Source organism: Lottia gigantea (genome assembly GCF_000327385.1).
Source record: "Lottia gigantea unplaced genomic scaffold LOTGIsca_26, whole genome shotgun sequence".
Classification (NCBI taxonomy): Eukaryota; Metazoa; Mollusca; class Gastropoda; family Lottiidae; genus Lottia; species Lottia gigantea.
In genome coordinates, this window is record NW_008708797.1 from 1,624,302 (window position 1) to 1,696,390 (window position 72,089).

The 72,089-nt window shown below is 32.1% G+C and overlaps 2 protein-coding genes across 2 annotated transcripts; one reads left to right on the forward strand and one right to left on the reverse strand.

Annotated features, from left to right (window-relative positions):
- Positions 1-30,643: 30,643 nt before the first annotated feature.
- On the reverse strand, positions 30,644-30,961 carry LOTGIDRAFT_117369 (hypothetical protein; the record flags this gene model as incomplete). The annotated part of the gene is made up of 1 exon (XM_009056002.1): positions 30,644-30,961. A coding segment is annotated over one exon (318 nt), but the record flags the coding sequence as incomplete, so codon positions are not given.
- Positions 30,962-43,851: 12,890 nt separating this feature from the next.
- Positions 43,852-45,734, forward strand: LOTGIDRAFT_160813 (hypothetical protein; the record flags this gene model as incomplete). The annotated part of the gene is made up of 3 exons (XM_009056003.1): positions 43,852-43,889; positions 45,124-45,199; positions 45,495-45,734. 3 exons carry the CDS (start codon positions 43,852-43,854, stop codon positions 45,732-45,734), a joined length of 354 nt encoding a protein of 117 aa, XP_009054251.1.
- Between the last annotated feature and the right edge of the window lie 26,355 nt (positions 45,735-72,089).

Consider the following 72,089-nt stretch of genomic DNA (forward strand, 5'->3'; position numbering starts at 1 on the left):
TGACATTGTGTCATGGATCAATTTTTATGTTTTTCCACTATTTGCCGACAACGGTTGACAGCAATATATATAAATTTTGTACATTGGTGTTGATGAATAAATTTTTGCCAACAAGACATGCCAATCGTTTACTGAAACCCCAAGTCGAAATTGTATGATAACGCGATCCAATATGACAATATGAGATTCTGGTGCTTCTATGGAATCCTTTATCGTTAAGCAGCTTCTTAGAATATTGGTAATTGTTTAAATTATAATTATTTGCTAACAAAGCATTGTTTTTCAACTTTTGATGTAACATTCAATTTATGTTAAGGCTTTTTTGGTTTAACATATCTCGGTCGTTTTTACGTCTTTGATGACACTTTAATTAAAACTGGATAAATCTAAAGAACTAGATTACATATTACATACGCACTTAAATGAAGCAATAAAAAGCGGCTGAATTTCTGAAGTGGAATTCTTCTCATTCTTGTGGGACTCTTGACGTAAATATTTGAATGCAATTAGACCACCTATCACTTTCATGAATACATCTTCAAACAAATAAATATATAACCGGTCTATACATTCGTTCTGATAATGTAAATAATATTAGATATGATGCCGTGTATTCTAAGGCCAGTTCCGCTCACTATTAACGTCAAGTAGAGTTCATTCAGTGCGAACCTCTTTTTCAAGCGAAAGCAAACGTAGGTTTTACGTGTATTTTCGTCCCATTTATTGAAACAATGTAAAGAAATCTTCTTTGATGTTCAGCTTTAGTGAACTTTAACTGTTTTCATTTTTTATTCTGTTCAAACTCAGCTATCGACCGGTTTGCCTTGAGATCGTTTCTTAATAAAGTGCTATAAAATCTGACACAATGAAACTTTGCTCGGAACAACTTAAACAAAAATATTAATATTCTGCTTATGTCAATATCAACTGTGAGAACAATGGGATGTACCACTGCTGTTGCATGAAAAACACACTAAATTTCATAAGGTGGAGTAATTAATGCAGTAGCAAATATCAGTATCACCGAAATGGATCAAAAAGGCTATCACCGTTCATACTTGCTATTAGAAAGTCGTTCAGTCCGGAACAAATAACCTTGATTCAATATCTGTTTAGACGAAACAACTTCTAAATCCTGAAGAGGCTTCAGATTAGTTCTAAGAGTCTTTGATCCTTCGGGCGGCAGACGTCGTGGATAATAACTAAATTTCAACCTACATCAGTGAATGGCGGGACTGAGTTCCGTTCTAATGTTGGAGCCTTACAATTTTCTTCTCATTCAGACGTTTTGTGATTAAAGGACCAATTTTCTAAACAGAGAAAACAATAGATAGTCATTTATTGATGTGAGTTGATTGTAATAAAGTATATCAATTTAAATAATGAATATACCATCATCTCATCATATCATATTGAACCATATTGTGAAAACAAAAATCAAAACCTCTTCTCAAACATTGTTAACAATGAAGACTAAGTTCAAAAAAGAGTAGTTCGTGAATTAACTCTCTGAGCAAATGTTTCGCTCTTTTTGATCTTATGCTTTCACGTTGTCATTAAAGGCAATGGTAAATTTACTTTTGGGTGAAATGAGCGTAAATTCGCCAGTTTTAACATTAGAGGCCGTATTCACTCTAGATAATTAGATATTTTCTATGGTTTATTTAACATTTATAATTCATGGGATCTAATGTTCGGTCCACGCATGGCAACCTCTCTATTGACGATATCAATAGTAAAATTCCAAGTGATATCAAGATCATTTTACACGTAATACCATGTTCTATTTAACAGAATCATTTTTACAGAACATCATATTTGACAGATTCTTTACTGGAATGTTTGATAGACTTTGGGGCAAAAAAATATTTGATCATTTTCTTGCCAAGACGTCTATGGCTGTAGCTTTTTGAAAGTTGAATATAAGTCAGAATCAATTCAATTTTGATATACTATAATAGCCTATATAACAACATGTAATATTATCTAGGAATATCAATTATATATATAGTAATGCTAATCAACTGTGTTTCATGTTTTTGATGATCTTAGATAATATGACAGCTAATGTAAACAGTTAGCTCATTAAGTTACCCAATGTATATGAATTGAATGGCGACTGATTAAAACACCCTTGAAGCCTATGATGCAATGACCAATATAAATATGACCAGCAAACATCAGTCGTCACCAATTCATATTACATTGTACAACATTTCAGGTAAGAACTATTAGATCTTTTAGTATTTTATATTCTTAATTTTTAAATGTCTTCATATGTAATAGTTATATTTTACCAACTATCTTTATATTATATTGTATTGTATTATTATATGTTAGACCAATTCATATTACATTGTACAACATTTCAGATCTTATTATTTACAAGCTAAATTCAAAACCCGAACTCAAGCATCAAGGACAGTCCCGACACTTCTGCTTAGAAAACCATTTCAACCCCCAACGACCAAATTAGACAAGAGCAGATATAATTCTACGAGAAAAATAATTCTACGGTTATTTTCGCCAATTGAAAAGGCGTAAATTACATAGATAGCCAACTGGTTTCTATTGACAGTGAATACTTTAATAGGTTTCAGAGTTGAAAATTAGGTAACATGATAGTGTATGGCAAATTAGTAATTGGTAAAGTAAGACCATACGAGAGGGCAGAAACACGCCTGACTGCCTTCAAAGCTCTCTAATCCGTGGGATAAAATTTAAATCCCCGACACGACCGCCCTCAAAGCTGTTTTAGCTTAATCAGGCGTACACGTGCCCTGTTCCGCTTCGTCACTTCCGCTGCAGCCTCGTTTTAGTAGAGATATGAAATTTCAAGCGCCACCTGTGGTGTGAAGTGAATTAAAGTAACCAAGTAGAATAATGGTTCATGAAACATTATCTCCGACTGCATAAGCGGTCAAATTGACAGTTTTTGCATATATTTCACGCATCAGATCTCAAAGAAAAATGAATTCCGAAGGCAAGTCGAAGTTTGTAGGATATTTACAAAATGTATTGATGGAATTATTTTTATGATGGTTTTAAGGAGATTTATTACGAGTTTTTCTCAACCCATATTTTAAAGTTTGATGAATCGAAATAAATTGTCTGACATCCACCAATTTATGTTCTAATACGCTGGTTTTCAACCTGTTTTTGTAAGTGTCCCCAAATTATATTTTGCATGAAAACGATGTCTCAAGATATCGGAAGTGAAACTATGACTGGATATCAGGCATAGTCTCGAATAGTTGGCCATGTTTATGTATTCATATAAGAAGTTGTAATATATTGTTGTTAAGTAGGTTTTTTTATAGCCTGTCCCCCAAAAAGGTGCAAATGCCCATGTGGTTAAAAACTTACGCTGTAAAGCCAAGGATGCACAGCAATGGGTTATTATAACTAGTCCGAAACCGAGCGTTTAACCATCTAAAACCTTAATAACTACTTACTCGATTCACACTAAAGGTGTATCAAAACTAGTTCATACGAACCCGTGACAGAAAGCGATTTGGTTCACTATATTTTTACGTACGTATATCTTACCAAATATGATTTACCTATATATATTCTACTATATGTGTTCTTTCCTATCAGACATAAGTATTTGGCAAGCATTATCACATTGAAATCATTTGTCTCTGACCATTGGTGCCAGGGTCAACTTGTTGATCATCAATGTTCATTAATCGGATGTTGGTTTCTTTGATTTTATAAAGGTTAATTAGGTTAATAATATCGTACAGATACATGAACAACATATATCTTGCGATGATTCATGTCATAACAATCTACAATTTACTTGTCTCTCTACGAAAGGTTACAAGATTAATAATCAAGCCTTTGAGAAAAAAATAGCATGAAGCGTATACATTTTCAAAGAAACATAGAAACTTAATTATACCTTTTTAATTTGATATTAGTAATTCTTCTATGAAAATTTGTAATCATCTTTATCATATTTTTACATGTTGACGTCTATTAGGCATATGAGATTTTTGAAATGTATTAAATAAATAAAGATTTGTGACTTCAAAGTTTAAATTTTTGAGTTTGATACCATTGATCTTCGATATTTTCATATTTGATGTTCATAATTTCTTCTTCAACAGATGTCTTTCTTCCTTGGTGACTTTTTGCAATTCCAATTTGTTATACATTATCCATTTATGGCACCGCTTTGTTTTGACATAGCTTACTATGTTACATGAATAATTCGCTAACCAGATCTAGGCTATCATCATCAAGACTCGACGTAAATGTTCGGTGGTTATGATATCACTTATCTGTAAATCAACGCCCTTAAGTAAGATTTCTATTCACTAATGGTCTTTCAGAGCAAGATATTTTTCTTACGTTGAAGCTGAATAACTCAATAAAATAATGTTTAATATTAACAGATGACAGATGTACCAGTGGATAAATGGTTAAGGGGAAGTAGGTTGATCAGATGGATACTTTTAGGATCTTACAATTATATCCGTTCTCAGAACAGAACGCATGAATTTCATGTAAAATGCACATGCAAGCGAATGGTGCCAATTCTGGGCCACCTCAAGGTGGTAGTCTTGGAACGGTTCCTAGAACGGACTTAATAAAATTGTGTGATGTAAACGGTAAATGTTCTCAGAACGGTTTACTGAATATGCTTTCTAAGCGACATTTGCGTTTTCTCGTGGAATTTCGTGTGATCTTAAATGACATAAATTACGAATACAGATCAGGAATTATGAATTGTATTACATAAATGTAATGTAAATAAAAATAGATCTATCACTTTTCTTTCATCTCCATATCATTTCACACAGTAAGATATATGTTAAACAATTAATATACCAATATAAGAACTGTTGATGGATATAAACTGAAGTCTTTGTAATTGAAATCAGTAAATATTACGTTTCTTTTCCCTTCTTTGTTCTCAGACTAGTTTTTCTTTGGCTAGTTATCAAAAATTACCATGTTTTTCTTCATGTAACATGGAAGACCAAAGAATATTTTTTGCATCTTCAGCAACCAGTTGTCGAGATGTGTTATATTTCTTGTCAAGAAGTAGGGAAAATGGAGGGTACACAGGTGGTGCTTCTGATCGAGTCCTGCCAATTTTTTTCTTACCAATTCCACAGCTGTTATAGAAAGGGGGTTGTATTTCGCCAAATTTGTGACTTTTCTCACATACTTGAAGTTCTGAAGTTCATTTATCCACTTCTCCTATCTTGCTGGTTAGAGTAAAAGAGTAAACCAAGAAGTCTTAATGCACACTTTATTTACCGCTGTCATTCACAGCCAACTCAAAATAGACACCAAATCTGTGAAGTATTTCTACCTAGTTCTTCTTGCCTGACAGATTGACGTCTACAGTAACACGTAGCGTGCAGGTGGCGAGAAAATCTTCATAACAACTGCCGAGCAGAAAATCTGAGCAGAAGATAATGACGTCATTATAACATTACGGATCTAAATAGTAATGACATCGCAAACAAAAAATAAGTAAGTAATTTGAATTATTTTAAAACCGAGTATGGTATTACAGAAAAAAAATATTGGAATGTTTACAAATTCTAATCGATATTTCTTTTCCATAACGAAATATATTTAATAGATGCAAATTTCTTAATTAAGTAGGCTTAATCCTTTATTGCAATTTTACCGTTCAATCTGGTCAATATTTTGATTTCAAATTTTTGAATTTTTCCAAGTAGATTTTATCAGACCACCTAAACCATGATTTCAAGTTTAGGCATTCTTTTAATTGTCAAGACATTGTTTTGTGAAAAAATGAAAGAATGTGTTTTTTTCTATGTTTGGTATTGTTAGTTTTGATAAGTATGTGTTGACTTATTATTCTTTTTCTGTTATACATCAACATTCTGTTATATTTACAGCATGGAACACAATGTGACAACATTTGAAGTGAGAATAGTATGGTAATGATTAAGAACTATTTTTATAGCAATACTTTTGTTTTATAAAAAATACAAGTATTTGTAATAGAAGTCAATTCTGTAAAATGTGAACTATTATTAGTAAACACATGTATATCATACTTCTACAGTTCACAATATACACAAAATTTACCAGGAATATTCCAATATACAAATATGTTATGGACATTAAAACATCAGCTTACCTGTTGCAAAAGATATATTTTGATTGCAGTCGCAATCTAGGGAGGAGGGTGGGTATAACGTTGTGTTAAAGCATACAGAAAAATAATCAGTAACGATATCAATCAGATGCGGATTGTATATAATTTTAAAAGACTGTAACGGCTTGCTCGTCATGGCCTCGAGTGCTTCTGTTTTAATTGGCTGCCCATTTTTTCGTGTGACATATTTTCCATTTCTTGCAGTTTTCTATTAAAGAAAGTATCAAACTATTTATTGGGCTGTGAAATTGTAACAAAATGGTTGATTAAAATGAACAAACTGTTTGTAAAGTTTGTAGATTGGGTTATCCGTGTAAAGCTCCTGAGGATTTCATTCAATACTGAAATGTCAAATATTAAACTTCACTTCATTTCATTTTTACAAAAACCCCATTTCTTCTTTAATTTATCCTTTTATATTGTAAAATAGAAACTAGAGGTGACACCAATATACTGTGTGCGTTACGTTTCTGATGTAGCCTTGGGGTAGATCATGGCAGCTGTCGCCTTAAACTTCCCACCCTCTGAAAACGACTGGATTTGTTTTTGTACGAAATCTATTCTCCTTTTGTCCGCCTTTCTATCGAATTCCTCTGGTGTAATTGGAGTAAGCAGGTCCGTTCCATTTCCTACAGGGTCTTTTCATCCCTCTACCCTCCCCTTCGGAGAATGTGCTTTCAAGCTGGTACGAATTAGGAGAGAATGTGTTGTTCTTGTCTCCTGATGTTTTGCAACAGAGCATGGTGGTGTCTATAAAGTTTGATAACATTGGCCAGAATGGAAAGTGGTTAGCTTTCTTCAAATATACACAATAATATAACACAGTAGACGCAATGTTTTCTTGTTTTATTTAGTAATATGGTGATGATAAAAGATTATTCAAGGGATGTATAACACAGGGTTCATCTCTTTTCCCATGTTTCTTCTATCGTAATACAAATATAATATTACCAATTACCATCCCATTATATATTAACATCTCTTTAAAATTACATCTCCGCCTTCTGAAAACTGTAAACGTTGATGAACTTGAAAGCATTTAATATTATTAGTTATGTGAAAAATTTAACAATAAATTGAAGTAACACAATACAAGGTTGATGATTACGTTTGCATATAAAACATAAAAAAAACAACCTTATACTTTGATCTTTGTTGCAGGTAAGCACTAATTTATTTGTAATTTGTAATAAAATATCAAGAACTTGCTATATTATATTCCTTAAGAGTTTTATCTGAAATATTGTGATTTGAGAAAGTGATGTCTAAATATTACATACCCTACTTTATAATATATTAACTAGAAATGTATCAGATACAAATCACTGATATTCTATTTTCTCTATACACATACTAAAACCTGTATCAATAATCGTCACAATAGAAATTTGATCAGGCGTTATATTTAAAAACCAAATATAGCCCGGACTGAACAGTAACACTGTGAATTCGGTGGGTAGTAAAAAGAAACAAATTATAAGATTATAATATTTTAATTGACTCGTGAGAAATGGGGTTGGTTCGCTTCAAAAATTTTATTATATGGAGATGTTACGCACGTAAATTTTGATTTATCTCGAACAAAAAACGTAAGTGGAGATTCTGTTAATCGGTGACTGATACATTTTGCTGAAATACTAAACTAGTCCGTCTTTTAAAGTCATGTACTGTCAAATTTGAATAGGCGACTCCACTCAATATAAGACACATAATTAGTTTTCACAGCATCTCTTTATATCCATGAGTATTTTCATATGAAAGATATACGACCGAATATTAAGTAAAATCAAAAGGGGGTTAGCCAGGTTCATATGATACCACATATTTATTAATAACTTATATTATAATATAATATTTAAAGGTATACAATTTCCAAATATTAATTAGTATTATGATAGTTTGTTGTTTTAACGATGTCCACAAATATTATAAATTTTCTTATTATTTAGTATATCTTTTATCATTTGAATAAAAGAAAATATCTTCTTTCATAGTGATTTAGATGTGTTTAAGCTTATGTGATAATTTGGGAATTTGAAGTTGAATTAATAATCAAACTAATATTCAGTGTATCTACATTTGTACATTGTAAAAAAAAACACCCCACACCTGTAGTGCTAAAGTAAATTCCTTACTTGCAAACTACATGATATATAAAACAATAGTATAGAATAATATATTAAATGCTAGGAATAACAAATAATATACAGAATAATATTGCATAATTATAACAAACCTGTAATATCATACATAATTTATATCTATTATAAAGAATAACAATATATTTTACATAAGACATGAACACCTATCACTACAATCACTGAATAAACAAAATCTTAATAATAACAAACTACAGTTCAATTTGAGAGAGGAAAAATAAAATATTCCGTAATTTCCCATGTAAAAAAAACTGAGAGGTGGGGGCAATAGCTGATGGATGCCTGGGACTTGAGTGCTTAAAAATCTCGTTAGACTATCTCTATTCATTTTAGTGCGATCTACCTGATAATTCTTCTAAATAATAAATCTTTTCCATTGCTTATTTCTTACGCGTATTCCTCTGTAAAAAGTAGTCCATGAATAAATAAAAAATAATTATTCAACATATTGCATATAAAAAGAGCAGCTAAGTATTTCATAAAAGTAATGTAACTATCATTGTCATGTTGGCTTATTTCTCCTCTGATTCGCCTAAAGTTTGTTATTTTTAATATTAAATATCTATTGGGATATTGTCTAAGGTATTAGATCTATAATATAAACCACTGGCTACTCACTTATACCACTACAGAAATATATCGCGAGTCTTCTTCCTCGAATGTTTTCTTAACAAAATATATTTATTTGTCTTAAATAAAATGTATATTATCTTTAAGCATAGAGATGACTGAATACATATTCTAACATACAGTCTGTAATAGTAGTCTTCCTATACAATATGTTCTTCCAGATTTATCCAATTATTACTAGTATGACATCTCGTGATACATGTTTTCAGTTTCTAGTAATTCTATCACAATTGAGATACATAAAAGGTCGCTGTTGAACATGTCACCGTCGTTGACATTTAAGTCGCTTTATAGACCAGAGAAAAACAAGTAAGTTGCTTTTAAAAAATTTTGAGACTTAGCTATCACGCAAGTTATTTCCCCTTGAAAACTATAACATTACTTGAGAAAAATAAAGTTGACTTCACTTGAAACCGCTTATCAATTATTCAGAATATTAATGAGATATTAGTCAGGTGACAATAGACAACCACGCCTATAATACAAGTGAGTGACAGGTGGGAGTATTGTGGTTGTGTAAAATTAAAGAGGGTTTTAGTGGTAAGGTGACTGGATTAATTAGTGTAAAACAAGTGATCGGCTTGTTGGCTTGAAGCCACAAGCAGATTGAAAAGAAACTGTACAGTCCTGTCTCTTATTAAACTCCTTTACACGTAATCTCATCAAATTCTGTTTCTTCTTGTTTAATCTTAAGAAATATTAGACCCTAACACTTTGTCATCCTTCGTACGATCTGACTCTAGTTGACATTTATCACTTAGAAAACGACTAGAGAAATACTAAGACGTTATAGAGATTAGGGTGACAAATAAAATCTCAAAGATAAACAGAATAAGCAAGTATGATGGAAGGCACATAATGAGAAGAAGTGATGTGCAAACTAATAAGCATTAATGTATATATAGTTTGCCCATCACTTCTTCACTTGTGCCTGAGGACGATGGGGGAAACACGTCGAAACGTTGCATAAAACTTTAACCAGTGATTGTTGTTCCATAAAGCTGTGTCTATATATCTTTATTATCGTTTATCATAACCTATTTTATTAGGAAATTGAATATCAACTGACGTTTTATATTTTTTTTCATTTTTCAAAATTTTATGAAAGTGGTTATATGACACATTTAGATTTCAAATATATATCTTTTGAATATTCACGAGCAGTAAGATCAGTTTTTGTTTTAGAATAGTTAGCCTCCACAAATAAGGTTAACATATGAAATTGTAAGAAGTATATTAGGTATGTGTCGTATTACAGGTAATAAATAAGATTTGCTATCGATAGTTACTGATAAAAGCAAATCTACTGAGTAAACTCGAATAGCTGAAAATGTTATCCAATGGGGCAACCTTTTTTATATTTCATGAGCATGGTGGGCAACCAATATTTTAACACAAAGGGAGGCAACTAAACAAAAGTATAAATATACTTCGAAATAAGGTCAATGTTAGTCAGAAATTGGGACCTTCTCTGATTGCGACATGTGTAATGAATAGTCATAAATGTTTTAAACAACGCTGAAGGTAAGTATTTCCATAATGATCTGGCGCTGGATGATGTGCATGTTTACTTGAATATGGCACACCGAAGAAACTTTGATTCAGCAAATGAAATCCGATTGTAATCTTGTACTCCACTCAAATACTAAAACACTCTTTAGATATTATTTTCAAACATTAGTCGTATGCAACGTAGACATGTTCATTTTCACCCAAAAGTTATTGCACTGTACGATATTTATCTTTGAAAATGTACATAATAATTCCATTCAGAGTAAATACTTAAGCCATATTTTCTGGTTCATTTCGTTTGTTAAAATACCATTAAAATATTAGAATCATTGTGATCTTCAATCATAAACAGTGAAAAGTTTAATTATAATATTATGAGAAAATGTGTTATTAATTAACGAAGACTGAAAATCGATACGCATTTTAACAAATCCATCATTTTGATCAACAATAATGATTGGCTTACACCGATTTGTCCTGTAGCCATTTATTAAGCCGATAATTGATCAATGCGCATGTTCGACACCTCGTCCAATAACGGCATGGTTACGTTAAAAATATCAATTGTTAAACCATACATGTAAACGAAGATATAACAATTATATTATCATGTTTTTACATTGTCAATCTAACATTGTACCAGCGGCTATAAATTGATTAGAACATAGAGTTTTATTACACGTCAAACCATTTACAAATAATTAATTGAATAATCTTACAAATTTCATCTTTAGAGAAAAACTGGAATTTTTTTACTAACAGTTATCGAGTAAAATGAAGAATGATACTACAAAGTATCTGATTACCAAATAATGGGAAAATAATTTAATAATTGCAAGGAGATTTTAATTAAAATGCTGATAAGTATATTGGATAATTGTATGAATGTTACATGTCAAATTACTGCTATATTACAGATTTCTCGCTGACTTTCATCCACATAGTACTATGTCAAAATTAATAAGATAAACTCACATATATTGGTGCCAAACAGCGGGTGAAAAGAGAATTTCGAGACAAAACACTGGCTTGAAAGAACTTCAAGCTCATGTGCATTTAAGACCGAGACATTTCGTTGACTCTGACAGCCGATGATCTCATAAAATACATATAGCACATTTATTATAGACGCGTCAGAACTATAAAATCTTGTCGAAACCAAAATCGAAATTCAGAACTAAGATAATTATGATGCTTTAAAAAAAATGCCCCAATCAAAAACAAAGTATTTAAATTCAACCTCTGAATACCATTATCGTTCAGCTTTTCGAAGATAAATATTCAATGATCTATGCATAAACTACATCGAAACAGCTTTATGGAAGTTCCAACTGTTTTTAAACACAATTACCAAATCCCAATCAATCTGTTGAAATAGAGGAATATGTTTTAATTATTTTATCAGAAGAGGGGATGTCAACAAATACGTTTCATTAAATCTAGTAAAGAGTTGTATGAGAAAATAAATGAAGTTGTCAAGTATTGGGAGCTTATTTTTAATCTCTGTTCGTATCAATATTGGTACTGATAATTAGATTAGTAACTATAGCTCACAAATATATCACTAAGCAATGTACCGAACCTCTGAACCTGTTTATTCACTTTTCTTCACCTCATATAACACACTGTATGTAGCAATGGATCTTGGGTGGAGGATCGCACTTGGAGGCCATGATATATTCGTACAAGTTGTACCCCGTACCTGGTCTCTCTTTACGTCAATCTGACCTAGCCTGCCGTGATCACGACCCTGTGTCATTACTGACACTTGAGCGTTGATCCACCGGTTTAACAATATGTATAAGCGACGAATTAAAATATGAGATTACAAGACGAAGGGTTGGTAGTACATTTTGTTTCCTAACCGTTGTACACTCGCTCCACTGGATGTATAGGGTCTTCTATTATTTCGCTTGATAAGATATTCCTAGTTGTAATAAAATACTCAGTAGCTGAAAATGAGTTTTTAATTCACTTAACAAACTCTATTGAGAAGCTTTGAAAGACGTGTGTGCGCATGAATGAGCGTGTGAGCACACTATCTTATTCTTTACCCCATAGTATCGATGTCACTTTAATTTATCGTCTCAGTTTCATTCTACGACAACTACCTTCTATTGTGGAAAGCGAGGACTTATTCAAGTGCTTTAAGAATCACAACCATGTCTGTATTGCCCTCCCACTGTATCAGAACAAATCTCCTCTCTATTTTCTTGAGATATCGAATCATGGTGCATTGTTTCGCACAAAAAGCTTTATTTTGTCTCTTTTATTAGGTTACGCCATTTTGTGTTGTTGGCACGGGCTATCAAATTGGCTCATCTTTAATCAGATGTCAATCTGTGTAACAATTAAGATATCAGAAGGGCGATCGATGAGTTGACACTAGTCATATAGTTACTACAGAAAACTGACCAGATTCTCAAGAGACCATTGTCTGATTTTGGTTTTGACCTCTGTGGGAAAGGGCGGTGTGGGGGCGTTTCAAACAAATTTAGATACTTATCAGATACCTATTAATTGTTAGTAACATAATATTGATCTATCCCATGAGACGTGGGCAAGGATAACATAGTACATTAATCCAGTAAAGCAAAGTATTCTCCACAAAGAAACTATGAAATGTTCATTTTCCATGATAACAATACAAGAAAGATTTGGAAACATTTTATTTGCTTCGTGATTCTTTACCTTGTCTAAGCACCAATTCATAACTTCAAATGCACGAGGTGATCTTGTCGAGTTTGTCATTTTTGATATTTTTTTTACGAAAAAATGAAAGTGTACTGTTGAGAAATGAAATATTAATATTTTCGCCCTATTCATTACCTTATGTTTCCTGCTTATTTATCTACATGATACGATGTATTTGCCACGTTTTTATATGAAAATATCTAGATTTTTCGTTCTTCATGGAAAAATGGAGACATTAAACAATATCAGTTTGCCTTTAAACGTTCCCGAAGCTAATAAAATCAAACTAAAGTACACACTGTGGTGACGAAGAGGGGAAAGTATGATTGTTCTGAAAAATAAATCTTTAGTTGTTCTTTATTCACAGTATGATGTCATTCTTAGCCAGCGGCCACAATTAGATCAATTTTCTGCCTGATTAGCTATCAAAGAGTGTCACCATCAAAGTGGTCATCATTTTATTACAACCTTTTTATATTTAACTTCAGTGATACTTGTATCATTTGGACCTTATTGTAAATAAGAAAACGTATATGAATTTCTTGTACCTCATCTGTATATGATGTCCATATAATATATGACGTCTATATATAGACAGTTGGATTGAAGAAATCATAAAATAATTATTGATACTAGTACTTACAATGTTTAATTTAGAAATGGAAAAAGTTTTTTTAAAATTTTGATTACTGTAGATACATACGGGCATAGAATATAGGGAACTCAGAGTCTCTAGATTGAACTTACATGTATGATAAATTAATGTATAAAAAAATTATAAATGAATGATAATTATGATTTACGTAAAATAATGTCATAATGGTGGAAAGGTTTTTAACTCATTCCGGATTTCAGCTGGGAATCTTTAACATGTAACTAGTTTATTGTCCCAGCCGATTGACTAGACGTCAATGCACTGTCTCCAACCTGTAATACATAAAGACAAGCTGGATGCTAACATATCATACTAATAAATAGTATCATTATTGATATATGATGTATAAATATTACATAATTTATTGAAAAATAGTAACAAGAAAAAGGAACCAATTGAAATGTTATAGCTTTTAGTCGATACCGAAATGCGAATTGTGGCGTTGTTTTCTAAAATCCCAACGAAATATTCTGGACAAAGTTTGACATAAACAATAGGGGAAGATTTTTCGTTTGCTCCAAGGGACCCAAGACTGATACGATTACATTACATGTACAGATGATTTCGTAATATGCTATGTATGTAAAATTATTTAGGAAAAAAATATATTTTAATCAACAAATTACCGTTAATATTATTTACAATTGCGTCAACTACTTAGCACCGTCAATTTATATTATTTCACATCACACATTCTCATTATTACCCAATTTTAACAAATACAATTCACATTAATATCATTGGTCAAACCTTTTAAACCTTGTATCTATTTGCTCAGGTTCATCTAAAAGAAGGACGCTTGATGGCACACATCAGTAGTAAGTGCCTTTAGTGACATTGATCACCATGAAGTAATTAGTATCTGATAGGTAGAATAGTAAATGGTACCGACACTAGTCATCATCGATACTTCTTGTATTGATTTCTTGAATATTTACCTATCACTTAGCAAAAAGCTTCTGAAACTCCAAGACAAAAGAAAGCAATATCGGGGTTCCCTTTTGGTTTTAAAAATTCTTTATGAGGCTCTCAGAAGTAGGAAAATCTTAAAAAGCTTTTAAATAAGTATGTTAAGTATGTATTATTTGTTATAAATGACTAATTCAGACATCACTACCTTTCAAATCAAATATTATTGTCGGAAAAATAAATATTACGATATGATTAAAGAGGTAATACTCGGATTATTCAACCTTTATATTTTTGGCCCAGTTTTATTTAAGTATCTTTATAATTACAAACACCAACTGACCTTTGAATTGTTTTTTTTATAGCAATGCTCATGTCATTCGAGGTACAATCTGGTGATCCGTCAGAAGTATGAAACTGAAAAGGAATACATGCCCATTTTCAATGATGATCTAGACCATAAAATTCATTATTGTTCATACAGGTAATCAGTTTTGAACCATTGGGTGAACTCTGATCATCTGAATTTTGCTACGGCAATCTCCAAATAAAAAAATTCACCAGTGCTCGAATTTCTCCTTAAAAATTTCTCACTAAAAGCCATGTAAAATTTTAAGGATTTAACTTCGCTTAAAATTTCAGCCTCAGTGGTCAGTTGCCCCATCTTGTAAATCGGTCTGACACGTTTGTCCAATATTGAAGGTGAAAAAAGGAATTACTGCAGACATGGAAGGCGTAGGACCGTGGACAAAAAATAAAGTGCCAGACATTTCTAATAAACTAAACACTTACTTGATGCTAAAATATTTATCAGAAAAAATACTCATTAACGTACATGATTTTAGCAAAGCGTCATGAACACGACATAAAAAACATAAAAACTGTTACGAAATATCAAATATAGATGACCAATTTGTCTTGGACACAAAATTCATTACTGTCGTTTATAGAATTTGAATCCTTTTTTTTTAATCAAGAGAAATGTTTCGTTCTGATACAAAAGCATTCAAAACTACCAAAACGGTTTACAATACTTCTTCTGTTTTATAAACTAGATAGATAGATTAAAACCTCAATTAGCACAAAGTTATCTCGAAAACTAAATGTTTAAATCATCTTCGTCTACTGCTATCATTCTATGGTAAATTGAGTTTTAATGAAATTATAGCCTTAACAGTAATGGATGAAGAGAAAGCGTTTGATCCTATTTCAAGCCCTCGCTTCTGAATTGAGGTCATATTTCATGTGTGATAAACTGTATGCTTCAAACAGATAAGTTTTTACAATAAACCGTCGACTGTCTGTATGGTAAAGTATACTCAAAATTATCGTATAATTGAGAAACAAGGCTTTTCAACGTCACTTGAATTCCACTTGAAACAGAAGTGAGACTTTCGCGAGCCCCAGGCTTCAACGATACCCGATAATTCCTTGTTTGCTAATCTTGTGAAGTTATTTATCGCCATAGGCTTTCATGAAACAATATTCAGTCGAATTGGCCTTTTGGGAGATTAGGCAGTTAATTTGTACATTTTCCATCCTGTCTTTCGACATCGGCTTAAATTTCTGGAAGCAAGCGTCAGAGGTTGAGAATGAAATGATTGAGGCAACATTGAGACCAGCTGTTGAATTCGACGAGATATACAGCCAGTCGGTAATTCCTGGCATAGTCCGCTGCCATTCAATACGCCTTAAGACAATCGCAGTTTGGGCCAAGGATCAAATATATTACATATGTTCGTCAAATGCTGGCCTAGATCAAGAATAAAAGACTGGATAAATTCTCTGTGTTAAGTCTACCAATACTGTCTGCTAAGCTCTATTCAGAAACCAGACCTTCTCGTGATTCCGCCTTCAATATAAACCCAATAAACATCGGAGTTTTATCAATTTCTCAAGTGAGACGCTTTATATATAGTCAACCTCTGACAAATGAAATCCTAAAAGCAGAAGAAATTATGTCCACAGGCACATGGGGGCCATGAAACATTCCCCATCATTTATTTATCTATTTGTTGTTTTAGTTATTATACTCACGAACAAGTGCTTCTCATCGAATAACTTAGACCTTAGATATTATTATAGATATATTTTTTAAATAAATACATTTGTTGTGTATGGTAACAACTGTAGCAGGAACACATCGAGACGAAGATGTGATGTTAAACCAGTACAAAACGGAAATGGAAGCCATGTTGTTTTAATGTAGTGTAAGTCGCGAGAAATGCACAATTTGCGCCTCTGACAATTTGAGTTGCTGTTTCTGCAAATTGATTGTCATGCAGAAAACTTTACTGAAATCTGGTTTTCGTGTTGAAGGTGTTAGAAATGAATTCTTCTCTCACGGTATGGAATGTATGTTCATTATTATCGGTAGGTTGGAGAAGAGATTTGTTGCAGTATGTAGGCATGAAATTGACATGACAATGGCTGTAATGTGAGATATGTCTTTATGCTTCACAACTTTTACCATTAGGCTTGTTTGTAATCCAAACATATAAACAAACAATCAAATAATCCAACTTTCATTATTTCAGTTTAATTCTCTGTGATATGCGAGTTTATTTTTTTCTCGTTTATAATACAATAAACGTAACTGATTATAGTGCAATATTCTCTTCGTTTCTAGTCTTTTAAAGGGTATTATCGATGTTGAGTTCCCGACAAAAAATATAGCACACAAGATATATTTTCTTTTCTTTCCGTCAAGAAATTTTAAACCACCCTCTAGGTCATTGGATATGAACCATAGTTTGATAATAATGAATAATATAATAATAAATCTTTATTTAATAAATAATAATTTTTGATAACAGAATAACAGAAATTCTAAATTTTGCAGAAGATGTCACAAAATGAATATTGTTTTTAAAAGAAAATCATACAATTTCTCTGGAATTATTAATTTTATTTGTATTTGGAAATATTTAATATATAATAGTATGATGATATAAACATATATTGTGAAAGAAAAAGTGCAGAAAAGGTTTCTTTTCGAAAAGTTTAAGTACACAAATTGTATTGAAGTGTTAGGATACTGAAGCAAGAAGAATATAAGTTTTATTAGTATGTACTGACTCAACCTAGCTCTACCACCTATATGATTAATAAATATCTACTATGTTTACTATACACAAATTTATAAAAGGCGATTTATTAATTACAATAAAGCCAGCCCTTATTTCAACAACTTTCTTCAATGACCGTAAATCGAGTTTTTGTCCCCTTAACGTAATTCAACTACCAGATGCGACAAATATAATCGACGAATAAAAACGATTAACGGAATTTTCATATTAATTCGACCATATTTGAATAAGTGAATATGAAAATATGACGGTTCTAAAGGTCTATTTGCTTTCACAGAAATCTCTGAAAGCTTTATATAGTTCTAATGGGAGGGATGTATTAAAAGCTGGTCGTAAACCGAGTGCATGTACACAATTAAAATACTTCTCTTATTATAATCTATATATACATAAACTTACTCGGTTTGTAAAATTAACCCCCTTTTCACTTTAACACTTTAACCCTTCTTCTATATTTGTATCGTTTTTACCTTGAAGACTTCTAAAAGATTCTAGTGGTGGAAATAGATTGTTTGTACCCTCTTACTACATCAAAGATAGTGACAAAAACTTTGATCAAGTGAACGCTAAAAAACATTGTTATAGTATACATGTATGTTAATACAATGCCTTGAAACTTTTATCGTCTTAACTCAAATTCTTCAGCAAATAACAGATTGTACCATCAAATATGATTCATTCGTTTTACAAAATGGGGAATATATTAATACAAACAACATTTTAAGAACGAACTGTTGTCAAGAAACCTCTTCGGCGTCGAAAGAACCCATAGGCATAAGAGCATTAGGGTAGGGAGTTAAAAGTGTGATAGACGCCTGCGGGTACCCCTAAATAATTGTTCAATAACATACACTATGGTAAATTAGAACACATGTTCTCTCTTTTTTAAAGGAGGCGTTTTTTCCTGGTACTGCACAAATTCAACAGTAAACAGTACTTGGTGGTACACTACCGACTGAGAACCGGGTTCAGCATTGATCGTAGTATAATAGGATAAGTTAGGCTTGAAACGCCTAGTTTAAACACATCTGGTATATTGGTTAGATAGCTTTATTCTATATCTTTACATATCCTTTTTCATTTTAGACCGGTTGCTGAATGTAACAACTTTTCCAATATCTAATCAAAATAAGTATTCTATAAGGACATGCTTAATATAAAAACAAGGTAAAAAAAAAGATAAAATAAATTTACCTACAAGAAAAATCATAAATTATTTAAAAAAAAAAAAAAAAATAATAATTGAATGCAGCAACATGAAAACCTTTTTAAAGTTAAACGTCAGGAATTCTGAAATGGATATTATTTGAAATTTCTATCATTGAAAGCATTTCTATTTTCTAAGAGCAAAAATCCTTAGTCATCTGATGATTTTTTATTAATTATGAAGTCTGTTCTTATTTCTTATTAGGATTAATGTAGCTAATAAAGCTATTGGTTGAACAAGGGGTCTTATTTTTGATAAAAGTGTGAACATCTCAAGATTCGTGTATGAGCGGTGTTACGTGTAAGAATAATTTGGTGAATGGGAGGAAGAGTGTTTAAGAGGCCACTCGACTTTCAAATATTTTCTTTCCAGGTGTTATCTGGTGCACAAACTCGAACGTACGATTTCAAATAATTCAAAAAGATGTTTTATTAAAGTTTTATATTAGTTTTAAACTTTCGTGTAAACATTTACTCGAGGAAAAGACCCCCATAAGTGGTTTACTTTTATTTACAAAACACTGCACTTAACGTTTCCTAAATCAAATTTTTCAAATTTTCTCATATATTGCTAACAGATTGGTGCAATTTAAGTTTTATTATTTAAATTTTGTATAATTGTTATACAATTCATAAAGCGAAACCAGAGATCGGAAGAGAAAATAAATTTTGATTTCCATTGTTATTCATTTAAAATCGCATTTTTTCAATGGTCTACAAATGCATCATGCAAAATGTGTGAATCAAGATCTAGAAAACGCATATACTGTACGTGGATCACAAAAACTTACCTCTATTTGAGTTGTTATGATTTATTAAAATTTTGTAATTCAGTAATTTGGATAATGAAATAAAACATAGAAATTAAAAAAAAAATACCTTACCTTAATATAAGCAGTTATTTTGTATTTTCTTGTAATTTGGTTTTTGACACAGACCGTGCTATAATTTAAAGTATAAGAGATAACTTTGTGAAACTCATATTATCGTAAAAATAACCTTACCCTTCTATAGTTTCTAAAATTGATAATTTTTCCGATGTAACCAATTAACCAAATAATAAAATCATTTCCTTGAATGAAAAATTAAAATCTGAAAAATAGAACTTGTAAATAAATGAGTATTAATAGACAATAAAATACATATGGATATACTTTAGACTTGTACAATTGCCAAAAATAGTTTGAGCTCTAGTTTCACTCAGTAGGTTTGGTCTGAGTATATCGTATAGATATTCATCAATGGTAGAATATAGATCTTCAAGGTCTACTTAACTTACCAAACAATTCTTTGCATAGATGAGTTTTCAAAATAAAACCTCAGTAAGACGGTATGTTGTTATATTTTCTCGTTTTTCTTTTATACATACTGAATAATCTGCAGTGTAATTGCTAAAAATTCGTATATCATATGATTTTTAATATCTTAAACATGACTTGAAATGCCAAATAGTTTAACAGTTTGAAAGTCGTTGGCAGGCAAATTACAGACAATGAACAGAGTGTCTGAATGACTAATAAAATGTCTAGAAACGTTGCTTGGTAGAATTTGCAAAGAGTCAATTTTTACAATATATTTATATTATATATATAATTATATTATTTGTTATAATTCAGGAGGTCATTTGCAGAAAAAATTACAGAGACGTTGTGGTATACACAAAACTATTGAGAAAGATATGTACCAACTATTGACAAAAACACTGGATTTTTCGATGGATTTACAGCAAGTGAAAGTGGTTTGATTTTGTGTTATGTAAACATATAGGCTGTAATCCAGTACTACTGGAACGTTTTATGATATTGAATGGACTGTTGGTTCACAAAATATTTACAAAACAGTTCTATTACAAACAATTTGCAACAAAAATGTCCAATAAGGCTTTTCTGATGATAGGTAGTACTATATGACAATTTACCACAAACCAAGACCTGGCCACTTGACATTTTTACCACGATTTTTACAGTCAAGAACAAAATCTTGGTCGATCAGATACAAAATCTACCTCGATCGGATACCTTCCATAAACATATACTTCAGTTTTGAATTTTGTATTTTATGAACAAAATAAAATAAAACCTATCATATATAGGTCAAACTTTCACAGAGGTAATCAGAGAATATCCATTAGGAAAATATTTCTTGAAGAAAAGTGGGATATATTTTATTTCTTTTTATTTCCCATTCTGACTTTTTAATAAAATCATACATCTGGTTTTTGTTTACTTCTTCATGCCGCTTCCCGCCATCTTAATGACATGCGCATGCTACAATTTCAGTCACCAAAGATGGCTACGATTTCAACATTTTGAATAGTTTATAAGTAAGGTTATTAGATTTTTTGTCTTCGTTAAAGTTAATATAAAATTGTAAAAAACTCTTTCTGATCGAGTCTCATCTACAATGATTAAAGACTGGCTATAATTAAAGCTCGAGTGTTTTAGGGTGTTGAATGACTCACAAAGTTGAAAGGTGCCAAGAAACAAATAGAAAAGCGAGAAATTGTCGCCTTTCTTTTAAGCTCTCACTACCACCGAAAAGACTGATCAATCTGGTAGTCTTTGTTGTTTTATGCCTCACTTAACGCAGCCTCTTTCATGTAACTTCTAATAGGAAGTTTGCCACATTTTGCTCATTTTCGTCGTAGACGGAGCTTTGCCAAATATTTATCTAACACTTGTCCACTGGTAGGAAAGTCACGGAGGTTAAGGGCTCTGGGACGTGAAATGCGTTTTCCTCTAAAATACGAATATTCATGTTGGAAATCAGATCCGAGTAGTAGAAAACATAAACCGTATTCGCGATTTCTTGTAATTTCCGATTTCACAGACCGAATTCGACTTGAACACACTCTGAATAGCTAAGACAATATTTGATTTCTATGCATTAGCTATTGGCAATAATTGTCCGGAAATATGAAAATATTTTGGTGGGAGAGAGTAATCAGGATAGAAAGTGATATATTACCACGGCAGAAGTGAAAGAAAGAAGATGGGATGATAACCAAATGTTGTCTCAATAAATATTGCTTCTTCTTGTTGACACTTCTTATAAAGAACGACCGGATCTATTGCAAATTACACAGAAATTAACATCGTATCACCACACAATACTGACGGGTGGTGATCGTGCTTAATAAGAGTAAAATTGCCAGTAACAATTATGAGAAAGTCAACAGATCTGATTGATTTCAGAATCAAAGTCCGTCGGACGAAACTTGGAACTCTTTTTCTGAAACTCGTCTATATGTAAAATGGTAGTGTATGGTGTCTGGAGAAGATAATTTCATCGTCTGAATTGCTTCACTTACTACCACAAGTTGGAGGGAAATGAACATAGGATTCTGTAGAAAACACTTAAATTGACTTCAAATTAGCTCGATAGTTTTTCACAAAGCTATTTCTAACATGTACTGAGTGCGATAGAAATGGGTTAGTTTGATAAAAATTGGTTTTAAATGATTACTACATCTTCCACGAGATAAATAAAATTTGGTTATACTTGGCTTAAGTTTAGAAATATTTCTTTAATTTACTTTTGGTAAAATTTCATTTTCTTTAGTTAATCGTTTGCTGCTTTTAAATCAAGTGTTTCGTGTGTTAGTATAGGTCTGAAGCAGAGTTTCTCAAGTTCTCATTATTGGAATTGCCAAAGTGTCATGAACGTGGTTTCAAGGGACAAAAACTGAGGCTGGTTGCAGGTGTGATATCCTCGAGAAAGGTTTTGCGTTCTCTTTTATTGTAATATTTTTCAAATTCCACCGCAGGCCATTTTGCAAGCGTTGATGCGCCATATGTCGCATGCAGCGCAAGTTGAGAAATCCTGGTCCAAAGCGTGGCACAAAGAAATTTCACCATTGGATATCAGTTGATTTAGTGTATTTAGTATTTACTGACCAATGCCCCAGGAAGATTGTAAATTTTTCCAATAGTCACCCACACATAACATAGATTAAAACAGCAAGAATCGAGAAAAAACATGTTGATATAAATATATTCAATTAATTTAAGTGTTTATTTTTAATATTTTAAAGTTAACAACCAAAACAATTGATTCTTATATCTACCCTAACTCGTTATAACAAAATTGTTTTCTTTTCCATTTTTTTTTTACTTAAAGATCGATTTGCAGGTTATCAATTTATAAGAAAGCAATATTTTATATTTTAATATTGTGAAACTTAGCTAATATTTGAATTTATTTTTAATTATTTAATTAGCAGGCATCTTGAAATATTTGTTAAATATTGTTTTTACAATTGTAAATTAATTTAGGATTATTTTCTGAAATAACAATTTCTTAACGTTAACTAGCAATATCTGTAATATTGATAGATTCAAATATAGATGTTATTCTTACAATAAATATTCCTTGTAATTAATAGAAGACATTGTTTTTCATAATGTTATTTAGAAATTTGACAATGTGATTTTACCTTTTTATGTTTTCCAAAAATGGTAGTTCCTATGCGTGGGATAAATAATGTAATCATTAAATATTAGAAATTAGGTTTGTATATTATTTTACTCGATATCAGTAGAAACAATTGAAAATTTAATTTTTAGACATTTAGGCTATAATACAATTTGGAAATTTGACTTGGAAAATTGGAATTAAAATGGAATGAAAAATGTGGTATGTTCTTTCATCATTTGACATTGATTTCGGCTTGTGGTTAGCACTTAAATATCTTTATTTTAGTCTGTGTTGACATTGCGAACCTTCTCATATTGAACTCCATATTCAGGCAGAGTTTTAAAAATTCCACATAATAAATATCAATGTGGATGTAAATGAACGTGTGGTACCAATAATAGAAGACTATTGATTTTAGAAATCTATGAATGAGCACCCTTGATTCTAAATATATTTCTAAACGCACCAATATTCAATATAAATGTACGCAATTCAAGTCACTTGTCCATCAATTGTTATATAATAAAACTATTGCATGTAGATATTGACCGGTGTAAATAATAACAATAACTATACTGTTTATATTATTGAACTAGTTTATTGGATTTTATTCTAGGTTTTGTTCTGTGATCAGTTTGTAACGCAAACGTCATGTTCCTGAATCCTTTTAAACCCTTCAAACAACGGTAAAAATTAACTGCCTACTTTCGATTTCGAACTGCATTAGATAACTAAGCAAATACTAGAACCCATACTTTCAATATATCTAAATCGAACTGTCAAAGTTGCCCTCGGGTGTTTCCGTACTGATCAATTATATTAAATTCAAACCGGGTTGCAATTTTCGATGTCTTATTGAAAATTTCAAGTATTTTTTTCTAATTTTTCTTTTATACGTTCTAGAGTTGACAGGTTTTGAAAAAGCTGATAAGTGTGGAAATTGTAAGAAACAGACTGGTCTTTGCTGGTACTTTTTTGTTTCAAAGACAAAGAATATACTTCGTACCAAATGAGGTACTTCTGCAGGCCTTTAAGTCGTGAGAAGACGTAGAAATTCTCTTTATTTCCATGCCTTTTAAGAATTGGTTGTGTAAACAAGTAATTTCAATTCACCGTACATTGTTTGACATTTTCAAGTTGTATTGAATATAGTTAAGATTTTAAAATATAAATGCTATGTTAATAATAATGGATAAAGTACCTGTATATTTCCTGTTTGGAATAAAATTCAAATTACTCAAAATACACAAATACATCCGAGGATATTTGTGAAAAATTGATAATGCTGAATTGCCGTCTTTCAGCCTTTCAATGCTGGTAGAGGTTATCTTTACAGTTTCCACTCTTCCGTTACATTAATGCAAATTTGTACTTTTACTTAAGCTGTGGCTTTTTTTTACTGAAATATTACTATAATGGTTACCATAGTTCAGATTGTTAATTTTGAATGATTTGTAGATTATCGCTATGAACAATTTTAAGTTTGTAATGTTTTTTTTTCAAACTTTTTTTCCAAGAATGTCGAAATAGTCTTGATCCAAATTTTAAAACCCTCTTATAAACATTATAGCCAATGCCACGATTTCTACGACTAGACAATTCTACTAGGCTCCCCATTTATTCTTCAGAATTAATTTTCTCAAAAATTTGGCTTTAAAGTTGTAATATTATATTTTGAAAATCAAAGAAACGACGGAAGGCCACGCCAAAAATATGTTGGAATATATCCAACCATATTGAAAGATCTGTTTATTAAAGAAATTGAGGAAGAAAGTCTTTGTTTCTAACTGCAAATTTGATCAAAGGATGTTCTAAACGCTTTGAAACAGCCATTACAGCATTAATCGCGGGGTTCGTCTCGGAAATATTCTGAGTATCACGTTTGTTGAAATACCCTGTTTTCAAATGCCCATCATACATTTCGATTTCACCTTAATACGAAAATCATATCCAAATTTACAAATAATTCACAAATTTTCCCCGTTTTGTAATGAATATTTAATGGCAAAAAGAATATTTTTCTTTCGAGAATCTGATCACTGGCTCACAACTATTGTTTATGAAAGAAATAAGATCTTCAAAAAATTATACAATTCACAAAACGAAATAAAATTCCGAATTGTAAAAAAAGGTTCTTTCAAATTTATAACTTGTTTAGCATCATAAAAAATTTGAAAAATAAACAAACTTTCAGTGGTCCATCTGCTTACTTTCACTACAGTCTGACTCTAATATATACACAATTTGTTAAGAAAATGTGTATACAATATGTGAGAGATGGACATGATAAGAAATATAGTCAAACGATGGTTTATCATTGAAATCATTTTGTATATAAAGATTGGGTGTAGAGTGATACGACATCACATCATAATTAATCTTTTTTATTTTACCATTCTATACATCATTGTCTTATCATAAACTAGCCTTTCTTGGTAATTTATATTCCAGTTTCCACGCGTAAACTATAGGTACATACTAGTTCAAGATATTGTTCTTCTTCACTTTGTGTCATGAACGTGAAGCTATAGAATTGGGATTTGGGGTTTTACATCTCGTAGTATTTTATTACACATTTTTTCTTGAATTTTGACTCGACTTTAAATTTTGATTTCTTTAGTTATGAATTTTTTAAATTTTACCAAAATGTTGATGCGCATTTCTCGCAAAATTTCCTGTCCTGTGTGATATTGTAAACAGACAAACATTCTTGTCCCGTTAATGGCAACTTTTTTACCTGTTATCTGTTTCATGGCTTTGAAGTTATGATATGCTATACCAATCATTTAAATTCTGGATTTAAAATTAGATTGCCCCAAGTTGTAAATGTTGTATTTGCATGGATATCATATCAGAATAGTACACATTTTTTCACACTTGATGTTCAGATTATAACTGAGCTTATGTTCTCCAATTTCGTAAAAGCGGTTTTCCAGAAAAATAAGTTTCTTACAAACGTTATCTACATCCTGACCAGTTTCTAGAAAACCATTCTGAACATTCGTTTCAACAATAAACGTTATTGTAAATAAAATGAGATCCATGACGAGATATTACACTTAAACTTCTTGAGAATTTCCTGATAAAATACTCAAACTTTTTTCATTCTCAAGTCTTCTTTATATTTTGTTGAAAATTAACTTTTTTGAAATGAACAAATTTTGACAGGTTTGAAATTGGAGCTATTAGACAGATCTTATAGTGATAACCCCAAGCTGGTGTGGAATAAACGCCCCATCGCTACTAGAAATGTATATATAATACACCCAAAACAAGAATGGCGGTCTGGCGAAAATATGTTGACTGCATGATACCACTCACACGGCAGCGAAAAAACAACATATCATAATAAAACGAAACGAAATGGTTTTCAGAAATTTATGAGAATATTTTTTTCTGAGTGGAAATGTTAAGTAATTAAGTTTTAATTTTTGACATTTTACATAGTTTGATTGCTAAAAGCCATTTCATGTTAGGATCTTGTTCACATCACCTGCAACACTCTTGATGAGGTAAACAGACAGTTTGAAATTCGGTTAATTATAAATTTCGGAATCGATTTAAAGATGACAAGAAACGAAAATCTATCATCAGAAATGGATTGAACTCTGTTGGTGAGCTGTATTAATACAAAGTCATCTTATATAATAGTGGTATATGGAGTGTGGAATACGTCTTATTAGAAAAGTAATTTACAACTTCATTCTCCGCCATCAAGGTTTGGTATTAATTAAAGAGAAGTTTCAGAGTTAAGGTTAATGTAAACAACCAGTTGATTTGGTGTCAGGAAATGTAATCAACCGTTGCCCTAACAAGTCTCCCTTTAAGCATTTTATATATTGTACAGATGTGACGTCATTAAATGTAAATAAAAATGACATTTGGATGTAAATGCACTTTGTTCTCTTTCAACCGACTAGATCAATGATTTACTTTTAGAAATGTTGAATTTCAATCAATTTTCCTCAATATTTCAGCTTATATCAATGTCAGACAATTTTTATTGGGGCTTTGATTAACATGTAAAATTCCTAGTTTATGCAGTAGCTCACCAAGTATAAATATTTTAACTACAACACGTTAAAGGTTCCAAAACGGTTGTTTTTTTTTTTTTTAAATTAATTAATGCTTTAATTTGATTTCAACGATGTTAAAGTTTAATTTTAAACTTTGTCCGCATTTGGTTGTAATCTACAAATAATATTGTCTGAATGAACCGAGTAGAAAATGTGTGAAATAATTTTTTCTCAAGATTTTTTTTTCAAATCACAGTTTTATGAATGAAAATGTATAATTTGTTAAGAATGGGATATAATTATGAAGAATTAATAATATATGTAAATAAATAGGCAATATTAATAATATTCAATAAGATTTTGTAGTCTATGCCTTGGGGATATTTGAGTTTTCTATTAGTTGTTTGCTACCAGATTGAACAAATATTAAATAATTTCAAGTTGATTTTATTTCAATATTGCTCAGTTATATCAAATGGAAAATGTTTAACCGCCTGTTACCAAATGAAAAAGCTTGAGAAATTTGTTGTAAACTTTTTTGTCATATGTAACAAAAACTTGAAAATTGTGTTTGTTAATGCATTTTACGGCGAAATATTGAATGTGACAAGCGCCTTATGTATTTGAGAAGTTTGATATGGGGTCTATTTAGCGATTGGAGAGAAAATGATGGTAGAGTAATTTAAAGTGCCATCTGTCAGTGTGGTAATATTGGTGTAAAATATTTTAATTATCTAGAAGGGTTTCAACAATATATTCTATCTTAATTTATCACACGTCTTCAACATATTCTGTACATTTGTAGAAAATTGAGAATCAAACAGAATCAAGGCAAGTTAATAGGCTTATCTTCTAGACATCATCTCTCTACTGCCTTATCATAATTTACCATCAAAGTCAATCTGTAAAGGCGTAAATATCAGCACATTTCCCGAGAAATTCTTTCCGTCGAATCTTAACTCGGTATTCTTCGTTCAAGTGAAGAATTCTTATCATTCATCAGCATTGACCGCCATGTTTGAACACAAACTATCCAAACTTTTATTCTTGCAATTTCATTTCATAGCCCTCGTTGTAACTCGTTCATAAATAAATATAAATATATAAATAAATATTCAATTTATGTTTTGTTTATTAAATAAACATAGTTATTATTATGGTATTTATTTATATAAATATCAAACAAAATAAATTTAATTTGGGTTAAAACAACACTAATAAAAGTATGTTTCATATTTTCAACGTTTTCAACATTTGACTAGAATTAAAATTGCAAAAATAACCATTTTGAAACAAATCACCAAATTTCGGCATATCCATAAATAAAAATATCGTTCTATTTGTAATAATATTCTATTTTTATATTAATTTATTACAACAAATTGGTAAATGTAATAAAAGTGTAATAATATTTCTACCCTGTTAGCCCGGTGTGACATGAAAATAATTTTACTAAAATAATATTTGGTTTTTCTAGCCAAGAGAAAATGAAATAGAAAATTTAGGAAAGGATGCGATATTAAAAAGCAACTTAATAATAATGAATTCTGTGCTTAATTGGTTTAAAATTATGCGTATAATGATGTGCTAAATAATTCAATAATTCATGTGCTAAAAATGTGTTGTTCGGAAAATGAATAAAATAAAATCAGCGATAAAAATCTAACAAAATCTGTTAACGTTTCAATAAATCTAAACATCATATACAAATTTGTTCAAGGGTCTCGTTTCAAAAGAACCAAAAATAAATTTCAAAACAACAATACATCGCCACCGACCCATAAAATTTGCCAATACAGGCAACATGTACAATAATCTTATGAAATAATAAAAGAATATTTCAATAGAGAGCACTTATATCCTAATAAATTTTACACAATAAATTTATACAACACTAGTCTAGATAAAACGTTTTATCCACGAAACATAAATTGGGAATTTATACGCACATTTATTTATAAACAGTTTTAGAATAAAATGATGAATTGATAAGACGAGATTTTTTTAGTAAAGTTCTAGCCTACCTTCAAATGAGTTCCAAATTTACACAGAAATTCACAATCAGAAAAATACGAGTTCACAGATTATTTGGTAAAATTAAATTGCAATACGTATAGCGAACGTCACATCCAATATTGAGTTATTCTCAGTTTGTTTCTATGTATAATATATTAACAATGAATTATTTATTAATGTTTAGTCTCAATTCAAGACATTGTTCCTTCATATTCTTCGAATACCAATCATGATAATTTAGTGAGTTCTGGTTATTCAATTTTCAGTTGTGGTGGAGTTGATATTTGAAGTCGACAATAACATCAATATTTTGTACAGTCATATGATGAATATGGATTTCCACTTTTATACGGTGCTCGGAAAGCTAATTGACAACTGGATGCTGTTTGTCCTTGGCCCTGAGCACTAAGAAGTCTTTGCGAGTCAAACATGTCCCGCACGTTAGGGAACGGAGATGCCGTAAAGTCAGAACCATGATTTAGGTCAGCATTAGAGGACATGTACCAACTATTTTGTCGTGAAAATGAGCTAGGTTGTGACACAGAAAACACACTGGAACTGAGTCCATTCGTCGGTGGAATTGTTGAATGAGGTGAATTGCATCCGCCATGTCCGTCATCCGAAGATTGTGAAGATAGTGAGGATTGCTGGGCTATCGACATATGTTGAGATCCACCGGGAAATACGGCTTGAGCACTACATGGATAATTATAGGTGGATGGAGTGTTCTGAGATGTAGAATTACGATAAAGATCAGTTGAACGTGAATAAGATAAAACTTGAGGTGACACTAGAGGTGGTGGTCGACTAGTAATATAAGTGTTTGATGAATTAATATCGCAGTTTGTAACACCATGACCCGTTGTCATCAAGTTTTCAACTGAAAAGTTACTGCATGGTCCTTCCACAACAGGATCATGAGGAATCGGTAAAGCATTCGCAGTAGGAGGTCGGTTTGTCAAACAATCACTTTTTGGGGAATCCATAGGTTCCAATTTGGTATTCATAATAGGTGAAGAATTCGAGTTGTTCAGATGATTTTCTTTTTCAACTTTGACCATTAGATCTGGACTTCCGGCGTTACTGGATACCGACCTATCACCATTCATATCCATAATCTCACTAACTTCACTCTTGTCTTTTTCTTCTGAATCTTTCTTATTTCGATTCTCTCGATCTCCATCAGTCATCTTCTTTTTAAAACGACGCCTTCTTCGTAAGTAACTACCATTATCGAACATATTATAACTATCGGGATCCAGAGTCCAGTAACTTCCCTTTCCTGGTTTCTTGTCATCTCGAGCAATTTTAGTAAAACATTCATTCAGAGACAAATTATGACGAATAGAGTTCTGCCAACCTTGTTTATTTTCTCTATAGAATGGGAATCGGTCCATAATAAATGCATAAATACCATTTAATGTTACTTTCTTCTCAGGACTGCTTTGTATTGCCATTGCAATGAGAGCGATGTAACTGTACGGTGGTTTAACCATATCCTTGGACATGTGATGTTGTGGCGCATAGGTACCATACGGCGATGGCCTGGCAACTGCATAATTTTCTGGACCATACATCGACATTCCTCCCATCGCCATTCCTGTATATCCACCATGGCGGTAGTAGTTCAGGTTGTTTTGATCGCCGAGAAAAGGCACCATTCCAAGACTGGATCCGTTCGGTATACTGGAAACCCCAGCCGAGGAATATGGAGACTGTAATCCAGCGTGCTGCATCCCTCTGTTAACAGAGATAACACAAAATATTAGTAAAAGTCACACTCGAATGTTTGTTATAGACAGAACTGATGGAGAAAAATCTTTTTCTCGAACCATAGAGAAATATACACCAACATGTGATTCGACAGTTTACTACTAAGCCATAAAAGGTTTTAGGCCCCACCCCTGACACTTGATCGACCAATGAAAAGCTGAGAATCCTAGTTTGACAGATAAATGACCACACACTGGGGCATATTCAATCAAGAGCGTCATGTCATAACACGGCGGGATGAGAATATAAATTAATTGATCATTTCACCGACTGACATCAATAGAGAGGCAAGGGATGGGGAGAGAAGATTAATCATAAAACACGAGCTAGACTCGGGGAACGGACGGCGGTCTGCGAGACGTGCCTGGTTTTCAATTGTATACACAACATATACCAACTAATTCAACTATGCTTATACTATAACACGCGACCTTTGCCAAATGTTTTCGCTTTAGATAGCGATTTCAAGAGCTTTCTTGAGTAGTTTTGTATATATAATAATTACACACTCTAGTAAATGGTGTAAATGTTCCCGATGGTCGACACTTGTTTTTTTTTACAATCAAATTAAAAGGAAATACTCATGAAATACAACGAGCTCTATCACGTTTAAAATTTGGTCACAATGTCGACATTTTTCTCAACATATTATTTTCAAAAAGCGTGAATCATATGTGTAATCAGAGCCCTCTTCCCCTTTCCCCGGGCTTTTAATTTACTAGTTGGTATTGTTCGCCTTCATGAAGCTGTATCCAGCTGGTATACATTAGAGTTCCTGGGAATACGATTAAATTACTTGCATATTGTGGGCCAGTCTAAAATGTGATACCCTGAGCGTTTAAAACCGAGTAGAAAATCAAAAACGGAATATACAATTTTTTACATAAGAAATATGAAATAAAAGTTAACATTGGAATGTATAAAATCATAGAGTCGACGTGGTAATTTTCATACTTTCGTTTCGTGAAGTGCATTAGTGGTAAATTTATATGGAACACAGGGTCAAAGTTTTCAGACTGTCACTGTATACAAGTTTCTCAAACAAGTAGTCTTTTGTTTCTTCTGACTGCATTGTCATAATGTCCGGCCAGGCTTTTAACAAATTTTTCAAGAAAAAATTTCAAAATGAAAGCCAGCCCTCCCAAAGTGGAACGAATACTTCAATTCCCTTGGCCCGAGTAACAAGGGTCAGGAACAATTCTTTGTCTGTATTAATGTGTTCAGACTTTTTTCAAATTATTCCTACAGTCTATGTCAGGTAAAGTCAGAATCATAAAAATGTTTGGCGTCAGGAATTTGTCGATTATAGCTCCAGGTCAGAAGAGGTGTTCACTCGCAGCCTTATTAAATTATTTCAGTAATTTTAACCGAGTGGTCGACATTATATTCAGACTGTATTTTCTAATCTAATAATCAGAGTAAAATGTACCCTCAGATAATCAGTAAACTTTCACCGACCAAAACCTCAGACAGGTCTTTCATCAACTAATTTCACATTTTGAACTTCTCATTATAAACTCAAAGTGATAATTGATAATGCATATACGATTTGAATGAAAAAAACTAAAAATTTAATGAATGTCACATTCATAAACTAGATTTTTGGGTTCATAACATTGATAAAGCATACTTTTTAACACTGTGGTTTATGATTAAAGGTGATCTCAATATCCTTGAACCTTGAAGTACTTAATCTAATATTGAAACTGGTCTCATTCATGGTTATCTCTTGTACAAAATTGCCTCGGATATTCATATCTTTACAATTTTTGTAAAGTTACTTTTATGCACGCTTATGCTGGAACTAAAAGGGATTGTAAAGATGTTTCCTGACACTGATATCATCAATTTACACCATTCAACTTTTCAATCCGATTTCTGTGGTTTCTGCAATTCCACTAAAACTAAGTGTTTTGTGACGTCACTAATCGCGAAAGGCCTAATATTTTGATAAAGCAAAATTGTAGGAACCACAGTAGTCTGATCTCCGATACACATACAAATTTACAAAACCTTTTTACAATCCCTTTAATCCTCTGACTGAGGTTATACGAAACAATGGAGTAATAATGGTACCTTTCTGAGACTTTACTAAGCTCGCAATTTAGAATATTAAAGGGACATGCCGCTTTTTTATAGGTCAAAAAAAGGTCAAATTTGTGAAAACTATACACCAAAATCTAGAGAAATGTGCCCTTTAACGCATCTGAAAGATTTAACTAAAAAATCCAGCCGTTAATGTTTAAGTTCATTATGCTTTTTGGAAGATGTTAGAAAACTACTGTATGGATTTAAGTAAAATAAACGTCTAATTGTAGAGAAATATGTCTCCTGGTATTCGAAAGGTTTCAGCTGATAATATCGAGCCATTATAAAGTCAAACACTAAACTGGGTAAAATTGCTTAATTAACAATTAGAACTCTCCGTTTTTAATTAAGCCTTTTAAAACAAATTCAGTTTGATCAAGAAGATACATAGATATAAATAGCATACTTTAAAATGTTTTCAGGTATAATAATTACAACGTTTTTGATAATGAAAACCTTTTACAAAAAAGCGGAATACCCCTTTAAGACAGATAGTATATTTGGTCCAAATGCAAAAAACGTTAGCTTTGCCTGTCCTGGTATTTATAACCACTCTTTTGCAATGTCTTTCGCAGTCCCAAACGCTCACTCACAAGGTTATAATACAACACAATTTAAATATGAAAATAAACTTACTTTCCGAAAAGAAGCATTTCTATAGTTTACAACTCTTACAACTCAAATATTGATAAATATCTGAAAAATATAGAATAAAAAATATCTGAATTTATTGGCAAGCAACAGGAATCCCTTGGCACTGTATAAACAGGAAATAAGCAGTAGGAGGACTACCTGCAACTCCGGTCGACTGTGGAATTCCAGGAAGCACAGCAGGGAATCAAGTGTAAAGAAGCATCAGGTACATTACAAGACATTGACATTTTCAACTTGCACTGATATTCTTACGCAATCATAATTAAACGCGCAAATTATTAATCCTAGTGAAAATGCTGCGTAAATCAGCAATATTATAAGCTGAGTTATTAGCCTCAAATCGAAATCCAAAAAGTACCCTGTATTAATTAAGAGGATTTGAACGAACTTTTCATAACCACAATCTGTTTGAGGCTGTCTTTAATGTTTTAAAGTTGGAGCCCGAAACAGAATTGGCGAATTCGTGCCACTGTCCTGGAAACAATGTCGCTTAGACAATGCATAACAATTTAATTATTAGCTTACACAATCGAACTTATTTGCATAACGAATTTCAGATAAATTGAAAATTAAAACATAACATATTAGAGCTGGAAGTAAGAGATGCATTATGGCATTAATGACAAAATTGTTATACATCATGATTTTAACATCAAATTAAGAGGAAACAAATTTTAATTTGACTTCAACCTAACTTTAAATATAAAAGCGATTTACTCCATTCAGAAAGAAATATATATGAGGAGATGAGCAGTTTGAAAAATTATGAAGATTTCATTATGTTTTCATATCGCCAATATGTTGTTTTGGATTTCGGGTTTCGTTTTGCGATTCGGATAGGTAAAACCCAAGGATAGCAAAATGGAGAAAGATTTTTTTAAAACTAGGAGTAAGGTATACTAAATTGTGACAATTCCTTTGTGATGCATCTTTATGACTTCATTTTCCTTAGGCCAAGTTTTCTTAGTCTTTGTTGATTACTTCATACAGCACTAGTTAAGATAAAGACAAAAGTAATTATGTCTTTTTAATTTTCAGATTTTATCCGTGATCATGGTCAATTCTCTCATCTTCCTAATTATCATCTTTAGCTCTATAAACAAACTCCACCCACCTGTCATCAGTCCCGCCCAGACACACCCTTTCTGATCTTAAAAAACATTATCTCGTCAATCACGGATTATTATCGATTTAGGGAATCACAGTGACGCGATAAGTAATGATCATTGTTAATTAGAACATAAATTTCTCTCTTAATAAACATAAAATACAGGATTGCAAATTGTACGAAATGAGAGCATAATATTTATCAAATTAGACATAATTCGTAATAATGCAAACCATGGATATAATAATTGCACATACATGTATTTTGAACTCTTCCACAAGCCAGTGTCAAGATTACCAAACTATTTAATGACACATTAATCGATCTAGTCTAGGATAGCCAATATTCCATTCTTTATCATGATATAAATCGCTTTTTTACTCTTGAGATCTCATCGAGCAATATTTTTCACAAAAATTGGGAACTAAATGAGAGTATGAGAAATGAAAACACATAATTTGAAAAGACGTGGATGGTCCTGCTTGAGCATTCAGGTGGTCTGAGCTATTCTTACTTTGATATTTTGGACAGACCATGCCTTTCGGCACAGTTTTATGAGTTGAAAAGCTGATATTAACTAAAAGCAATTAATTAAGATGGGTAGATCAACAAATAAACATCCTGTATATTTAAATCTTAACCGATTCAGCACACGTTCTTTCTGACTAACAATTACAAATAACAATCTAACTGCATTACTCTCGTTCACCGACCACAAATCAAATTTGAAGCGTTTTGTCATGTACCAATAAGCTCAATAATACCTTTCTGACATTGCCAGAGGCCAGTGTTCGTTTTCTGTCCAAAGCTTATTGAATGACCAGTCCAGTTTAAATATTTAGCTTTAAATCGGCTTTCAAGTCTTGGTCTGAATGATGTATTTGTTATCAAGTCATTCGAGGTAAATTTGGCGGCGTATATGTCATGGCAAATTGCATCTCTTTGATAAAATCAATAAGATTCGTTGGCAGGTTTAAAGCCGCAGGGTTTCAAGAGAGATCCTTGTCTTATCCCCCGATAGACTTTAACAAATTGATTTGATGGTTTTGACACCTTTTTGATTAAAGTTAGGTAGGGTATAGATATTTTTATTGGTCTATATGGGAAGATGCACACCGCGGATCACCTGAAAAGTCTATTAAATGTGTTATGTGTTGATGATAGATGAATTTATTGGTTTTTACATTAAAAAATCTCTGAGAAACAATAATCTAGTGTGAAACGGAACAAACGTTTACTTATTTCAAATTACAGCACTCCCAAGGTTTTAATTGCTCAATTCTGATTTTTTCATCTTAAATTGCGAATGAAATATTGAAATGACTTGGTTATAAAAATTTTCTAGTTAATATTCTAGTAATAAATAATATGTTATCGAGATAAACATTATTAAAGGAACGTTCCCAAACCAAAACGACAAAATAACAAAAAATAAAAACCCAGAAAAAAGCTATATTGGACATTTTCAAAGTCTTTTAGGAGACACGGCTCTGTTTAAGTCCGACAGGAGCTGAGGATTTATATTTTTTTTTTAGCTTTTTTCCTGCTTTCAAAACGTGGAAAATAATGATTTTGAAAATATCATATTTTGTAATTTGGATTTGTTTTTACGTGTCTCTCGAATCTGTACGTCTGGAAATCTGAAACCTAACACACCGACAGAAAATAAATCCTAATAACTTTGATACAAGTTATTGATCCTAAATGACAGTAGTGTCATTTTGTTCATCCCTAATTTCTTCCTTAAAACTTTCGTGGTTAAAATTGTCTCAATTAAAACTGTCATGTTGATCTTTGTATGTAAAGAAAATGGAAGTGACCAATAAAGAACCAGATAATTATTTCCTCAACTAAGATGCTTTTCATGCCAATAATTAGCTATATGCGTGTTCTGTTTTCATTATCGCATTAAAATTATGGCGAATATAGCGTGCTTTATAAATGCGCCCGGTGGCCTATTATCAAACAAAAATGTTTTAAAGAGATGGCAGAGTCCTGTCCCAACCGTTATTGCTATTTCAAGTAGAAGGAATAATTATGGTATTTAATTGTCAGACTAGACTATCATTACTGAAGAAGAGCTTTATGCGGATTTTGGATTCTGTGAATTATATAAATCGCAGAAACAAAATATCCACCACATAAAATTGATTTTTCATATAAAAAAATTTAAAACCATTATTCATTAAAAAAAAACATAAAAAAGAAAAATGCTATAGGACAATTATTATAATGCTTTACATGAATTTCAGCATAGTTTTTTCCATAGTTATACATTAAGGCTCAGTTGATAATGTTTTAACAGAAGCATAAAATTACTTCCATAAACCATGATTAATGAAAAAATAAAATGCAGCTTATCTAACTTTTAAATGACGATATTTTATCAAACACCGAGAAAAATAAAGATAAGACGGAGAAATGGTGCCATAGAGTAACAGATAAGATGATGCTCCAATAAATTTAAAAGCCACTTACCAGATTAGTTAATTAAAATATTTCAAACAATTAGTATTAGTCGAATGAAATATATTATTATCCACAGTAGAAGATTTAGACAGAAGAAAACCAGTTGCTACTGTATAAGAGTTTCAATATGGACTACTCTCAATTCTCAATTCTTCACGTTTATGTTACCGTCATTCATGTTTTTAGAGATAATATTCGTTATTTAGAGTTTGTGCCAGGCTTAACCTATGACTCGAGTGTGTATGTGTTCATAATTTGTTTCAATCTCTTTTCTCTCTACCCTTTCATTGATCTTATTAAATGTGTTCTTAACATAATATATATCTAAGACTGCTTTATAACGTTGTTTTCTGTAGAATATTAACATTGCTTACAACGATTAGTAATTTTTATTATTTTATGGATATATATTTTTAACTTTTTATATATTTTCATACTCTTTCAAAGAAAAGCTTGCCAATTCATTCTTTATCATGATGTGCTTTTTTGAAATGAAAATGACCAAATGTCCATTGCTCTGTCTACTCTCCGAAAGGAATGGGTCGAATATTCGCGATCCCAGTCGCAAGATGACATGCGACACCAAAACAGTTATTTAGAGTTTATGTACATGATATAAATGGCCTGGTTCTATACAACATACTCAGTATCATTATCTTTGCATCAGTCTTAAATGTTTCATGGATTTTTTCTGGTACTTTTGACCAGGCATCCGGACAATTCTCACACATTTAATAAACAACCATGTGAATCATGTAAATCATAAACAAAATTGTCACGTAACTTTAAACTACTTTGTCAAGTCTGTTTTTTGACAAGAATCAATTGAAACACTTAATACCATTCAAAGTGCTGTCGTTTCTTGTATTATCCAAATTTAGTATTCAAATTCAGGCAGCAAGTTGAAGAAATACGGGTTTAGGGAAAGAAAAGTTTGATACCTTGTGACAGATTTGTATGAGCGTTCAGACAACTTTGCTTTCTTATGGATTAAATCTGGTATCTCTGGTGCAACTGAATGTTGTACAGAAGCACAGTCATAATATGTTTTCAAAGAGGCCAATTATCCGCTTGAATTTAAACTAGTTTAAAGAGGCATTTAGCTCCAAGAAGAGCGAAGCTTTCACGTCAAAATGTACTCTTATTCAATTTAAGTGATAAAATTCCGAGAGCCACCAGTTACAATGTTGAAAACAATAAACTAAAACTAATGTTGTTATAGCATCCTGATGTGTCCTGACACAACTTCCCCTACCGTTCTATTTAGTAGCTCCCACGGATGGAAGCGGTCTGGTTTATATATTGGTCAATGCCAACGTCTGCGAACAAGACGGGAATGTATATGATGGAAAACACAGTTGTGAGTTATTCCACATTTTGTCAATATGATCTGTAAATTTGGGTAACAATTCCTTGATATTCTATCATATGTAACCTGATATGGCACCAGTATTTATATGATATGTCTTCTAGCACAAAAGACAACATCAGTATATTAAAAAGCTATCTGTAGAATGTAAGATAAAGCGAAATCTCAGAATATGTTAGATTGTTTGTGGTCGGTGACATATACAAGAAATATATCATCATGTGACGAATGTATTTTAAGAAATAAGTTGAAAAGTACACTGGCACTTTATAACGCTAGATCCTATTTCTGCAATGATCCATTCTTTTGTGGGTTTTAAAGCTATGCAGAAACTTGGTTATTTACATGGCAATTGTCAGAATCAAAATACACGTAGGGTCCTACTGTCAATAATTAAATTTAATACATGTGTTGGAAATGTCATGAAAGTCGATGATGTCATTTATTGCAATTTTTTTTTATGTATTTTTTTTTGTTAGAAGCCCAATGTCGGAACATTTACAAAATTCTAGAAGACACACAGGTACAAACTATATAGTTTTGAAGAAATATACTCTAGTGTTCTACATATATCAGAGAAATGTAGCATATCCCGTAACGGTAGCCTACATATACTGTACATAAATGTATGTGCCATTGCGACAACGTGTATGTAACAACGTGCTAAGCTGTAATCAATCACATCACATATTATGAACATTCGTGTGCTGTAAAAATTCTAACAAGTTGAAATAATTTGTGATTCCCGATTCCTAAAAAATAATCCAGAATCAACCCACCCAACAAAATTTCACTGCATTTGATATAAACCCATGTATACAAAACGATAAGATTTTGACATTTCTCAAGGTTTTGGAATTTGTTTAAAATAAACAAAAGTGATAACTTCAAGCGTTACATTAATAAATAATATTGATAAAATTGTATAAAATACATAAAAATTTAACTTTTCACACATTAAACAGACATAAATACATCATCATAAATGATGGATATTCCATCAAAAGTTTACATCTATAGTTTTAAAACGTTTCCATTGTAGATCGATGTAAGATTTGTCAGACACTAACAATGATGAGATGGTCTTTAATGATAAAAAATTTGTATGATTTATTAAATTTTCAATAAAAAGAATTACAAAACCACAACAACAAATTATCCAATTCTTAATGCTTTAATGATATAAGGGGGAAACATTAAATTATGCATTTTTCTTACCTGTGGTAAGTTGCATATTGAAATTACTTATATAGCCAAAAAAGACCAAAACTTCGGAAGCTACGGATCCAATCTATTGTATAAACTAAAATGTATAATTAGTTGACCGATAGTCACAATATTGCGCTTAATGCATAATTAAGTAATTTTGTAAATTAATTACCTCTAAATCTATGGATTATATCCAGGTCGTAATATTACAACCACTTGCCAGTTGTCGGAAGTGAAGAGGCTCGCTCCAGAATATAAAACGAAAAGATCAATTATTTACCAAGGTAGATTAAGCTTCGCGGAAACTTCCACGGGTTGCAGAATGTACAAGTCTTTTGAAAAGCTGTATAATGCAATAGTCTGGCCAAACTTTTTAGTCTTTGTAATCTTCATAGATATTCACATGTTCACGTAGTACTGCAGTTACAATGGGAGCGAACTGAGGTTTGAAAACACTTTAGTAAATATTAATAATAATAATTAATAGTACACCTGAATTAAAAGACTGGAAGAAATTTTGTTTCGTTCCATGTGTAAATTTATAACAACAGTTGTCGTTCTTGAACTGTGTCCAGCAAGAAAACGACTGGTCCTCTCAATTTGAAGAAGAGTTCAACACAGTGCATAGAAAACCTATAATGATGTAAGTATCAATATCGCCCAATACAGAGTAACGCCGTGTGATATTAGTTAATATATGCTAGACCACAAAAATATGACAAGTTATACTAACTTTGTATTGATATATACTTGAAATACATGGTATCAATTAAAAGACGATGTTGAATTGTTTATTAGAAAGTGTTGTCTATCATTATACAAGATGAGAATATTATATTCCACGACAATTTCCTTACAATCAACTATCAATTCAATAGATAGAAAATAATAGAAGGTAGAAGGTCAAACCATCTGTATAGATATAGACAAGTATCATTTTCAATATTAATAATTCTCCATTTCTCTCCGCTTTCTTATTGACATTAATGCACGTTCATCGGACATAAAAACTATTGTGCTGATCACGTGTTTATAATATGCTCATTTCTCGGGCAGGCACGCGTGTGTTTCTGGGTAAATTTGTATATAATGATGTTTACTGAAATTTCGCACGATTTCAAGTAGGATTAAGTTCTATTTGAGCTAAAATTGTGTTCATTTGTGACAAGAGTGTAAACGATATGGTCTCATTCATGTAAACTGTCGGGGGTTGCTGCCTTTGATAAGGTTTTTGATTGGTGATAATGAGGTTTCATTGGAGCCGACTATGAAGAGATCTTGATTTCAGGATGTTGTTTTCAAGTCTTGAAACAACTTGTTGAATGTTTTGACAATGTAATTTCTGGATAAAGAAAATATTTTTGAACTATGAAATTGATATTAATTTGAAGAATTCAAAGACACAACTTCACCTTGTTACCACACCAGCCACATAACGATCACAATAATGGTTATCATTTAGATTTTAAAAGGTGTTTTGTTTGATTCCAGCCAAATTACACATTTTCTAGGATTACCAATCGCTCTGATTATTATGCTACTGTACCTTATGATCGAACATGTTGGATATCATAATCTAGGCCTGCGTTCAGTAAAGAAAACGCTTCCTATCATTTTGCTGTTTTGAACATGTAAATATCAATAGAATACTGATGGCGACGAAAACTGTTTTATAGAAGGTCCAACTGAACGCAATCTAGGTTCGAAGAGTCGTATCGGATTCTCGGAGATTAAGAGTAAAATGTCGAGACATTGCCTTTTTTTTTAAATTTGGTAAAAAGCAATATTCACCATCCCCTACCTCCTTCAGACCCACACGATAGCAACCAATCTTTATCGACCATCCGCAATAAACTTCTTTGTGTTTCTGAAAAACCAGGAATTGAATCCGCTCTTTTCTCTTCCCTTATCACCAAGTGTGTGTTCCTGGAATTGGCTTAGAGTAATTCATGTTGATTTCAGTTAACATAAGTAGTCAGATCGTAGACCTATGTTCATCTGATATTTTGAGAAACTTAATCCGTGTTCATAACATACAAATTGCTATTATCGTGGCCTGTGAGGTGCGACTGGGAAAATACAATAATATTTGGAGAGAAAGCTTTGTAGATCTGGTGTGCTGTATGGTCTTGGAAATCAGATTCCTAATTCAACCCTGACTGTATGATTTAAAGTCAACTATCAAAATAAGTAAAAGTGTTAGACAAACTTCTTAACATCTTTAAAATACAACTTAGGCTCGATTAAACCTCTATCATCAAATCAAACATTTTCTTTCGTTGAGCTTGGCACAGTCAAGTACAAACAGTCCTGATTCAACAGATGTACGCGACCAATATCATCAAACAAATTAGCAAATTTAGGGAACTTCAATCCGAAACGAAATTTCTTATATTTCGCTACATCAAAGAAGGTTACTGTTATAAGTGGGGTTGCCTTTTGCCTGAGGGTGTTCAGCTCACAGGTGTTAGGCTCTAGTTCGACTATCTTATGACGAGCTGCACTGTATCACCCCTCCTTGGTTACTCATTTTTCTATGGGTATTACGTAGGCCACACGTATTTGATCCAATTATTAGGCCGATTATTTGTATCTTTTTAACTTAGTTTATTTCTTCATTATACTTTGAACTTTCTACCTTCTTGAAGTTACAACTTTGACTGTAAGACGTTCACACCAAATCACACGGTGGTTTGTGAAGACTATTTTGCTACATCTCCGTAGATACCAGGTACTGCTTGACTTGATATTACTGAAGATGAAAAGATCTAATACAAAAGATTCAGATTGTTTTGTTGTTATCCAGAGGTCTAGGGTAGTGCGAACCAACATCTTAATAAAGAGATTTATGAAATGAGCCTTCTCATGAAGTCTAAATTCTATAGTTATCAATAGTTGATAACACCTTCAACAAGATGATACGGACAAACACTGAGTGAATCGTTTAGGTGTGCCTTTCACCTCTTACTCGTTATTTGAGGAGGTTTTTTACAGTTTGAGTTACACTCTACTAGTTGGTTTGTTCAATCAAATCGCATAGAATATTAGTAAACATAAAGAAAGGCAGGTAAATTGATAAGGTAAAAGGAGGAATTGAAATTTTTAGGGCCAAGTGGAGTGAAATGAAATCACGCCTACCTTTAACTTAATCATTTCATAAATCATTTTCCAAACAAGGTTGTAAACATACTCCACACAGCTCGATGATTTTCAAGATTTACTACTTAGACGATATTATAAATGATTTACAACTTCTAATCTGAGCATGTTCATGGAGAATTGTTAATAAGTTCTTTATCGTATTACCTTGTCCCTTTCAACAAAAGTGCAAAAGCAAATCATTTTATTTCACTAAAATTCAGATCAACAGCTGAATTGCTTTACCTAACGTTTGTAAACCTAAAATAAAAATGCTCTCAGTTTTTTTTTTTTTTCAATTTGACAGATTGGGTAAAAATAATGTTTATTATGCAGAATTTTTAAAATACCTCTGTAAATATCTTTTAGGGTACAAAACAAACCAAAACTGATTTTCAAGATCTTTCCACATATATTTTCTACTATTTAATCTTAAACACTCTGGTGAAACTTAAAGTAAAGGAAAGTCGTGATGCTTTTTAAAAAGTCAAATTAACCTTGGGAACATAATTTCGCGATATCTTCCCAACTCCCGTATTATTGTTTTTATCAAATTTCTAACTATTTTCATTATTTGTGAATAACTTGTAATGGAGAGTAGATCAAATTGTATTTCTACTATTGAAAGGTGGGTGGTAAACACAGAAAATCTTTACTTTGTGTATTCTTCACATCCATGTCAAATCAAGGTGTTGGTAAATCACACAGTTAGGGGAGGGATGTTGTATTGTATCGTCACGTAGGTCGAGGTCCTGGGTCAACTCCTTCTTGTCGACAATAGTATCAACTTATTGTGATGTAGAGTGTATCATTGCCTTGATACAATTACTAAATCGTAGAATCTACAATAAGGTGTTAGTCGACAATTGTTACTTTTAGTAATGATATTAAAGACATTTGATATAGTCAGTATTTCGTGGTAATCCTTTTATTTGTATTAAAACGTCGCTTGTCACCTGGGTAGTTTACTGAAATCCAATTATTGAGGGGAGATAATTTCATTCTCAAATTTTACAGTAATATCACATTTATTGAATTAGATGCCAATATTTTGCTTTATAAATTTCAATCTATCATGGAAAGAATTTTCAAAAAATTTGCTCATATACAATACACTAACTATTATTGTGTATTGTATATAGATTTGATTTCAAATTTAATGTAAAAAGTTATAGTGACTACTAAGTTCAATTTTCAAAATCTGATTCCAAATCTAAAACTATCATTGAATCGATTGTTATAATTAATCAAGATTTTTTTTCCTATTATAATGATTGAAACGCTTCAAAATGACAACAAATATTTTCTGTTTCAAACTGGGAAGCAACAGCTTTTATTTATTAGGTTTCTGATCAATCAAGTAAATATATACAGTTATCCTTTATCCTATATTTTAAAACTTCAAAATACAAAAAATGACAGTATTGTAAAAAATATTCTCTTGATGTAATGTTAAGACAATATTGACAGATATTAAGATTTTTCAATCAGCGCAAGATGTTACTACTATAGATATTGTTTGCTGAATCTTTTATTTTTCGAAGATTAAAGAATTTAAATCTGGTATCGTGTGAGTTGCCGTTGTTTTTAATAACTCTCGATCGGTCTGCTCGGTTTTGGTTTGTTTTAAATACATTCTTACAATATTGCAACGTTTCACTGTGGTTGAGCCTGAAAGTGAATTTCAAATGAGATGCATTGGTGAAAAATTACGCTTTAATTTTTTAAAGAGGAAGATAAAAAAAATCTTAAACTCACTGTATAATTTCAGAAAATACAAGAACCATGTTTTTATTTGGAAAAAAATGACACACACTTGTAGTGAAATTAACAGGACTGATTCTAAAAAAATATATTTTTAGGTTTGCGATGTGTGGTCTCTATATACAGGTGTCTACAGATGAAAATACTAATGATGATAGAGATTTAATAAAGGTGGTAACACAGCTGACACATTCCAATTATATACCAACAACTGGTATTTAGTAGTTCCTTTCAATATGGTCAATTATCGGTTGAAAAATGTGGGTACATCAAATGCTGCTTAATTTCAAAATGGGAAATTCAAAAGTATAATTCATATATAACATCTTACGAATCAGGCATGCTGGAATCACAGAAACCCAGACCAGGTCGTTGACAAAAAATAGGCAAGCGCGTGAGCATCGCACAATCTGGAAATCATTTACAGCTTAATGTGATAAAGTTAATAAATTTAATTTCTCTGGAACAGAGCTTCTCAACAGTGGAAGAATCATCCCTGCAAGACCTCGGGGAAGAATTATTACCAGCGGGGTATAGAGAGGAATCTACTGCTGCCATTTCTTACACGTATTTAGTTGAGTGTGGGTTCAACACGGTTAATGGTGTCCTCAAGTTCGTTGAATATAAACGAGTGAGGCGATCTACGATTGAAATTGGCATCATTCACCCCGGGTATTCAGAAAATCGTAAAAGAACATTCAAACGTTGAACTATCTAGATATGTGGGGTCTGATTTTATATCTATTCATGGTTTATCGTTGAATTCATTTTTCGAGTGAACTACGTTTCAATATGACTAATTAATTTTGAGGAGGAATAGATTTGGAATAACTGTTCCAGGGACGAATGATCTCGCTGAGGTTGAGAAGCACTGCTCATGAACCTTTGTAGCTAATCATAATACTTTATATTAAGTGGTTGGCAGCTTTTAAGGAACACAGCCTCCTTTTTCAAAATTTTCGAGAAGGCGTCTATGACTTTTCTAATTGAATGAAATCAGTGAGTTAAATTGACATGCGTATACCGGATGATACTGATTTGCATACTGAAAAGTCAACTTTTAACAGTTCAATCAGAGCAAACATTCGTTTAAACATGTTTTTGCATTCAAAACTTTTGTTAAGAATCGACTAAACTTATGCAAGCTATTAGTTCGGAACATTTGCCTCTACTCTATCTTTCCGCATATTTCAGGATTTGGCTGATCCGATTTAAATAAATAGGTTTAAAACCCCCCGCACCGTCGTAGGTTCCAACACCAGCCGACAACTTTCAAAATAGCTATCCGAGGCTGGAATAGAGGCGTATATTTCGACTAGTAAGCTATAAGGTACGTGTCTAGATTAGAATTTCGGACGTGGGATACTTGCAAATCCGAAAAGAAACACGTTGGTAGTACGTCTGTTCGCACCTATTAACACAATACAACACGAGGTTCGAATGAGCCAATGTTAAGTCTCTCTGTATTATAAGAACATAATTTTGATAAATTCCATTCATTGCATATTCAAAACATTGTCTTTGAAGTCGAGACGGTTATGTCACTGTAGAGATAAATTGTTCTTTATAATTCACCAAAGTCATTAATCAGTATTTTTAATATCTGGGTCCAAGGTCATATATTATCATATAGTTTATCATTGTGTAGATTATGGCGTATATATCAAGACTTCATCTCTGATCTTTTATTGCATGTTGTACATCATAATATGCAGTATTGTGCACTAGTTGACATACATAGAAAATCATTCAGAAAATCTCACACGAACAGTATTAATTTGAGACCTGCATGCATGTACAGTAATGTCGCCCTAACAAGGCTGGTATTTTCCGATGTTCTTTTCGCTGCTATTCTATAGACATATAATTTTAAATTCATGTTTTACTTCAGTACAATGCACGTTGAATTGTTTATCTTGAGCTATAAGCATTGACATTAAAGTTATGCCGTAAAATATATCCATTGCAAGAGATGCCAAACTCAAAGGATATTGCAGTCCAATTATTTTTTCACGTAACTCTCATTTTCAATACACGAGATCATACTTTAGAATTGATATTTTTCTTTTAGTTTTCGGAAAAGATGTAGGACACAGATTACAGAGCACTAGTGGATTCGATAATTCCAAATATTATTTTTCTCCTTTCCATATTCAAACTATTCCCTATTTGGTGAAATGTGAACCGTGAGAAAAAGAATGGGAGCATAGTTTATCATGTAATTGCATGTAGCACAGCCAAAATCTCTCACCACTGTCTGTGACACTGTCCATGACATAATATTATACCACCCTGATATTACAGTTATACATTCGTCTATGGGAATATTGTCAAATAGGCCTACGCGGTGGCATTTTAGGAAACAACAGATGAGAGGCTCGAGCAGGGGCCACAAAAATTTCTAGGGGGGGGGGGGGGACCAATCTTTCAAAGCCGGGCCAGCATCTTCCCCCTCCGTAGAAACGCCACGGAACCTACTGGTCGCCAATATTAACGCCAATGTCTTTGGATTATGAACAAAATTAAACAGATGTGTTTATAAATTTAAAGTCTAGTGTCATGAATATCCCCATTTAGTTCCCGGTAGAAATGAGCCTGCTAATACCATTCCATCTCGAAAAAATATATAAGGAGAATATAAAGAGAAAGACTGTTCTAAATAAATTGTTATTTCGACAATTAAACGATTAATTAATAGAAAAGATTAGAATCTGTCTGGTCATATAAAATATGGATATTTCAAGAATTTCAAATATAAATTTTGATTAAAACTGATAAATAAGATAAGTTTGTTTATATTAGTGTCAACATTTCAATAAGACATCATAAAGTGGATGAATTATACCCAAAAGAACGAAGAATTTCAGATTCTAGAAATCGTTATTACATCATTGCCTTACTTAATATTAGTTAGTTCTGTTTTCACGAATCAAAAATCTGTCAGATTTCCACCAATATCTGCTCATGCCATTTCAGCCACGTGAAAAAATATTTTCAGAGAAAACAAATAAAAGGATTTCACAGTTGATGCAGTGGAAAATGGATGCTTGAAAAATCTAAAGAGTTTGCCTTCATTGCTCATTACGTGAAATAAATGCATGTCAAATAATACCAAGAAAAACTTGCAATAAATAAGAAGTTTTCGACAGCAGTTTCTCTTGTATAATCTGTCAACTTTCATACAAAATAAAACATAATAAATAATTTTATGTCTTAAGTTAAAGAGGCCTGAAATTGAGCATAAAATTAGACATATTTGTGAGCTATAGATGGTACCAATAATCCCTGTTTCCAAATCAAAACACAATCTGGTTGGAAAAGAAAAATACAGTTCCACCCATCAAAAAGCATTTGATTTCCAAAATATTTACTATAATATTTATTATTACTAAATTCTTTCATTCTGCAATGATTCACATTTTTTACATTTAAATACATAATACGCCTCATGCTTTTACTGGCGAAAGCCATCCACAAATAAATACGAATTCGGGAAAAATACATAAATTTAGAAACTTCCACGCATCAAAATCGCATTACTATCTATTTTTTTAAAAGATGTGCAGAGCTCACAAATAAGTTTGAGTTGACAACAATAAGTTTGAGTTGACAACAATAAGTTTGAGTTGACAACAATAAGTTTGAGTTGACAACAATAAGTTTGAGTTGACAACAATAAGTTTGAGTTTAGTGGCATTTGTGCGTCACGTAAAAAGTATTAAAGGGATTGTAAAAAGGTTTTCTAACTTTTTATGTGTATGGAGGACGTCTGATTGAAAATTGGAATAGTTCACATTGATTCTATCAGTGTCCCCGGTACACATAAAATTTAAAAAAAAAACCTCTTTGCAACCCCTTGATATTGTTGATTTTATGTCGATGAATTCAATTGCTAGTTTGTAGGCCTATTTCAAGGTAATTTATCTTGTTTTGAGACATTATGTGGAACTTTAAAATTTTTGTACTCTATAATGTTATTATTTGACGGAATGCCCAAGAACAAGATGTATTCGATGTCTGAAACGGATTTTATGACATGTCCACGTATCAAGATGATTGTCGAAGAATAGAACTAAAACGGAGTAATGGTTCACTCAGAAATAATGTTCGATATAATATATGACATACTTATTAGTAGTCTTCCATCAAAATAATAAAAAATGTTATTATGGTCTATTTTATCAAAAAATATGGTGAATTTTTTTTTCGACTTTTGTGATAAATAAAATAAAAAATTACACGGCAAAATTGCAACAGAAATTCTGTTTGAAAACAAGTGCCTTTTCATTATCTAAACATACAAAAATAATATTTGGCATGTGAAAAGCATATTGACAAATGTATCTGAAATTGAAGAAACATACGAAAAGCTAGGCGACAATAAAAATAGTTTTGGAGCAAAAAACGTCAAGACAGTAATAAAAAAGCTGGGGTTTAATTCTGGCTCCCTGATTAACACATTACAAACTTTGTTAATTTAATATCATTGTATTGTCAATTAAACCGTGGGAAAACATAAACTTTACTGAACTCACGATTTTTAACTTCCAATTTTTTTCAAAGAAATATCTGTATTTTCATTTGTAGATGACTTCTTTTTTGATAAGAGATAAAGATTTGAAATTAAGCGAAATGTTCTCACTATGAACATTAGAAGTAAAATATCTGCTACCCCTCCCTTGAGGGCCACTTGTCACGTAATGGATACTTAACTCAGGGCTCACAAGGATGTAAATAACCATCTAATATTTCTCTTGACGGCTTCAAATTTACTCCTGAAAATTTTATCTGTAAAAAGCTATGTTTTTCTAAATTGTAATATACTCGAGGGTAAAGTAAGAATTACTTACTTGATTCAATTTGGACAGAAAAAGCCTGGGAATCTTCAAATCGCTTCCACTTTGAACGTATAGGAATCACTCTAATACAAGAATTTACCACACGCGAAGGCAGAATCAGTGACTTTCATTCAACTTCCGAATCAAAATGACTATTGCGCAAATGAAAACGGAAAGATAAAGAACATTGAAGGAAAACTCTTTCTATATTTATTTAGTTACTTTTGAACTACACGACCCCCTTAAAGAGCTTTGATGAAATTAGTTTATTATGAAAAACAACTGAAATTAATGTCCACAATCGAAGGGATTTCGCATATGGTAAGCAAGTTGTAGTTGAAGTTTGTTGACAATGAAAATGTTGGCAGTGTGTTCTAATCAAACAATATTCACATCATATTATTAACTTATTTCCCCATTATTTTTACACCAGTATTCATAGTCGATATTTTAAGTATAAATTAACTCTGTATAATAACATTTTATTTTTTTTTACACACAGGATATTAAAATTTTTGATAAATCTCTAAATGTGATACATTTAATGATCAGGCCTACATATTTAATTAATTTCCAAACGAGTTGAAGTTCGATTCCATTCAAAATACATTCCACACGATTCCGATTATGTTGTACTTAAAGGTTGAATATTCAGTCGTCTTAATATTTTTCGTATTTAAAATAGTTTGTAATAGATTTAGATTAAAAACAATACAAATATAGATGGTTTAGGGAATACAATAAAGTAGATTTATATTTTGTAACCTGGATTCATAAGGCATAGTCATTCGCGAATTGATCTGAAACATCGATGCCTTTTTGAAAAAAAAAAGGCTATTCCATCCCAGTGGTATTCTGAAGTATCTTATCAACAGCGTTGAAAACTCGGCTAAAGTAGGTTCCGTTGGCACTTGATGGTGTTCCGGTAAAAATGAGATTATCTCCCCCTTGAAGAAAGTTGAAAAAGGAATCTTGATGTAGATCAATATTCAAAATATTATTACAAAACACAATCACAAGATAGATGTACATACTACAACCCAAAATAATAACAAAAAACTTTTTGAAAATTTGTCGAAACAAAAGTATAGGAGGGTTACATCAATAGAAATGAATCGCTTAAAGAAACATTACAACATTGAAACAAGTCTTGATCGAGCTGGGAACCAATCAATTATGGGGTGAAAGGATGTAGATAAATATTTGTCGTATCTTAAGAAAATAACCGTCACCTATTGTCATCTACCTGACTCCCTTTTATGTTTTAGCTAATGACCATATGTCTTTTGTCTTTTACTTGTTAGATCACGTAAATAATTATCGTATTGGTAAACGACCATTTGAAGATCATTGAAATTCATTTACGTATCTTCAGAACAGATTTTGATATTGACGTCATCACTTTTTGTGGACATGGCTTTGAATAAGATTAACTCAGCTCAATGTACCTCAAAATTTGGCGAAATCAAACCACTCCCATCTCGTCAAAAAACGCCATGAGATCAGATTACTGTTTACGTCATCAATAAATTCGCAAATGGTGCCGATATCTATATCAATATAATGCATTGATTTGCCGACGTGTGAGGCATTGACAGCTTCTTTACCAAAGAGAATAATTTATTGTAATAATACAATTGGTTAAGTAAGAAAACTCTTGAACTATATTTCACCAAATTAAAACTACTACAAGTTCCATTTTTCTATGTAAATTATATTTTTTAAGTGAACGGTTCAACATTTTTACATATTTTAATTAATATTGATATATTCTATTATTCTTTATTTCAAGCAAAAAAGGAACCTGTCAATTTAAAATACAGTTGATTATGCTCAATTGTTAATATGGGCTTTTTATTTATAGATCGTCCATTAAATTAAATTAAAGCTCTATTTTAATACACCCACTTGAAATGTGAAGTTATTAAACATTCTATAAGAATTTGGAAGAAATTGTTCAAAGATAAACCCTATTGAAAATGAAAAAATCGAAAAATATTTAGTATGAGTTATTCTCCTGTTCTTCGAAACGCGTTCAATATTTAACTCGAAAATAACCCTAGAAGACTCAAATCTGGGTGTATTTTGACCAAACTTGATCACTATCACCAATGTATGAACCCTATTGAAAATCAATATAATCAGAAACTATTTCATGAGTTACTGTTACTGTTCTGCCAAATGTTTTAATAAAAAAATCTGTATCATTGATAGTCGCTCGCTATTGTGACTATTGTTGGGGTAGAGCCACTTAGCACTAGCAACAGTGTGGGCGTTTAACTGTGATGAATCTCAATCTGATCTCAATGATGATCGTGTAGAATAAAAATCGTTAACATGAGCCGTCAACGTGCTTTAGACTTAGTCAATATTGCAAAAGGGCCTCAATATGGATTCCGAAATAATTCAAAAGTGGCATTCAAACAAATATACATATGAATTAACGTGCTAGTTTTCTGCTGTTAATGGTCATATACAACTATGAAGAATGTTCTGTAAAAATATTTCCACTATTCAATTCCTATGTGTTACTTTGGGTTCCAAATGTTGGTGGCCCTACCGAGCCAAATTGCTGTTAGATATCACACTAAAATTGTGTTATTTGTTTTTAACAGGAAACAAATTTCTCTTGAATATTATACAATAAGTCTGCAACAAAATGGTCAAAGAGCAGTTTTTTCCCAAAACGGAAAGGTGTACTTTAAATTCCGGAGATGTTTAGAATCTAGGTAACAAGAACATATTTCAAATAAAAACATAATCTCAGAATTTCAACCTACAAGCTCAAGTCTGGGTAAATTTGGAATGTCTGCATGAAAGAAAGCCAATAAAGCTGTGACCAGATCCTTTTAAAAAGAACAGATGGAAAATTTGAGATGGAAGCAGATGAAAATTTGTTTTGATGTAAAATGAATCTTGTATGATATGATATAATATCTGCATAACATGAGGTGGTCTCAACCAAATAAAATCTGTTTAGTCGCTTAGTTATTGAACACATCATTTCCACTACATATGTTTGCAGGCCACGAGAACACCCTAGGCTTTAAGAATATGATGTTATTATTTTGATTAACATATGGTATGCTCAAGACGAGAGTTCCATCTGTCAGTTATGCAGTTAAAATTCAACCACTGGACGTAATAATGAACTGAGTTTTCTTCAAAACTTCATGCTGCAGATTTATTTTCTATTTCATTTCAAAAAGAAAACAGACCAAAATAACATTCTCTGTGAAATTTATCATTTTCTCGTTGGAATGAGTCGATGCGTTAATGATATTATACATGTGCCAAAGGTATAACTTTTACAACATGTTTCAAACAGTTACAGATCACTGCAGATTTTTATGGTGCAATTTTTTGAAAATTATATGTCTGCTACATTCTGGCGTCTTAAGGCAATGATTTCGAAATGTTACGCTTTTAGAGCAGCTGATACGTTTCATTTCATATATGTCTATGTTTATGAGTGAGACGCAAGATTTCGAGAGCGATTCATATGCGGTGATGTCCTTAGAAATACGTGTAACGTGTTCATCGCATATATACTTAAGTTTTCTATACACATGTTTGCAGCAACGACAATTTCTACTATCTTATTTTCAGCAAGCTGGTAACTTGTTTAAACCTTATCCTTTAACTTTGGCCAACTTCACATTACGTCAACAAACATTGATACTGTATGGAACATTGTGACAATAAAACATGCACAACTGAAGCCACACGCCATGCATTTCACTTGTGCATTCCATTAGCAAAAATAGGAAGGTTAAACCGATCATTAATTCAGTATTGTTCCACTCATCACTTACAGTTCATCAACTTACAAAAGGTTGAATATATGAATACTTCCCTTTTTAAAGGACTTATATAAAGTTCAGTTTTAGAACTGGTAAAAATCGGACGTGTGACATTTTGTAACAAGTCATATGTTGTCATTTAACTGCACGGTTGTTGATAATCGAATGTGTTTTTGTTATTCTAAAAGTAAATGTTGAAAAGTGACTATTTACATTTATATGGTTTAACTACTTAATAGTGAAATTCTGTGGAATCTGATATCATCAATTCGCAATCTGACGTGTACTTTATCTGGAACCCGTTTCCACTCTTCACGATCCTTTTACAACAACTCATCAATTGCTTATTTAATTTTCTGTCTTTTCGCATTTGAGTTTCTGTGAGAATTAACAATTAACTTGTGTTAACCTCTGTTAAACTTGCAATCCCTTCATTACTTGTATTTGCGTCTTGTATATCAACTTAACTTGTATTTCCCTTCGACATATCACCATCATGTGAGCTTGATTTGTACTTCCGTCGTGTGTATCTGTTTCAATTGTGTTTCCCTTTAGCATATAAAAAAAACTTGTATTTTCCTGTAGCATATCGACAAAACTTGTATTTCTCTCTAAGCATATAGCTAATCGTCTATTTCTTCTAGTTCATAACCCAAATTTGTATTTCCTATACTAGACTTGTATTTCCTTTAGTACTTAGAATATCAGCCAAACTTGTATTTCCTTCTTACATACAAACTAAAATACTTTTAATAAATCACATACGTGTATATCCTTGTAAAACTTGTAGACTTAGAAGTATTTTCATTTATAGTGAAACAGGGTGATCTATCATTTTCATTTATAGTGAAACAGGGTGGTCTATCCTGATTAATCATATACAATTTAAGACAGACCCGTTCTATTGAAGTATCGCAGTGTAAAGCATACCCGTTAACCACAAAAATTTTCAAACGGTTTAGACACCAATGGCTTGTATTTCTTTGCTTATTTTTCCTTTCTAGTAAAATCTGCTTAAAATGTAATTCTCTCTAGTATAATCAGTTAAACTTGTATTTCTTTGTAGTAAAGTCAGTATAACTTGTATTTCCTACCAATAGTAAGAAACTTTGTAGTTCTACTCAGAAATTAGCCTGTACTAGTATCAATGATGTTAACACAAAATTCTAGATACCATTTTTGGCGAAGCTGAATCACCTTGTAATTGAAGATTTTAGTCATAACATTCTAATTTGTAATATCAATTTTATTTTTGTTTGCATGTTTTAGATGAAAACCTTCGAAAAGTTGCATAGAATGTCATTTGATTAAAACCTTTCTTCAATTCGACTGTCTTATTTTTCCTCAAATATATTGACTCTGGAACGGTATCGTGATGTTTTAAAGTTACATAGGCACACCTGTGCAACGTCAAGCATAAGTTTCTTTTCTTGATGTACATTTGTTCGTATTACATGGCCTCAATTAAAGATATATCTAATATCTACAGTATTTATATTAGTGGACAAATTAACTACGATTCTTATTATCAGAGAAAACAGAACGCCACCTAACTCATATAAACTGTGACGCGAAGGAATCTAACTTATCCAATACGAGGCTACGAGAATCCCTGTTTTCATATCATTAATGCCAAATTCCTTCAATAATTGCGACATTGTTTTCAAATGGGACTATATTTTGATTAAGTAGTTAAGCATTAAGAAAATAATTAAGAAACGTCTTCTATTTTACTGGAGTTATTTGATTGTGTCCGCCATCTTTGTTTGTCTTGGTTGCTCTCCAGTTTTTGTGTTAATTGCTTAAGGTAGTTATCAGGTAGTTACCAGTTCATCGTTTGAAGATTTTATTAGCCATTTTATGCCTTTTCGTATGTGGTGGTCCGATGCTTTGAAAGCTGACTGATATTTGACCTTTTCCCATTCTTGATGAATCAACTGTGAAGAGTTATCTTCCTTTGTAAGGTATAAATTGGATATTTTACTTTCGTTTGATTTCGTGTAATGTACGTGCACGATGAATAGTTACCATTTATATCTTGCATGCCCAGTGGAAAATGCTGCGGCCTTTTGCTAGCTATGATCTTTTTTTTTTCAGCCACCCGTATCCGCCATTCTCTATTCAGAATTAGATCCGGCGTTCACCTGCAATTCAACCAAACCTACTGTGGAAGTTTAGACTTGACTTCCAGATCGTCACGTGCGCAGATATCATAGCGTTGTTTGCAATAATTTGATTTTGAATAGGATGGAGTCATATTTTAATCCGTCTTGGTGGCTACCTCAAACTTGAACATGTCTGAATATATTTCCTCTGAGATTTTTTGGGCACCTGGTTCACGGAGTATTGAAAAATTCGGACAAAGGCATTAAAACTGTAAAAGTACTTATAAAATTCCAAAAACGTTACATTATGTTGTTCACATAGTAAAAAGTTATTCTCAAGTTTCCGTCACTGTTATATCATGAGAACCTTTCAAATATTTTAAATTCACGACTCGATTAGGCCAAGAGTTGCACAAAAAACTTAACATGTTGATGTCGTAAAGAGTTTTTATCTGAAACAGTTGAGATTATTGCCACATTCTGGACGAATTTCAAATTCAACAATTCCTTCCGAATTTGGCGAGACATTCTATTGAAAGTTTTACGATTCGACAATTCTACCACCCATTATCACAAAACCTTCGACGGTGTTAAAGAAAAATGCACTTTATTTACTAACACACGGCTCATTTTCCTCGCTTCCATGGTTTTTAGATTTAAAACCTTGTGAAAAATGTGATGAGGTGAACAACTATAAAGGAAAGTTAACTTTAAATAACGGCATTGAAACGTAAGAAAAACGATGTCGTTAACGAAAACGCGAATAATACATAAACACCGTTAAACACACAAACACACCAGAAATGACAATCAGTATCATTTATATTCGATTAAGACCCTGTTAGACTCATTACGTGTTTTTCACTTCAAGATTTATGGCTTGTGAAATGTTCAAAAAGTTGAGTTGCTCGGTGTTAATGCATAAGCTAGGAACTAGTTTAATGTACTGTATGTCGTTTGTTTTATTACATGATATGTTCCTGTCTCAGATATTATTACATTATCTATTGTAATAATGAGAAAGACATAAATCTTCTACACTGATGTAAATCATAATGGTATTTCCATTTTTTGGCTGCAAAATGCTTGTTCTTTTGAAACACCTTATGCTATCGACTCGGTTCCGAGTTCATGCTACGAATTTGTAGTAAGTATTAAAACTTGTCTTTTGTCTGGACTAAAAAGAGGTGATTTGTGGTTATGATTTTTACTGACTTTCTTTGGGTGAACTAATGTATATTTCCACATTCCAAGATTGTATGTTACTAATTGTGCCGTTAAGAAGTTTCTATTGTTTACTATACTGATTCTAAAGAGAATTTAAAATCCACTAAATACAACTCTATAAAGTGTTTATAGTCATTTTATTTATGTACATATTTATATAATAAACAATCACTTAGTATTGCTTTTATACCAAACAAAAGGAAAATGATACAAGTATAACTTAGTCTGCACTGTAATACAATTTATTTGTTTTACGACATATTGTTCACAAGTTACAATAATTCTTGGCGAGTTGGTAAAGACAATTATCATAATGTCATAAATAATAATCATTTTCTGATTTTCTATACGAGTATAGGTGGGGACGTCTAGAATTTAGCCATGTGGTGGTTAACAGTATATTGCTTTTGTATTCTTAAAGGGATTGTAAAGAGATTTTCTAAACTTTTTATGTGTATCCGAGATAGCATCAATTTGCACCATTCCAATTCCTGGTTGTGGTTCCTGCAATTCCACTAAAATTAACGCGATGACGTCACTAGAGGGGAACTGCATAGATATAAATTTATTCCGGTAGCTTCCAAATGGTGACGTCAATTTTAGTGGAATTGCAAGAACGACAGGCGTTGAAATGAAAATTGGAATGGTACAATCCCTTTAATTATAATTATTGATTACACAACCTCATTGGTCATTTACCAGATACGTTTTGCCTAAGCGACATCAAAGCTTTCACATTATGGTGTCTATGTACATATAATAATGTATATTTTATGTTATGAGTAAAAAATTACAGGATTTTATGACCAGATATATTTTTCAAAAGTTTGAAATACTGGATTCCTTACAGATTTTATCGTTACAGCGAGGCATGATACAAGTGCAATCAAGAACTTTCAAGGTGTTTCTACTTGACTACTTGACAAGTTTTTAATGAGTTTAAAATGGTGGCAAATTGCTTTGATATTCGAATTGACTTAATTCTCATCTAATTGATGATGTTGGTAACTGAAATTTCATTCAGGAATCCGGGTTCTTCTTTGATGTTTTGGTCAAAGAAACATGAGCTATACAATAATGGAATCAGATCTTTGAAATAATGGCAAAGGTACACTAAAACTCCAATTAAAAACTTGAAACATATTTTGAAAAAAAAAACTGAAATGAGAAATGTATTGACACGTGTTCAGTTCTTAAGTAATTCTAAGAGCTGGGTGTCCACCCACTTACTCGGATTAGAGGCACATATTGGGAGCCTCCCCTATATCTAATTTCAGCACCTGCGGCAAGGCGTTGTTCTCCAGTATATTCAATAAAGCTACCACTACCAACTTTAGTATAAATTAACCTAAAGGATACTGTGAGATTGATTTATGTAAACTGTAAGGAAACTATCGTTCAAGGCCTACCGCATACACCCAAACATATGTTTTGATCATTAGAAACATGTCTTAAAATGACGAATGGAGATTTGAGGATGAAAATGAGCAGCGGCCAGACATGCTCATACTGACACTACGTTGACAGATGGACAGAATTCTCTAGATCTCTCACATCGTTAATCCTTTAACGACTTCTTCGACCATTTTGTCAAGAAATTTCAACGATAAAGTCGTCAGATTATTAATAATATTCATTTCTTTCCACACTATCTATCCTTCCATTTTGATTGCTGACATTTTTCGTGCTCTAAAATATATAAAAAATGAAAATGTTTCGGTATATCAGATAATAAACATCATTAGTGACAACAGAAAAATAAAGTTTTGTTAATTTCCATTCTAAAATTTAACACCTAAAAAGTTCTAGCCAAAATTTCGACATGCTGTATACCCAATTATCTACTTCTTTTTCTACCATGTGTATTGGGTTTTGTTAATTTTCCCAAATTACGAAATGCAAAAAACACAATGTGTCTCGTTTTCTGGTATCAAATTAAGAGTAAATCAGGATGTGTGGTGTAATTGGTACTGTTAAATCTACTGCAGTTCACAAAATCATTGTATTCAGTCAGTTGGCGTGTTAGAAATATTCAAATTTATTATTTATATATGCCAGGTCGGAGGAGTAGACATGCAAAAAGTGCCTAGTCCATCGTCCATACGATAATCAGAGGCTATGTGTGCTATTGGTTGTACACGTTCAATAACCCTCGACAGCTGGAAATAAGATAAATGTGTAAAAATAATTCATTGCAAACTGCATTTCTCAATCTAGAACTAATAGAAATCAATCGTGTCTTATTATTCAAGTCTATTTCTTTTTCATGATAATTCAAATACCGATTACAACCCAGTAAACTCTATTTCAAAATTTAAAATTGCAGATTCTTGTATATATATATATATATCAATGTTAATGTTTGCATAGATAAAATCAGCATCGGTACCCATAGAAACGCGAAGAATGTTCTCAAAGGATTAAGACATCTATCCATTAATAAGATAGTTCTTCTTGGTGGTCACTTTATAGCTTTCTGGGCTATAAACAAATCAAGTGGTCATTTTCAATGACAATATTGATGCGTTATTGAGATGTTATAGATGCTTAGAATAACGTTTAGATTTTATGTCGGCCTATTAACAGGCATAGGGATTTGTGATTCCTCTAAAGATTGTTTATATACCAATGATGGTAAAATCATCAGGGAAATAATAAAGGTGTACAATAAGACAATGGACACATCAGATGATTATAGAAAGACTTCAGTTACTTTGACTGAATCCACTGAACCGTTTAATAGACTATTTGAAAATATCTTAAATTCATATTTTGATAGATAATAAACAAACTGCAACCCTGCACCTTTCGGTTGTTCTTTAGATGACGTTTTGTTTAAAATTAAAAGGGACCATAGTTGAACCTTATTACTCATATTATGTACAATTTAGTTTCAAATTTCAGTTCCACTAGTCGGAATAAATTTCACAGAAATTCCAATTCCAGTAAATATCATTACCAAGGAGTGCGACCTAAGGCCTGCTGACAAAGCAATCTTCGAGAACTTCTTTTTCTTTTTTCCTTTTTAGATATGCTTAGTCTGCTTCAATCAGCCTTGATATATAACTCTAAAAAATATATTTTATGATGAAAATTTCGAGTCTCTGCAAAAATTCCATCAATAAATTTGTTTGACTATTTGGAGTAAATTCAAAAGAAAGATTGAAATTTTTTAATCATCGTGCTCAATTGTCTTAAGTTGTAGGCAAGATCATTTGCAAGGAGGGCATCAGAAGATCTTCTGGTAGAAGCAATATTCGAGAACTTTTTTAATTATAGATATTGTCTTGAAATCATTTTATAAAAAATTATATATTACGATTAAGTTTTGAGGTATCTGCAGAAATTCCACCAAGCGTTAAGTCCCGATAATTCACTTGGTACTTTTAATATAAAGATAAACATCATCGGTATTAAAAGTTAATCCATCAAATATTTCTTTAGATACAAGTGTCAAACAACACGCCTATTCAAATAAAGTCAAATACCATTAAAACCTGTCCAGCCATAAAATTGGTCAGATTTGTATGCCCTAATAACTAAGAGAGAACCCACGGGCGTAGGAAATTGAATGTCCTTAAGGCTAAGTGGCATGTTGATACAAAAAAATGGATTTTAATTTTAACACCAGCTAGTAAAAAAACTCATTACAATTTCGGAATGATATGAGCAAGATTAATCCCTGTGGTAAAAATATCAAATTAATCATTTTAAAAACATTCTCATCCACATATAGATTGTTTATTATAGGTGTCCTTTAAGGAATTCCTAAATAGTGCCCCGAGGAAAGGTCCAATGTGGTTACGTATTCTGTTGTTGACACTTGTTAATCGAAAACAAGTAGGTAAATCCTGACAAACTTCTTGACATTGCCTCTATCACGAGCGGAAAAGATAGACGTAAAAAAATAGAATATGTATGTACTTTTGGAACAAAATTGTGTTGTAAAACGTTTAGCGATGGTGAAATGATAGAAATGGCACTGTGACAATATTTCCAATAGTGTTATCACATGAAATCGTCTGTTTTACATCACAGTGTGTTATAAAAATATGTTTCGCTTAATCTTTGTACAATATTATTTCTCTTATATAAATCATCAAAGATCAGCATAAAAAATTAAACATAAATCGTTTTTTTTCGAAAAGAATTCATATTTCTCTTTCTACAACTTTAAAAATCATTAAATACTTTCAGAGCTATCTTATTTCTACTAATACTACAAATTAGATTGAACGATACAGACAATTTCAACACAACTTGATAAGAAATTAAAATTGAAGACATTAATTGTTAAATTTAAGCTGAAAGGTCAACATTTTGTAGCCTTAATTTTAGGATTAGCATGGGTCACTTCATTTCAATTGTTAATCTTATTATCAAAACACACGTACATGAGAAATATGAATAGCCTTGAAGGTTGGGGGCAGAAGATGAGTTGAAAATTAGAAGGCAATCAAGAAGAACGCTAGCAGAACAATACCAACTTGGTTCAACCTTACTGTTCGATGTAACTGATCGCTCCCTCCAACAAGCCTGCCATTCTGATCTGAGTGAGATTCGATACGTTGACACCTGTAGGCTATAGAAACGGAGGTCTCAATTAAAAGCTCCCCTGGTGATGTTTGAGGCGGGTCAATCGATGTTTGTACGTTACCGGACAACGGACATGACATAGAACTTTAATCAAGACCAGTTGTGACATGACATATTGATATCCGCTTCTTCCCTTAAACACGTCTAACCACGAGATATTCGACACATCCCCCGGGCCCCGCGCTGGTGGGAATTGTCAAGAAAACACAAGAACTGTTTCAGATTATATAATTCGTTACGAAATTCTTGTTTATTTTAACTTCTGTAAAGAAAACAAATCAATGAAATTCTCAGTTCGTCATAATGGTTTCAATTCTGTCTTTAATAGGACAATGCTGGCAATTAATTTAAATTTGAAAATGTCTGTCACGGTGATAATTTGAAAAATCTGTTTTATAAGGATAGGTAGTTGAATTTGGACCACACTACAAAAATTATAAACCAACTTGCAACAACTTATAGAAGGTCTTATGTGATCTGCTGCTATTTCCTTCCATAATCATGTAGGAATTATGGTATGCTACAGGATTTAGGTTTTGGGTTTTTTTGTACACCGTTGTTTGGTAGATGACAAATTAACGCCATCTTCTAGCATAAGCTGGTATCGCAGACTAAGTAGTTGTAGGGTCTGGGTAATCGTGGTAATTGCAAGTTGGATAGGGATCTATTGAATGGTTTAGTACTTTTGGTTTTGTAGATGAGAAATTTTCAGATCTGACCAGGTCGAATGCCATGGATGTGATTTTCTAGATCGAAGCAAACCGTTAAAGTTTCACATAACCAAACATCAAATAATTTGTCAGACTGATATATCCCAAATGCCCCTACAAGTATTTAATGTATATATGATGGTGAAAGCTCACACGTGCAGAACAGACAAACATCATAATAACAGCATCAATTGATGTGTGAACGACATCATCACCTTGCATCATCAAAACCATGCACGTGCACTTTAATATAAACATGTAATTGGTAATGAACTCATGGGTGCAATCTGACATGCTGCATAATTTTAGTTTATTTAAGACATTTTGGAGTATGAAATTACATGAAATATCAAATAATTAACTCCTTTTTCTCACATTAATTCTTACTATCACCTGTGAAGATGTTAAAATCCTAAAATTTAAATCTGTAAGAATTTGATGTAATTTGATGTATTCGCGAGCTTGAAAAACGGTTTCCAACGATAGAAACTTTTGTCCGTTTGTCGATTAACTTTTGACTTGAACTTGGTAGATTCACGAGGAAGATAATTTCAAAGTGCGTAGATGAACCTGGCTAGACTGATGTATATGAACGGAGCTTAGTAAACGTATGTGTATTGATGAACTTACGTATATTGATGAAACTTGGTAGACTTGTGTATACTGAAGATGCTTGGTGTATATTGATTTAGCTTGGTAAACTTGGGTATATTGATAAAGCTTTGTAAGCTTGTGTAAATTGATAAAGCTTGATAAGCTTGTGTACATTTATAAAGTTTGATAAGCTTGTGTACATTGATGAAGCTTGGTAAGCTTGTGTTATTTGATGAATCATGGATAACTTTTCACTGTGTATGTCTAATATTTTTGCGACATATTACATTTGCAACTATTTAAATGCAATCTGTTAGGTTTAAGTAAATTTCGACCCAGCCAAACAGAAATCAGTTGGTAAAGATATACAAAATAACATATTTCAATGAATTTTTATAAATCGATCGTTGAGATATCGCCCTTTATTAAATCAAAATACCCTAGCACACAATGGAGATTGTTAGGTTGCTAGTTGCTTGAGCAAGGTTGTCACTTTTTCTCCAACATTTGTACCAACATTTCGCACACATGTTTAAGTTGGAAGACTATAGTTTGAGATCCACTACAGACTTGCTGTGAGTTAACTTAACCTGAGTAAATTTTGTTGCTGGCATGTACTGATTGCCTCAGTATAAATTGGTAAAATATTTAAAACTGATTTACGATCGTCTAGTCAGTAAATGGATGTTTTCCTATTTACTAAATGACTGTTGTCAGTTCCACATGAATTAGTAATAAGAAACGCTCGTTTTATTTGACTTAACCAATGTCATCAGAATAGATGATCAAAATGAATGTAGATGAGCGCCATTAACTGTTACATGATGGGTTTTTTTTTTGTTCCTTGTGCAAATATGAAACCATTTTTGGAAAATTACGGAAAACAATTTTGGCACAAAAATTATTGACGCTACTAATTTCTGAACCTTGTAGTAATGACATATAATCTCCGGATACATGCTTCTGAAAAGGGGGGTTCCAAAAATGTAATTTATGTCAAAATTGCATCCTTCCAGGGTCATCTCTCATGAAACGGTTAAACTAAACGCTACTGAAAGGGACCTCCCGGGGCCTTATGGTCAAGTGTCATTTTGTACAAGATTTGATCCGTATCAACCTCTACACATACATTTCACAAGGTTTATACAAGTCAAAGATACGGTTTATTCTGATGATGAACGGTAAAAATGTTAGGAAATCAAGTCGAGCGATTCGGGTGGTGAAAACACGAAGTCTGTGTTGTTCATTACGGACCATCCATCAAATTTATGAGTAGAAATAACTGTATTCCACGGAACATATGGTAAAGTACTCCCATGTGCGAATCTGTGCTAATTTTTCAACGTTTGTACCCAATAGACCAGTTTGCCTCTTTAATTAAAAGTGTTAATTTCGGCCATGGTGTTGACCCGATGAATCGGCACTAAGAATTTCACACGAAAATCTTTTGGATAGTTTTATTTGATGACTTAACTGTGACGATTGATGTCATACTTTGTTATCATTAAATTTACTTCTTACTAACTTTACCTCATGCAGACTGCTGTAATTTCCGCTGAAAGTTATATTTCGCCTTGAATTGCACTTCTTCATATACCCAAGTTGAATTTACAAGCGATGTATAACATTTTGATATCAAACTATTAAAATGATGATTGTTTCTTGTGGATTAGGTTGTTTGTTATTTTCTAAACTCAATTGTCATCGTATAGGGTACAGATCTCGAAGACATGAAGGATGAAGGTACAACGGTTAACAGAAGCAATGTGAAGGCAACGGTTTGTTATAGGAATTTTAAGATCGTGTCAAATTAGATAAGATTGAAATGAATTAATTTGTCCACTGATTCTCAGTAGTAGTCGTTAATTAATAAATTACCCAATTAATTAGTTGAGATATCTTATCATTATGTTATCTTTATCATAATTATTACCTTCCTCAAGGGACTGCCATTTCTTGCTGCTTCTGCAATGCCTCTCTTACCGTTCTTATCGCCATGTCTATCTTCATTAGATACTAATGTAAATTGATCACGGTAGCATTGGTGTCAACTAGTGATGTCTTATTGCCAGGGTCGTTAAGATTTATGCCAAGGACGGATTTGCTATTTTAGGGGGTTGATTTTGGTAAATAGTACTAGAAGTACCAGAAACGTATGAAAATCGAACAATTACGCTACTTCAAAAATACCTCAAACTAGGAATTTCTCTTTCCATTTCTATATAATATTATGTCTTTTCTAAAGGCCTATATGGCAGAAAAGACGAGTCCTCTTTCTAACGCGAATAATTCCGAATACACATGTATTTGAGGGCTGAAATTTGGACAGTGAGCTGTGAACACTATTAATGATTAGATTAGCTTTAAAAAATCCCCTTCTGAGATTAAGATACGATTTGTAAAACGGGTAGCGAACCTGTCCCTGAAGTATGCCCTACTGTAGGTATATCAATTGGTGATGGTGGAAGATGACAATTTAACGTCCACTTGAAAGAAAAAAAACAGCTTAGGATAACAACAGAGTTTCTCAAGGATCATTTCTACACAGTGTACAAGCTGGACCCTGTTATATCAGAATTCGTAGTTGTTGGTAGTAGTGGGATCGGGATTTGGTAGCTAATTTAATTGGGTACATGTATATTAGTTATCAGGGACTATTATTTTACATGAGACCAACATGAACTGAACATTATTATCTGCTCTCTAAGTTAATTCTAATATGAAGCTTACTATTACACTGTGTTATTCTTGTAAATACTGCTAAATAATAAAAACAAAAAGCTATATGAAAAAGTTTGGTGATAGGCCTACTACTATACTTGACGATTAATTAACCATTTTCTCAGTCTATTTATTGTTCTTAAGTCATAATACTTGATATGGTGACCAATAACATTCTCATCTAACCGTTATATAGCACTATCTCCTATAAAAATATAAATACTGTCTTAAACAAACCAACTATTGTTGATTATAAGAATCATTAGCCAGCCTCCATAAACATACCCGCCATCTTGCCGTGAGATTTGCGTAACTTCCGTCAATGAGCATTACGTCATTAATATGGTGGTCGAGGGAAGATTCACATCAGGCGAATCGTGGTTTAATGGTATCATTAAAAGTACCCTCACCTCTAGTCTCGAGGCCACGTCTCGTGCTCCACGGGGGGTTTCACACGTTCCCGAGGAATTTGTTTATTTATCGAAGGTGAAATTCGGCCTCCGTTGATGACAGGTCTTGTGGAGATGAGAATTTGATGCTTGATGAGTTGAGTTTGACAGGCTATTGGGGATTGGCTTTAGGAGTAGGGGTTCGATGAATCATATTTCACTCTATATAGTTCAATATGGTTGCCAATTATAACATGGATTTTCTATGTTCATCTTCGGGGATCAACGCAGATTTGAACAATATTTCGATGAAAAAAGAGATGGCTAATTAATGCATCAGTTACTCTGGTATCCACTATTATTGTCAAAACGGATTAAATCTGTCAAATTCGGAATGATAGTTGACACTTATGATTGGTAATGACAATACTTGTTTAATTCTGACAACATTGTATACTATATCCAGCTAGAATCTTTACTTGCGTAATTTTAATCAGATGACAATATAAGGTTTGTTTTTTGGTTAGTTACGTATGTTATGAAATGGGGTACCACAAGAAGCTAATAAAATTGGAATTAAATTTATAAAGGGAAATTCACACCTTCCCACTTTGATATCAATGCATCTGTGTTATTTTAATATATAAACTTTCACCGTGAAATAATTTATGAATATTTCTAAATAAATAACAATTCTTGTTATTTACGAAAATTCTGAAAAATTATATTCAGCTTATTGTTGCACCTGATGTTTTCAAAGATGCAGTTGTGCCGGAGGTTGCACATGACGTGGCTCTAAATCAAACTAATTATGGGGTGAAATTTGCTTATATTTCTATTTTCATTATATATCATTTCTATATGATTATTGTGATATCAGCTTATTAAAACCAGAACGGATGTCAATAAACCACGTGCCAACAGGAAATTTCCCTTTCCGTCTGCATCACTGCTGTATATCGTGGTCAAAAATTATTTTATTGAAATGTATATTCGATAATGATTTATAAGTTATATTTATTCAGATGTTGTAATCTGCCATCTTCCTAATTAGTGGGTCGGTATATCTTGCCTAAAATCTTTATTTTTAAAATTCCTATTCTAAAAAAAACTGTATTATAAAAAACGGAAAGACTTACATGTATGTATAACGTTGACTGTTGAGTAAAAAAATGAAGCGTTATAATTTGTCCATACTTGTTCAACCAATTTGTTATTTGATATATGTCGGGATAGAAGATGATAAATTGAATTTGAGTGAGAAAATAGTTCCTTTCAAAATACAAGAAGATTGCAGGACATTTATGAGTTTCCATTTACACGAAGAGGACGGCCCCTATGTTCATGAACACATTGATGGTTTCGTTTAGTAAATTTTGGTTTCGACCATAATTTCTATCGAATTGGTATTTCTTTTCCTTGAACCTTCCTGGTTTTCAATATGATTGACAGTATGACGTACATGCTTACATCTGAAATACTAGTCTTTCATTCTTTACTGGATGCATCACACCTCTAGTAACCAACAGAATTGGAGCTTTCCCCTTATGGCTTGCTGACTACAACTGTGACTGTATAGAATCTAACATCTTAGACAGTAAGAAGAGAAAGGAAAAGCCTGGTAGATGAGCTGGGATCTCGGGGAAAAATCCCAAAGAAATGATTTTCGTTTTATTCGAAAGTACATGCCTAGTAGACGTCCAAGAAAAGTCCCAAAGAATCTCGCTTTGGGAAACATTTTTTTTGGGGGGATTGAAATCCATGAAAACACTCCTTTTGACTGGAAAATCGGAATTTTCACATTAACTTTGACCTGGAAAATAATTCCAAAAGAAATGAGATTTGTTTTTTTTAAAGAACATGCCTAGTAGACTTCCCAGAAAAAGTTCATGACACATCGATGTCGGTCAACAGAGAACAGAAACAATCCTCAATCCATCTTCCAACCCCATATTTCATGAATTGTTAAGTGGACAAGGTTTCTGCTTCCTACCTCCATACTAAATGCAAAAGATTGTTCCACTTTGCCAACCTTATCCTTCCAGACACTTTTCATCGATATTATGTCCACGTGGTTCTGGAAAGATACCGATTCAAAATGAACAGTGCAACATCACGACCAACTATATAATATGACAAGAACGTGTTTTACTGCCACACATCACATTTGGTAAAGAAAACCCCTTGTAAAGTACCTTTCACGCGTGCTGGAGAACTATGGGCTTTCAACTATATGTAGCAAATCTGACATGGACAATACGGGGGTGAAAACCAGCATGTCCTGTTATGATCGATATGGATGCATCTTCTATTAGAAACAGTGCGCCAACAATCAGTGCTCTTGTCATAAATATGGCCCGAAGAGTGTAATGGAATGCATCAGTTGACATGGACATGCTTGTGGCAACGCAGAAGGGGTTTGATGGTTAAGTAAGTATAGAATTCAAGGAGCATATTGTTCGTTTTTCATGAGATTTGATTGTTATGTTGATGATTTTCTCGTATCATGAAGTGTTTTCGCCATTGCCTTCATTTGATTCTGTATGAAAAAACCTCACATTCAGAATGAGAAGGTTATGCGAGTGAGATTGTTCTGCCATTTTGACCACCATCTTGAAAACTCTGACCCGGAAAACATATGAATTGATACCTTACATGGTAAAGCGAGAAATGTATGCATTGAGAAAAACATGTCATACAACCATCTTCTTGAATTTTAAATCCCTAATAAAAACAATCCCTAAATGGGATTCTACGGGAGTTTTTTCTGGGAAGTCTACTAGGCATGTTCTTTCAAATGAAATAAAAATCATTTCTTTGCGAATTATTTTTTCAGGGACCTCTACTAGGCATGTACTTTCAAATAAAACGAAAATCATTTCTTGGGGAATTTTCTCCCCAGGTCGTGAAAAATGCGTGTTCTTCACCAGGCTAAAAGTACTAAGAACGCCCATAGATCACCATACCACATTTACCACCAACACCAACTGATACACACTATGAAAACGGTATTTCATCAGTGAATGTGATTTTTGGGAAAGAATTCTAAAAGATAAAAGGATCATAATTAGGCCTATAGATACCATATTTTGATATCGGTATGCTTAAAACTGATAACAATATAAAGCCAGATATTATTTTGTAGATTTCTGAGGATAAATTTAAATCTAAACTATCAATCTGCAACTAGTTGGTATTCAGGATTGGAATCTTTTGCAAAACAGTAACGATAACTCACTGTCAGGAGAGAAGCTACAACTTAAGCAAAACTCATCATATAGAGCTAAAGACCGAGAATGAAATTTCTTTTGTCTGACAGAAGCTAACAACTCAAATAAATTTTCGAATCTTTTTCGTCTCCTTTATTGATAGTTGGTTTTATCTGTGATTATATTTGTATCTATTCGTAAGGAGTAAGTCGGCAAGTCTATTATTGGCTTAAATTTACTCTTTTGTTTACCTCCATATGGTTCTTGTCTTATACGTTTTCAATCATTACCTAAACAACCTAAAGAGGCCTAAAAACTTTTCGTTACTTTCTAATGTTGTGATTTGTGGATACGCTTACTACCAGACGGTGAATAATTTGCTAAGAACTCACGTTAGCGAGAAGAAAAAAGAGTTGACGAAAAGGGGCAAACAATAGATAAACTAGTAGCTTGTTTTGCTAATAAACAAATCAATGTGTTCTTATGGAAACTAATATTGCCTCTCTTTGTGGAAACACACATTTTAGCTTCGATATTTCACACGCGGTGACAGATATTATATCTTTTACCCTCCTTTATATTTTTCTTCTCTCCCTTCGTCTCTATCATCAACTACTTTTCTAATTTACCCCTCAAATTTTCTTTCATAACAATAATGTTTCCCTTGTGTTATTTTATATTGTCAAACGGTTTGTTTTCTATATTAAAATCTCAATGTATATTTTTAATATCTGGTTTCCGCCAAAGTTGCGGAAGTTCATTGTATTTATAACAAATTAACATGTATCTCTGAGGTCCATGATAAAACACGAGTTTTATATTATTGAAATTGTTGCGAGGAGGATTTGTTTAACTTGGTTTTCACTGAAAGTAAGATGCTAAAAGGTCACAACTACTCAATGACTAATCTCTTTAATATTTGTCATAAATTTTATTCACTTAAGTTAACTTAACAAACTTAACGTAACTTGATTTAACTTAACTTTCTTTCTTCTTCCTTTCCTCCTTTCTTTATTCATTTAATCATTTATCCATTCATTTACTTATTATATCCCTTAGCACAGAATTAATATTCAATCTAATGAAGATAATCAAATTGCGTGAACTGAAAGAAAGTATTTGAACGCAGTTATTTTCACATCTAAAACCATAAGACATATAATCATGTCGAATTATCAAACCAACTGTTTTATAAGAACTAATTACAATGTTTTACCTCATAACAATATGGTCAAACTAGAAAAATTTCACAATTTACTCGAGTTTTCGTTGATATCATTTGTCTAATTGAAGCAATTAAGACTCATACATACGTCCGATTTGTTCTCTACAGAACTATGTTAAGTAAACATGAATTTTCTGGAATTTGACGAGATATTGCATTTGAAATGTTATTGATATCTACCTTATGCATATGTTATTAATTAGCAGTCAGCTGCAATTTTTTGACACTTAGCATCTGTTTTGGGGCGATATACATTCATCTGTTATAGATGTTCATTAGAGGTTATTTAAAGTAGATATTTATATGTCTTTCACTTTTGACTTTTAATATTCAAATCTTGACACAAGGATACAGGGTTATATTGCACACACCTGATGCCATTGATATTTTTAGAACTACGATACTGATTTTAAGAATAATGCATAAAATACAGAGCGAAATTTTTATCTAATCTGTGTTATATATAACAAATATTCAGTTTGATTGAAAAGGTTATATAAACTATTATTATTTATTTATCTTATTTTATATTTTGATTATTTAAGATAAATATGCAATTATTCATTTTGAATTGATTTTTTTTTTTGGCATAAATATTTCAACCACACATTGAAGAGTTCATTTCAAAATTTGACCAATGACGTTTTATTTCATTTCAGTAGGCTAAATCTTCCTTTTTGGTGCTTATTAATTTGCGAATAGATATCAATATTCTAATTATATCAATCCATGTATACCTGACGAAATCTGAATGTTGTAGATATATATATTTTGCAAAGGTTATATGATCAATAAATCAAAGAATTTTGCAAATGATATTGTCAGCTTGTTCTTTTTACAAATCAATTTTTGTATCTTTTTTTTGATATACAACTTAAAAAAAAACCACGATGATAGCTATATCTTAAATTACCTATTTTCATGAATTAACAACTTATTTTATTTATATCGTTATACTTCGGTATATATCGATGATAATTTCTTAAAATCGTTTTTTTAATTTTGCCACATTTCAGAATAAATAAAATAATAGATACTATACAGATATTGATAATAAATTAAATATGTGAAGATTGCCTTTAATGAAAACAATTTCATTCAGTTTATCATAACTGAAAATTTCTTATATATTTTCTTGACACATGCATGTACAAGAATAAAACCCACTAGATATAATTTAATTAACAGACAAAATTAAGAAAAAAAAATCAGCATAGAGGTTAAATATAAGCATACCAAGGTAAATATTTTATGTTCATTGATTTGAAGATTTTAAGAATAAAGTTAATAGCTAAATTAGCTTAAAAGGGTATTTTTTGTAAAATCTTTTGTTTCTTGATCAAACTGAATTTGTTTTAAAAGGGTTAACTAAAAATGGAGAGTAGTAATTGTTAATTAAGCAGTTTGACCTAGTTTTGGTTTTTGGCTTTTAATGGCTCCATAATGGTTCGTACAGTAGTTTTCCAACAGCTTCCTAAAAGCATAACTTACATAACGTTTTTAAATATTTTTGGCGTTAAAAAAATTAACGCCTTGAATTTTTCTGTTAAAACTTTCAGATTCGTTACAGGGCACATTTCTCTAGATTTTACTGTATAGTTTCCACTAATTTGAGCAAAAAAGTTTTTTCGGCCAACAAAAAATGCG